The sequence below is a fragment of the Heterodontus francisci genome, unplaced genomic scaffold (genome assembly GCF_036365525.1).
Source record: "Heterodontus francisci isolate sHetFra1 unplaced genomic scaffold, sHetFra1.hap1 HAP1_SCAFFOLD_925, whole genome shotgun sequence".
Taxonomy (NCBI): domain Eukaryota; kingdom Metazoa; phylum Chordata; class Chondrichthyes; order Heterodontiformes; family Heterodontidae; genus Heterodontus; species Heterodontus francisci.
The window spans coordinates 210,994-277,544 of NW_027140192.1; the positions used below are offsets into that span (position 1 = coordinate 210,994).

At 42.2% G+C, this 66,551-nt stretch overlaps 1 long non-coding RNA gene across 1 annotated transcript; it reads right to left on the reverse strand.

The window, feature by feature from the left end:
• Nucleotides 1-32,033: 32,033 nt before the first annotated feature.
• Nucleotides 32,034-57,947, reverse strand: LOC137359071 (uncharacterized). The gene is made up of 5 exons (XR_010971433.1): nucleotides 57,866-57,947; nucleotides 52,466-52,614; nucleotides 44,997-45,094; nucleotides 40,965-41,197; nucleotides 32,034-32,125 (listed from the first exon to the last, which is right to left on the reverse strand). It is a non-coding gene; the product is annotated as an uncharacterized lncRNA (long non-coding RNA).
• Nucleotides 57,948-66,551: the final 8,604 nt, after the last annotated feature.

Consider the following 66,551-nt stretch of genomic DNA (forward strand, 5'->3'; position numbering starts at 1 on the left):
TAACCTGTGCTGTTCTACTTGACACTTTATCCTGTCTTTTAGAATAGATTCCAATAATGTGCCCACTACTGAGGTTAGACTGACTGGCCTGCAATTATTTGGTCTATCCTTTGCTCCTTTTTTAAATAGGTACAATGTTAACGATTCACCAATCCTCTGGCACTCCACCTGTATCCAGTGATGACAGGAAAATGATGGTCAGACCCTCTGCTATTTCCACTCTCACCTCTTTTGACAGCCTAGGTTACATTTCAACCAGCCATGGTGATGGATCAACTTTCAAGGATGCTAATCCCATTAATACTTCCTCTCTCCCTATGTATATCACATCCAATAATTCACACTCCTCCTCCTTAAACACAATATCTGCATCGTCCCCCCCTTTTGTGAAGGATGATACAAAGTATTCATGAAGAACCATACCAACATGTTCCGCCCCTACTCGTGTATATCCATTTATTTATATAGAATTTCAAAAGACCTGTGAACAAATAACATTTCATAGACTTGTTATCAGAAATGGAAGACATGGATTAATGTGACAGTGATGGTGTGGATATGACAGTGACTCAGGGACAGAAAGCAGAGAGAAGTGGTGAACAGTCATTGTTCAGACTGGAAGTGGAGGGGAGTATACAGTACTGTTTCTCAGGGTTCGATTCACTCCCCGTGATATCAAGAAACGACTGAAGGCACTGGATCCTGCATAGGCTATGGGCCCTGCCAATATTCCGGAAATAGCACTGAAGACCTGTGCTCCAGAAAGTGCCGCGCCCCAAGCCAAGCTGTTCCAGTACAGCTACAACACTGGCATCAACCTGGCAATGTGGAAAATTGCCCAGGTATGTCCTGTAGACAAAAAGCAGGACAAGTCCAACCCGGCCAATTACCGCCCCATCAGCCTACTCTCAATCATCAGTAAAGTGATGGAAGGTGTCACCGACAGTGCTATCAAACAGCACTTGCTTAGCAATAACCTGCTCAGTGACGCTCAGTTTAGGTTCCGCTACAGCCACTCAGCTCCTGATCTCATTACCTCATTATCTCAAACCCTCAGCTGGCTGGAGTCATACCTAGTGCAAAGGAGGATGGTTGTGGTTTATGGAGGTCAATCATCTGAGCTCCAGGACATTACTGCAGGAGTTCCTCAGGGTAGTGTCCTGGACCCAATCATCTTCTGCTGCTTCATCAATGACCTACCTTCAATAATAAGGTCAGAAGTGGGGATGTTCGCTGATGATTGCACAATGTTCAGCACCATTCCTGACTCCTCAGATACTGAAGCAGTCCGTGCAGAAATTCAGCAAGATCTGGGCAATATCCAGGCTTGGGCAGATAAGTGGCAAGTAACATTCGTGCCACACAAGTGCCAGGCAATGACCATCTCCAACAAGAGAGAATCTAACCATCTCCCCTTGATATTCAATGGCATTACCATCGCTACATCCCCCACGATCAACATCCTAGGGGCTACCATTGACCAGAAACTGAACTGGAGTAGCCATATAAATACCGTGGCTACAAGAGCATGTCAGAGGCTAGGAATCCTGAGGCGAGTAACTCACCTCCTGATTCTCCAAAGCCTGTCCACCATCTACAAGGCACAAGTCAGGGGTGTGGTGGAATACTGTCCACTCGCCTGAATGGGTGCAGCTCCAACAACACTCAAGGAGCTCGACACCATCCAGGACAAAGCAGCCCGCTTGATTGCCACCCCATCTACAAACATTCACTCCCTTCACCATCGACGCACAGTTGCAGCAGTGTGTACCATCTACAAGATGTACTGCAGCAATGCACCAAGGCTCCTTAGACAGCACCTTCCAAACCCGCGACCACTACCAACTAGAAGGAGAAGGGCAGGAAATACATGGGAACATCACCACCTTCAAGTTCCCTTTCAAGTCACACACCGTCCTGAATTGGAACGATATCGCCCTTCCTTCACTGTCGCTGTGTCAAAATCCCTTCCGAACAGCACTGTGGGTCCACCTACTCCAAATGGATTGTAGCGGTTGAAGAAGGCAGCTCACCACCACCTTCTCAAGGGCAACAAGGGCAATAAATGCTGGCCAAGCCAATGAGGCCCAAATCCCATGAATGAATTGAAAAAAGAGCCAGTGTGTGGGACTAACTGGAAGATCTTCAAAAGGGCCAGCACTGACATGTTGGACCGAATGGCCTTCTTCAGTGCAATGTTATTCTATGTTTCTATGATTGTTCTTGCCTCTACTTTCCTAATATTCCTATCCTTTAAACAGGCGTTTGATAAAGTACCACATAACAGCCGTGTTACCAAATTAGAAACACATGGGATTAAAGGACCAATGTCAGCAGTGGCTCAGTTTGTCGCTCTCTCCCCTTTCAGTCACAAGCTTCTCGGATCAAGTGTCACTGCAGGACTTGATCACAAGAATCAATGCTGACACTGCAGTGACATGACTGAGGGAGTGTTGCACTGTGAGATGTGCCGTCTATCGAATGAAACATTAAACCAACATCTGCCCTCCCAGGTGGATGTTAAAGATCTGATCATTATCACATTGCTGCTTGTGGGATCTTGCTGTGCGGAAATCTTCTGCCATCTTTCCTACATTACAATAGTGACTAGGGTTTAATAAGCACTCACTGATTGTAAATCGCTTTGGGACATGCAGTGGTCATGAAGGCGCTACATAAATGGAAGTTTTTTAAAAATTTACAATGGCAGCCTGCAGGAAATTAGTTATGTGACAGAAAGCAGAGAGTAGTGGAGAATGGTTGTTCTTCAGTCTGGAGGGAAGCACAGTGGGGTTCCCCAGGGTCACTGTTGGGATCACTGTTGCTGTATGTTAAAGCAATGGGCTTGTGTACAGAGGGGATAATGTCAAAGTTTTGAGATGGCACGAAACTCACAAATGTTAATAAGCAGTGTGAAGGAGAGTAACAGACTTCAGGAAGACAGAGACTGACTGGTAAAATGGGCAGGAACATGGCAGATGTAATTTAACTCAGTGAAGTGTGAAGTGAGACATTTGGGTAGGAAGTATGTGGAGGAACAATATAAACTAAATGGTACCATTATAAAGTAGGTGCAGGGTTAGAGAGAACGGGGGTCTACACACACAGATCTTTGAAGGTAACATATCGTGTCCTTGGCTTTATACACACAGCACAGAGTAATAAAATTCAGGAGGAAATGCTGATTTTTATAGATCATTGGTAAGGTCCCAGCTGGAGAATTGTGTCCAATTCTGATCACCACACTTTGATAAGGACGTCAAGGACTTAGTGAAGATACAGAGCTGATTTACTAGAATGGTACCATGGATCTGGGAATTTAGTTACGTGGAGAGATTGGAAAAGCTGAGATTGTTCTCTTTAGAGCAGTGAAAGGTAAGGGGAGATTTCAAATAGAATTCAAAATCATGAAGTGTTTTGATAGGGTAATTAATGTGAAACTGTTCCCAGTGTATGAAAGTTTAGTGTTAATAAGACACAGATTGAAGATAATTGACAAAGAACCAGAGGTGAAATGCGAAGATTTTTCTTACACAGCAAGTTGTTGGGATCTGGAATTCACTGCCTGAAAACATGGTGGAAGCAGATTCAATAATATCTTTCAAAAGGGAATTTAACAAATACTTGAAAAGGAAAAAGAAAATAAACAGGAATCTGGGGAAAGAGGAGGGGAGAGGAACGAATTAAACAGCTGTTTCAAAGAGACAGCACTGAGACAAAGGGCCGAATAACCTCCTTCTATGCTGCATCAATCTCTGATTCTATGAACAAGTGACAGAGAGTGAAGAGAGAGGGAGAAAGATAGAGAGAGAGAGAGAAACAGTGTGAAAGAGGGAAAGGGAAATAGAAAGAGCAAGAAAATCGGGTTTGCATCACTTTTTGGGCAGAGGGGTCATGATCTTCCCGTACCCGTTCCTATTCTGACAGGTGACATACAAACGTCCTGCTGCCTCCACATTTCCACGAATTCTACATGTCCCTGAGGGTGACTGCGCTGCTGTCTGTCTGCACGCTGAAGAGGGACCTGACTGTGTGTGGGTCTGGCAGATGTTTGCCAGGATTCCGCTCTTAAAGGTAGTCTGTCCCTCGAAAGGGAGGTGGCACTGAATCACAGGAGCCTGCTGCTGCTGACTGTGAATGCTGCAATTGTAGACAAGGTAAATGGGATACTAGGACAGAGAGAGGGCGCTGCGGCTCACGAATGTAGTGCTGGAGGCCTTAGTCATGGTGGGTGACAGGAGGAGAGAGGCCATGCTTCTGTGGGGTGGGGTGGAGACCCTCAAGGAACGCCCTCCGAAGGGAATGGGAGCAGGTGATCAGGGAGGTCAATGCAAGAAGCATGGCCCCGACGACCTGGCAGAAGACCCAGAAGACGTTTAATGAGCTCACACTGGCGGTCAATGTCAGTGAATTCATCTCCGAATGCATCTCCTACCCCCAACATCACCAACCTCTCCCACTGCTCAATGTACCACACCCCCATCACTCACCCATCAGCAGTCCCTAACACTCAGGGCTCACACCTCACAATCACATACTCCACCTCACCCTCCACACATTCCACTGATACCAGATTCACACCCACCTCTCAGTGCCTCCACATACCTCCAGCTATTCAACTATGGCAGGCACATCACACAAACACAGTGCAACACAATCACTGGCATTTTGACCTCCCTCTTACTGGACAAGGTGGCCCATAATCACAGGGAGCAGCAGTGATCCAGCGAGGAGCAGACATTCCTTCACCCCTGAGCCTGAGGGAGGAGATGGTTCTCCACATCATGGGACCGGCTGTGACAGTTCCCGTAGCATCCGGCATCAGCGAGAGCATTCAGGATGATAGAACAAAGAACAAAGAACAAAGAAAATTACAGCACAGGAACAGGCCCTTCGGCCCTCCAAGCCTGCGCCGATCCAGATCCTCTCTCTAAACATGTCGCCTATTTTCTAAGGTTCTGTATCTTTTCTTCCTGCCCATTCATGTATCTGTCTAGATACATCTTAAAAGACTCCATCGTGCCCGCATCTACCACCTCCGCTGGCAATGCGTTCCAGGTGCCCACCACCCTCTGCGTAAAGAACTTTCCACGCATATCCCCCCTAAACTTTTCCCCTTTCACTTAGAACTCGTGTCCTCTAGTAATTGAAACCCCCACTCTGGGAAAAAGCCTCTTGCTATCCACCCTGTCTATACCTCTCATGATTTTGTACACCTCAATCAGGTCCCCCCTCAACCTCCGTCTTTCTAATGAAAATAATCCTAATCTGCTCAACCTCTCTTCATAGCTAGCGCCCTCCATACCAGGCAACATCCTGGTGAACCTCCTCTGCACCCTCTCCAAAGCATCCACATCCTTTTGATAATGTGGCGACCAGAACTGTACGCAGTATTCCAAATGTGGCCGAACCAAAGTCCTATACAACTGTAACATGACCTGCCAACTCTTGTACTCAATGCCCCGTCCGATGAAGGAAAGCATGCCGTATGCCTTCTTGACCACTCTATTTACCTGCGTTGCCACCTTCAGGGAACAGTGGACCTGAACACCCAAATCTCTCTGGACATCAATTTTCCCCAGGACTTTTCCATTTACTGTATAGTTCACTCTTGAATTGGATCTTCCAAAATGCATCACCTCGCATTTGCCCTGATTGAACTCCATCTGCCATTTCTCTGCCCAACTCTCTAATCTATCTATATTCTGCTGTATTCTCTGACAGTCCCCTTCACTATCTGCTACTCCACCAATCTTAGTGTCGTCTGCAAATTTGCTAATCAGTCCACCTATACTTTCCTCCAAATCATTAATGTATATCACAAACAACAGTGGTCCCAGCACGGATCCCTGTGGAACACCACTGGTCACACGTCTCCATTTTGAGAAACTCCCTTCTACTGCTACTCTCTGTCTCCTGTTGCCCAGCCAGTTCTTTATCCATCTAGCTAGTACACCTTGGACCCCAAGCGCCTTCACTTTCTCCATCAGCCTGCCATGGGGAATTTTATCAAACGCCTTACTGAAGTCCATGTATATGACATCGACAGCCCTTCCCTCATCAATCAACTTTGTCACTTCCTCAAAGAATTCTATTAAGTTGGTAAGACATGACCTTCCCTGCACAAAACCATGTTGCCTATCACTGATGAGCCCATTTTCTTCCAAATGGGAATAGATCCTATCCCTCAGTATCTTCTCCAGCAGCTTCCCTACCACTGACGTCAGGCTCACCGGTCTATAATTACCTGGATTATCCCTGCTACCCTTCTTAAACAAGGGGACAACATTAGCAATTCTCCAGTCCTCCGGGACCTCACCCGTGTTTAAGGATGCTGCAAAGATATCTGTTAAGGCCCCAGCTATTTCCTCTCTCGCTTCCCTCAGTAACCTGGGATAGATCCCATCCGGACCTGGGGACTTGTCCACCTTAATGCCCTTTAGAATACCCAACACTTCCTCCCTCCTTATGCCGACTTGACCTAGAGTAATCAAACATCTGTTCCTAACCTCAACATCCGTCATGTCCCTCTCCTCGGTGAATACCGATGCAAAGTACTCGTTTAGAATCTCACCCATTTTCTCTGAGTCCAAGCATAACATTCCTCCTTTGTCCTTTAGTGGGCCAATCCTTTCTCTAGTTACCCTCTTTCTCCTTATATATGAATAAAAGGCTTTGGGATTTTCTTTAACCCTGTTTGCTAAAGATATTTCATGACCCCTTTTAGCCCTCCTAATTCCTCGTTTCAGATTGGTCCTACATTCCCGATATTCTTTCAAAGCTTCGTCTTTCATCAGCCGCCTAGACCTTATGTATGCTTCCTTTTTCCTCTTAGCTAGTCTCACAATTTCACCTGTCATCCATGGTTCCCTAATCTTGCCATTTCTATCCCTCATTTTCACAGGAACATGTCTCTCCTGCACGCTAATCAACCTCTCTTTAAAAGCCTCCCACATATCACATGTGGATTTACCTTCAAACAGCTGCTCCCAATCTACATTTCCCAGCTCCTGCCGAATTTTGGTGTAGTTGGCCTTCCCCCAATTTAGCACTCTCCCTTTTGGACCCCTCTCGTCTTTGTCCATGAGTATTTTAAAGCTTACGGAATTGTGATCACTATTCCCAAAGTAGTCCCCTACTGAAACTTCAACAACCTGGCCGGGCTCATTCCCCAACACCAGGTCCAGTATGGCCCCTTCCCGAGTTGGACTATTTACATACTGCTCTAGAAAACCCTCCTGGATGCTCCTTACAAATTCTGCTCCATCTGGACCTCTAACACTAAGCGAATCCCAGTCAATGTTGGGAAAATTAAAATCTCCTATCACCACCACCCTGTTGCTCCTACATCTTTTCATAATCTGTTTACATATTTGTACCTCTATGTCCCTACTTAACTCTCACCTCCCCCTCATCCTGCTGTCTGGGATGATGTACAAGCTGCAGATGGTGGGACCATGGATGTCACTGTAGTGTATATGTGAGGTTGAGTAATTTGAGGAGAGCACGTCAAGAAGAATCAGCAGGTAGCACAGGAGACTCCTGAGTGCATCTCATTCTCCAACCAGTATTCAATACTGATGGTTCATCTGGGGACTGCAGCCACAGGCAAGGCCATGGTACCAGGGCTGTCTCAGCTGTACTGGTGCCGGGGTGGGGGGGGGGGGGCGGGGTTACAGGGAAGACTGGAAAGTTGATAGTGATAGGAAATTCGATAGACATTGTTTTCTGAAACCGCAGATGTGTATCCAGGATGGTGTGTTCCCTCCCTGGGGTCAGGGTCAAGGATATCACTCCAGCAGCTACAGAGCATCCTGAAGGTGGAGGGTGAACAGCCAGCAGTCGTGGTCCACATCAGAAGCAACGACAGAGGCAGAAAGAGGGAGGTTGTCCTGCACTCAGAATTCAGGGAGCTGGGAAAGAAGTTAGCAAGCAGGACTTCAAAGTCGTAATCTCCGGATTACTCTCAGTCCACCATGCGAGTGAGTAGAGACATAGGTGGATAGCACAGATGGATGTGTGGCTGGAAGGATGCTGCAGAAGCGGGGCGGTTTAGATTCCTGGACACTGGGACCAATTATGGAGAATGTGGGATCTGTACAGGTTGGACGATTTACACCTGAACAGAGCTGGAACTAATTCCCTTGTGGGGCGATTTGTTAGTGCTACTGGCGAGGGTTTAAACTAAATTGGCAGGGGTGTGGGAACCAGGAGTAAACATCAGAGAGGAATTCCAAGGTGCACAGAATAGGGGAAGAGTTGGATAGCACTATAGCAGGGTTCAGAATGTTATTAGGTGGGATCAGAGAATGGGAGAAAGTAATAACATTTACGTGAAGGTTAATGTGCATGTATGTGAAAGCATGGAGTGTGGTGAATAAGCTGTACTGCGGGAGGACACCTCGGAGGGGTCATGCAGCGAGGCAATATGGGTAGAGCTCAGGAATAGGAAGGGTGCATTCACGATGCTGGGGAATTACTACAGGCCTCCCAACAGCCAGCAGGCGACAGAGGAGCAGATAGGTAGACATATTTTGTAAAGGTGTAAAGGCAACAGGGTTGTTGTGGTGGATGATTTTAACTTTCCTTATGTTGACTGGGACTCACTTAGGGCTAGGGGCTTGGATGGGGCAGAATTTGTAAGGGGCATCCAGGAGCGCTTCTTCAAACAATATGCAGATCGGCCAACGAGATTGGGACCGTACTGGACCTGGTATTGGGGAAAGAGCCCGGCCAGGTGATCGAAGTCTCCGTAGGGGAGTATTTCGGGATCAGTGATCATAATTCCATAAGGTTTAAGGTACTTGTAGATAAGGATAAGAGTAGTCCTCGGGTGAAGGTGCGAATTTGGGAGAAGGCTAATTATAACAATTTTAGGGAGGATCTGAGGAATTAGATTGCGGGCGGCTGTTTGAGGGCAAATCAACATCTGACATGTGGGAGTCTTTCAAACGTCAGTTGATTAGAATCCAGGACTGGCATGTTCCTGTGAGGAAGAAAGACAAGCTTGGCAAGTTTCGGGAACCTTGGATAACGTGGGATATTGTGAGCCTTGTCAAAAAAAAAGGAAGCATTCATAAGGGCTAGATGGCTGGGAACAGACAAAGCCCTTGAGGAATATAAAGAAAGTCGGAAGAAACTTAAGCAAGGAGTCAGGAGGGCTAAAAGAGGTTATGAAAAGTCATTGGCAAACAGGATGAAGGAAAATCCCAAGGCTTTTTATCCGTATATAAAGAACAAGAGGGTGGCCAGGGAAAGGTTTGGCCCACTCAAGGACAGAGGAGGGAATCTATGCGTGGAGCCAGAGGAAATGGGCGTGGTGCGAAATGAATACTTTCCCTCAGTATTCACCCAAGAGAAGGACTGGATAGATGATGAGTATAGGGAAGGGAGTGTACATAGTCTGGGTTATGTCGATATCTTAAAGGAGGAGGTGTTGGGCGTCTTGGAAAAGATTAAGGTAGATAAGTCCCCAGGGCCTGATGGGATCTACCCTAGAATACTGAGGGAGGCAAGGGAGGAAATTGCTGGGGCCTTGACAGAAATCTTTGTATCCTCATTGGCTACAGATGAGGTCCCAGAGGACTGGAGAATAGCCAATGATATTGCTTTGTTTAAGAAGGGTAGCAAGGATAATCCAGGAAATTATAGGCCGGTGAGCCTTAGGTCAGTGGTAGGGAAATTACTGGAGAGGATTCTTCGGGACAGGATTTACTCCCATTTGGAAACGAATGGACTTTATTAGCGAGAGGCAGCATGGTTTTGTGAACGGGAAGTCGTGTCTCACTAACTTGACTGAGTTTTTTGAGGCAGTGACGAAGATGATTGATGAAGGAAGGGCAGTGGATGTTGTCTATATGGACTTCTGCAAAGCCTTTGAAAAGGTCCCTCATGGCAGACTGATACAAAAGGTGAAGTCACATGGGATCAGAGGTGAGTTGGCAAGATGGATGCAGAACTGACTCGGTCATAGAAGACAGAGGGTATCAGTGGATGGGTGTTTTTCTGAATGGAGGGATGTGACTAGTGGTGTTCCGCAGGGATCAGTGCTGGGACCTTTGCTGTTTGTAGTATATATAAATGATTTGGAGGAAAATGTAGCTGGTCTGATTAGTAAGTTTGCGGATGACACAAAGGTTGGTGGAGTTGCAGATAATGATGAGGATTGTCAGAGGATACAGCAGGATATAGATCAGTTGGAGACTAGGGCAGAGAAATGGCAGATGGAGTTTAATCCGGAGCAATGTGAGGTAATGCATTTTGGAAGATCTAATGCAGGTGGGAGGTATACAGTAAATGGCAGAACCCTTAGGAGTATTGACAGGCAGAGAGATCTGGGTGTACAGCTCCTCAGGTCACTGAAAGTGGCAACGCAGGTGGATAAGGTAGTCAAGAAGGCATACGGCATGCTTATCTTCATCAGTCGGGGCGTAGAGTATAAGAATTGGCAAGTCATGTTGCAGCTGTACAGAACTTTAGTTAGGCCACACTTGGAATATTGCGTGCAATTCTGGTCGCCACACTACCAGAAGGACGTGGAGGCTTTGGAGAGGGTACAGAAAAGGTTTACCAGGATGTTTATGGTATGGCGGGTATTAGCTATGAGGAGAGGTTGGATAAACTCGGATTGTTTTCACTGGAATGACGGAGGTGGAGGGGCGACATGATAGAGGTTTACAAAGTTATGAACGGCATGGACAGAGTGGATAGTCAGAAGCTTTTCCCCAGGGTGGAAGAGTCAGTTACTAGGGGACATAGGTTTAAGATGTGAGGGCAAAGTTTAGAGGGGATGTGCGAGGCAAGTTATTTACACAGAGGGTGGTGAGTGCCTGGAACGTGTTGCCGGGGGAGGTGGTGGAAGCAGGTACGATAGCGACGTTTAAGAGGCATCTTGACAAATACATGAATAGGATGGGAATAGAGGGATACGGTCCACGGAAGTGATGAAGGTTTTAGTTTAAACAGAGATCAAGATCGGCGCAGGCTTGGAAGGCCGAATGGCCCGTTTCTGTGCTGTACAGTTCTTTGTTGTTTGTTTTGGACAAGAGATGCAGGAGGAATATGTGGAAACTTCTTTTACACAGCGGGTGTTAATGATCTGGAACTCACTGATCACAAGTGTGGTGGAAGCAGAGACAATCAATGATTTCAAGAGAGAGTTCATGGACACTTGACACAGTGGCGCAGTGGTTAGCACCGCAGCCTCACAGCTCCAGCAACCCGGGTTCAATTCTGGGTACTGCCTGTGTGGAGTTTGCAAGTTCTCCCTGTGTCAGTGTGGGTTTCCTCCGGGTGCTCCGGTTTCCTCCCACATACCAAAGACTTGCAGGTTGGTAGGTAAATTGGCCATTGTAAATTGCCACTAGTATAGGTAGGTGGTAGGGAAATATAGGGACAGGTGGGGATGTTTGGTAGGAATATGGGATTAGTGCAGGATTAGTATAAATGGGTGGTTGATGGTCGGCACAGACTCGGTGGGCCGAAGGGCCTGTTTCAGTGCTGTATATCTAAACTAAACTAAATGAATTTACTACAGTGATTTAGAGGGGGAGTGGGACTGACTGGATTGCTCCATGGAGAGCCAGTGTGGACTCGATGGGACAAATGGCCTCCTTCTGTTTCATAAATGACTCTATCACTCTCTGTGAATCTATGTTTGATATGTCTCATCCTCCTGCCTGGAAAGATCCAGATACATACAATTTTAATGAAACTGTGACCTTAACAGCCACTGACAACTCCGTCCTCACCCTGCTGTGAGGCTCCAGGTCGTGTTACAGGAGGTGACACAGCTCTGTGACCATCTCCTTATTGAATCAGAGTCACTTCACACACTGCTCCTGGGTTAGGTTCCGGTAGGAATAGTGCTCTTGGAAAACCTGGGGTGGGTAGAGCAGAGCCCCCTCCTCCTCCCTCTTTACAGAGCTTCCCTGGATGCCTGGTCCTTTTAAATAACACTGGAGGGGGTTCCTCGTGCTGCTGAATGTATGTTCAGCTGTGAGTGACTAATACAGACGGTCAGTGGACATGCACAGACCAAGTTTCAAAGATGTATATCAAAGCTGCTGGAATGGCTGATGGACACCATACTCAGGCCCCTCTTCACACTACCTGCACATGCTTGGTGAACCAGGGCTAGACCCCTGCCCAGCATGGAGCACTGGAATGACCGGCAGCTCTGCTGTTACCATTTTATGGATACAAGCTTTTATGGCGTTGGGCCTAGTGGTGCTCGACAGCTGAAAAGCATGGCTAGGGGTAGATACAGCGAGAACGACCAAAGGATTGTATGTATTAGGAGCAGAAGTAGGCCATTCAGCCCATTTATTAAGATCATGGCTGATATGTTTGTGTTTCCATCTACCCCTGATAACCTTTGTTTCTCTTGCCTAACAAGAATCCATCTACCACAACCTTAAAATTATTCAATGAACCCGCCTTCACCACCTTCAGAGGCAGAATGTTCCAAAGTCACCTGACCCTCTGAGAGAGAAAAATAAATCTCCTCATCTCTGCCCAAAAAGTGCGACCCTTAATTTTCAAACCGTGCCTTTTCAAGCAGTTATTTAAAAGGGGAAATGGAGAAATGACTTTCAGGCAAAAGACTTGTAGGAATGTAGGAATGTGTAGGGGAATGGGACTAATTGGAAGGGTGAGGCCATGGAGAGATTCAAACACAAGAATGAGAATATTAAACTTAAGGTGCTGCCAGCGTGGCAAAAAGGCAGGGCTGAAAGGAGTTTCTTAAAGGATAAAAGCGAGGTGGAGAGGTGGAGCTGTAAAGGGAGGATATTCCAGAGCTGGGGCCGAGGCAACTGAAGGTGTGGCCACCAATGGTGGAGTAATTAAAATCAGGGATGCACAAGAAGCCAGAATTAGAGGAGCAGAGACATCTCGCAGGACTGTGGGGCTGGAGGAGACTTCAGACATAGTAGGGAGCAAGGCCATGAAGGGATTTGAAAACATGGTTGAGAATTTTAAAATCAAGACTGACTGCTTGACTGTGAACTGATGTAGGTCAGTGATTGGGGAATGGGACTTGTTTTGAGTTAAAACACAGGCAGCAGAGATTTAAATGACCTCAAGTTTACAGATAGTAGAATGTGGTAGAATGAACAGGAACAGTCTAGTCTACAGGTAATGAAAGAATGTGTGAGAGCTTCAGCAGCAGATGAGTTGAGAAAGGGGTGAAGTCGGGAAATGTTATTGAGGTGGAAGTAGGTGGTCATAGTGATGGCACGAATATAAGGTTGGAAGCTCATTTTGTGGTCGAATGTCACAGAATCACAGAATTGTTACAGCACAGAAGGTGGCCATTCAGTCCATCGTGTCTGCACTAGCTCTCTAAAAGAGCAATTCCTCTAGTGTCGCTCCCCTGCCTTCTCCCTGTAACTCTGTACAATCTTCCTTTTCAGACAGCTATCCAATTTCTTCCTGAATGCCTCGATTGAATCTGCCTCCACCACACTCTCAGGCAGTGCATTCCAGACCTTAACCACTCGCTGTGTGAAAAAGTTTTCCTCATGTCAACTTCTGCTTCTTTTATCAATTACCTTCATTCTTTGCCTTCTCGTTGTCGATCCTTTCAGGAATGGGAACAGTTTTCCCTATCCACTCTGTCCAGACAGCTCATAATTTTGAATAGTTTTTCCAAATCTCCTCTCAGCCTTCTCTTCTCTAAGGAAAATGTTCCAACTTCTCCAGTCTATCTTCATAACTGATATTCTTCATCCCTGGAACCATTCTTCTGAATGTCTTTTCACACTCTCCAATGTCTTCACGTTCTCTGAAGTGTGGCGCCCAGAACTAGACGTAATACTGCAGCTGAGGCTGAACTAGTGTCTTATACAAGTTCAAAATAACCTCCTTGCTCTTGTATTCCATGCCGCTGTTAATAAAGCCCAGGATTCTGTATGCTTTATTAACCGCTCTCTCTGAACCTGTTCTGCTACCTTCAATGACCTACGCACATATGCACCCAGGTCCCTCTGCTCCTGCACCGCCTTTAGAATTGTACCCTTTATTCTGTATTGTCTCTCCATGTTCTTCCTACCAAGATGAATCACTTCACATTTCTCCACATTGAACTTCATCTGCCACCTGTCTGCTCATTCAACCAGCTTGTCTATGTCTTTTTGAAGTTATACACTATCCTCCTCTCAGTTCACAATGCTTCCAAGTTTCGTATTATTTGCAAAATTTAAAAATGTTCCCTGTGCACCAAGGTCTAGGTCATTAATATATATCAGGAAGAGAAAGAGTCCCAACACTGATTCCTGGGGAACTCCACTACAAATCTTAAATTAAAACAAAAAGTGCTGGAAATACTCAGCAGGTCTGGCAGCATCTGGGGAGAGAGAAAAGCAGAGGTAATGTTTCACGTCTGTGACGGTTCATCAGAACTGCCAAGGTTAGAAATGTAATAGTTTTTAATTAAATAAAGCAGGGGTGGGGAAAAAGAGAACTAAAGGGGTGTTGATGGAACAGAGGGTCTGAGAGATTTACTGACGTGGAGGTCATGGAGCGAAGGCAAAGAGAGTGTGCTTGTGGTGTGGTGAAAGACAAAGCGTTAGTGCAGAGAGGGTATTAAATGATAGAATAATGAACAGCCCTAGCTAAAAGCACCAACATAAAAAATCCCAGTTTAAGACTGGGACATGGTAAAAAAACTGATCAAACATTTAACAATAAAATGGGCCAGTCATGCTCTGAAATTATCGAACTCAATATTCAGTCCGGAAGTCTGTAGAGTGCCTAATCGGACAACGAGGTGCTGTTCCTCGAGCTGGCGTTGATGTTCACTGGAACACCACAGCAGGTCAAACACAGATTGGGTGAGCGCTTTGTGGAACACCTCCGCTCAGTCCCAAAGCATGATCCCGAGCTTCCACTCGCTTGTCATTTCAACACCCTCCATCCCCACCACTGCTCTAATGCCCACATTTATGTCCTCGTGTTTACAGCCCCACACCTGCTTTACTTGCTTAAAACCTATTACATTTCTAACCTTTGCCAGTTCTGATGAAAAATCACAAACCTGGAACATTAACTCTGCTTCTCTCTCCATACATACTTCCTGACCTGCTGAGTATTTCCAGCACTTGCTGTTTTTATTAACTCTGCTTCTCTCTCCACAGATGCTGCCAGACTTGCTGAGTATTTCCAGTACTTTTTGTTTTTATTTCAGATTTCCAGCATCGGCAGCATTTTGTTTTGATTCCACTACAAACACTTCTCCAGCCCGAAAAGCATCCATTAATCACTTCTCTCTGTTCCCTGTCAGTCAACCAACTTAGTTTCATGTTGCTACTGTCATTTCTATTTGATGAGCCATAACTTTGCTCACAAGTCTGTTGTGTGACACTTTATCAAATGTCTTTTGGAATTCCATTTACACCGCATTAACAACATTGCCCTCATCAAGCTTCCTTTATACCTCTTCAAATAACTCCAGCAAGTTCGTTAAACACCATTTTCACTGAACAAATCCATGTTGATTTTCCTTAATTAACCCACATTTGTGCATCTGCCTATTAATGTTCTCCCGAACATGACACTAAGGTTGTAAACAGACTGTCTGAATCTCAGAATGTTACCAGGGAGAGAAATGGAAGTAAAAGCAAGGGAACAGAGTTGGAGTGGGGCAGTAAAAACAATAGTTTCAGTCTTCCAAATATTTAATTGGAGGAAATTTCTGCTCATCCAGTACTGGATGTCGGAGAAGCAGTCTGATAATTTAACAACAGTGGAGGACTGGAGCGAGATGGTGGTGAGGTAAACTTGATGGAGTTCTTTGATAAAACAATGGAGATGGTTGATGAGGGTGGTGTGATTGAAGTTATATATATGGACTTTCACAAGGTGTTTGTTCAAGTGGAATTCCATAGACAGATTAGCAAAACTGAACCCATGGATTAATGGGACAGTGACTGTGTGGATATAACATTAGCTAATGAACAGTAAACAGAGAGAAGTGGTGAATGGTTGTTGTTCAGACTGGATGGGAGTATACAGTGGTGTTCCCCAGGGCTTGGTATTAGGACCACTGCTCTTTTTGCTCTTGGAAAACCCGGGTTGGGTAGGACAGAGCCTTCTCCTCCTCCCTCTTTACAGAGCTTCCCCTCTCTGCAGCCTCTGCTCCATTTGTTGGTCGTGTTACAGGCCCAGAGACACTGTAACTACAGTCCCCATACCTCATCCAGTGTTGGGTCACCAAATCCTCTGTCCTCCCTGAATGTCTGCAGCAGCTCACAACACAACCTCCAGAAAACCATCCACAGCACCTCCACTAACTTTACAATCGCAGAAGTAAGTCAAAAGCCCCTCACCTGTAAGTTGGATGCCTGGTCATTTTAAATAACACTGGAGGGTTGCTGAATGTCCGTGCAGCTCAGAGTGACTAACACAGGTTGACATGTGGACATGCACAGACCAAGTTTCAAATACGTACATCAAAGCTACCGGAATGGCTGATTGGCACCATATTCAGGCCCCTCCTCACACTACAGACACACACACGTTCCACCCACGCTAGCACCCCGGCCAGCCTGGGTGTCCTGTACAATGTGCTGGATGTGACCGGCTGTGCAGCTCACACCATTTTATGGATTTTAACTTCCACAGCACAAGTGGAGCTGGAGAGATGAAATGTGTGGTCAGGGAGAGAGACAGAAGGAAAGCAAGTCACTTTAAAAAAGGAATTAAAAGGAGACTTTAAGATGAACAAGTTTCAGGAATATTGGAAATGGACAGGGGATTGAGATAATCAGAGGGGTGAGGGCATGAGGGATTTGATCATACTAGTGAGAATATTCAAATTGAGGTGTTACTGGACATAGGAACATGGGACTCAGGAGCACGACTAGGCCATTCGGCCCTTTGAGCCTGCTCCACCATTCGATAAGATCATGGCTTAATATGGCTGAACTCTTATTGTTGTACTGTATCCCTTAGATCCAGTCTCCTCCACAAGAGGAAACAAGTCCACTATCAAGTCCGCTCAGGATATTCCATGTTTCACTCAGATCACCTCTTATTCTTTCATAATCCAATAGCACAACCTGTTCAACCTTTTTTCATAAAATAAACCGTTCAATCGCTCAATGAATCAAGTGAACTTTGTCTTACCGGCTTCTAACGCAATTGTATCATGTTTATCAAATAAGAAGACCAAAACTGTACACAGTACACCTGATGAGTTCTCACTATAGCCCTGCACAGCTGCAGTAAAACGTCCCCACTTTTATACATGATTCCCTTTGCAATAAACACTAACATTCCATTTGCCTTCCTAATCACTTGCTGTCCCTGTATACTAACTCTTTCTGGTTCATGTACCAGGACACTCAGATCCCACTGTACCACCGAGTTCTGCTTTCTCTCTACATTTAAATAGTATATTGCTTTTCTAGTCTTCCTGCCAAAGTAGACACGGTCACATTTTATCACATTATAACCCATCTGCCAAATTTTTGCCAATCTCACTTAAGCTATTTATATGCCTTTGTAAACTCTTTGCTTCCTCTTGACGACTTATTTTCCTTCCCATCTTGTTTTCATCGGCACATTTAGCTACCACACATTCTATCCCTGCACCCAGGTCATTGATATGGATTGTAAATAGTTGATGCCCCAGCACTGATTCCTGTAGTTACTGATTTCCCACGCAAAAAAGACCCATTTATCCCTAGTCTCTCTTTCCTTTTAGCTATCCGATCCTTTATCCATGCCAATATGTAACCCCCTCTACGTGCCTTTTGGAAATCCAAGTACACCACATCTACAGGTGCCCCTTTATCCACCTTGCTTGTAACTTCCTCAAAGAGCTCTAATAAATAATTTACATATGATTTCCCTTTCACAAAACCATGTTGATTCTGTCTGGTCCCATAATGATTTTCTAGGTATGCTGTTATAACCTCCTTATTCATGGATTCCAGCAACTCCCTATGACAAATATTAGGCTAACTGCCCTATAGGTTCCTGTTTTCTGTCTCCCTCCTTTGTTGAATAAATGTGTTACATTTTCTATTTTCCAATCCGCTGGGATCCATCCAGAATCTAAGGAATTTTGGAAGATTATAATCAATGCCTCCACTATCTCTGCAGCCACATACTTTAATGCCCTTGGATGCAGGCCATCTGATCCTGGGGACTTGTCATACGAGCATACAAACATACGAATTAGGAGCAGGAGTAAGCCACTTGGCCCCTCGAGCCTGCTCCGCCATTCATTAACTTCATGGCTGATCTGATTGTAACCTCAATCCACATTCCCGCCTTCCCCCAATAACCAATCACCCACTTGCTTATCAAGAATCTATCCACCTCTGCTTTAAAAATATTCAAAGACTCTGTTTCCACTGCCTTTTGAGGAAACGAGTTTCAAAGACTCACGACCCACTGAAAAAAAAAGTTCTCCTCCTTTCTGTCTTAAATGGGCGACCCCTTACTTTTCAACAGTGACCCCTAGTTCTGGATTCTCCCACAAGGGGAAACATCCTTTCCACATCCACCCTGTCAAGAACCCTCAGTATCATATATGTTTCAATCAAGTCGCCTCTTGCTCTTCTAAACTCCAGTGGATACAAGCCTAGCCTTTCCGACCTTTTCTCATAAGACAACCTGCCCATTCAAGGAATTGGTCTGGACAACCTTCTCTGAATGCTTCCAATACATTTACATCCTTCCTTAAATAAGGAAACCAATACTTTACACAGTACTACATATATTGTCTCACCAATGTCCTGTATAACTGTAGCATAACCTCCCTACTTTTATGTTCAATTCCCATTCCAATAAATGATATCATTCTATTAGCTTTCCTAATTACTTGCTGAAACTGCATACTAACCTTTTGTTATTCATGCACTAGGGCACCCTGATCGCTCCGCATCTCAGAGCTCTGCAATCTCTCACGATAGAAATATGCTTCTTTTCTACCTGCCAAAAAGGACAATTTCACATTTTCCCACATTATACTCCATTTATCAGATCTTTTCCCACTTACTTAACCGATCTATATCCCTTTTCAGCCTCCTTATGTCTTATTCACAAGTTACTTTCCTACCTATCGTTGTGTCATCAGCAAATTTAGCAACCATACATTCAGTCCCTTCATCCAAGTCATTTATATAAATTGTAAAAAGTTGAGACCCCAGCACATATTACTGTGGCAAACCACTCGTCACATCTTTCCAAGCAGAAAATGGCCCATTTATGCCTAGTCTCCGTTTCCTGTCAATCCTCCTTCCATGCCAATATTTTACCCCTACAGCATGAGCTTTTATTTTGCACAATAACCTTTGACGTGGCACCTTATTAATGGCCTTCTGGAAATCTAAGTACAGTACATCCATCAGTTCCCCTTTATCCACAGCACATGTTACTTCTTCAAAGAACTGCAATAAATTGTTTAAACATGATTTTCCTTTCACAAACTCATGTTGATTCTGCCGGATTACCTTGATCTTTTTAAATGCCCTGCTACATCATCTTTAATAATAGCTTCCAACATTTTACCTAAGACAGATGTTAAACTAACTGGCCTGTAGTTTCCTGCTTTCTGTCTCTCTTACTTTTTGAATAAAGGAGTTACATTCACTATATTCAATCTAACAGAACCTTCCCCGAATCTAGAGAATTTTGGAAAATTAAAACTAATGCATCAACTATCTCACTCGCCACTATCTTTTAACACCCCAGAATGAAGCCCATCAGGACGTCGGAACTTGTCAGCCCGCAGCTCCATCTACTTGCTCAGTACCACTTCCCTGGTTATTGGAATTTTCTTGAGTTCCTCCCTCCCTTCCATTTCCTGGCTTACTGCTAATACTGGGATGTTACTTGTATTCTCTATAGTGAAGACTGAAGCATAATTCATGTTCAATTCACCTGTTATATCCTTATTATTCATTATTAATTCCCCAGACTCACATTCTATAGGACCAACGCTCACGTTGTTAACTCTTCTTTAAATATTTGGAACCTCTTACTATCTGTCTTTTTTATTTCTTGCCTGTTTTCTCTCGTATTCTAATTTTTACCTCCTTATTAATCTTTAACTGTTCTTTGCTGCTGTTTATAATCTGCCCAATCTTCTGACCTGCCACTGATTTTTGCATAATTATATGCTTTTTCTTTAAGTTTAATACTATCTTTAACAATTTCAGTTCACCAAGGATGGCGGGTCCTGTCAGACTTTAGGTGTAATAGCTTTCCCAGTACCTTTTCCCTGGTGAGGGTGATTATTTGAAGTTCCTATCTCCCTTTTTGCCTCTTGATTTAGTATCTTTGGAAGGTTTTCTAAGTTTTCTAAAGTGAAAACAGGCACAAAATATCTGGTCAACCCCTCCTCCATGTCCTTGTTTCTTATGATTAATTCCCCAAACTCACTCTCTAGAAGACTAACACTAACTTTAGTTACTCTTTTCCTTTTTAAATACTTGTAGAAACTCTTACTCTCTGTTTATATTGCTAGGTAGCTTTCTCCCACATTATACTTTTACACTCTTATTTCCTTTAGTCATTCGTTGCTGGTTCTTAAAATCTGTCCAATCTTCTCACCTACCACTAATATTTGCAGAATTGTACAGTGTTTCTTTCAATTTAATATTGTCCTTAACTTCCCTATTTAATCACGTATGATGCAACCTCCTCCAAGAGGCTTTCTTTCTCACTGAGATATATATTTGCTGAGAGTTTCTAAGCATCTCCTTAAAAGTCAGCCACTGCATCTGTACTGTTCTAACTTTTACTCTAGTTTCCCAGTTTACTTTACTTGAATATGCCTTCATATCCTTATAATTACCTTAATTTGGGTAAAGAAACACAGTCTTAGACCACAGTTTTCCCTTCAATCTGAACGTTGAAATTCTATCATGTTATGATCATTGTCGCCTAGAAGCTCCTTTACCATGAGGTTCTTGATTAATACTGTCTCACTGCACATTACCAGTTCCAGAACAGTCTGCTCCTGGTTGACTCTAGAACGTGTTGCTCTGAGGAATTTTCACGAATAAACTCTATGAGCTAATTTTCCAGGCTAACTTTGCCAATCTGATTTGCCCAATCTACGTGTAGATTAACGTGACCCATGATTATTGTAGTTATTGTAGTTATTATTACCCATGATTCTTACACACCCCATTTATTTCTTCCAGTATACTTTATTCTACAGAAACCAATGTAGGTCACTGAGCACAGGGATGTTGGGTGAATGAGACTTTGTGCGAGTTTAGATATGGATAGCAGAGTTTTGGATAGACTGTTGTCTATGGCAGTTTGTAACAGGGATGGTAACCAGGACAGCATTGGTATAGTAGATTTGACAAAGGCACAGATCAGAGTTTATGCAGCAAATGGGCTTACATGGAGGACGATATTATGGAGATGTTCGTTCTTAAGAACAGTAAAACAGTTAATCATAGAAGTAATAGCTGGATAGAGAGACTTACCAGGGACACCAATAGCGGCGAGGATGGGATAATAAAAGCATTGAGTCATCTTCAGTGCGAAATAGATCCGATCCGCTAATGTCATCCAAGAATAATCCACAGTAACATAGACAAACCAAAAGGATAAACTCCTGCCCATTGTTGCAACATTCCAATTTATTGTTCTGAGATTCTGACCCATTGTTGTAACATTCCAATCTATTGTTCTGAGATTCTGACCCATTGCTCTAACATTCCAATCTATTGTTCTCAGATTCTCATCTATCCTCTCTCTCACTGGAGCTGCTTTTCCGTTACTGCCGGCGGTGATGCTGCTGCTGACACTCTGAGATAACACATTGAAAGCAGCCTCTTATCAATAGAAGCGGGAAGCCCTCCAGTGACACAATTAAGGTCTATAGAGAACGACATTAATTACAGTCACTGAACAAACAGGTTCAATTAACCTCTTTCAATCCAACACCTTTTGTACCACAATAAAGTAGAGTATTTACCCGGTCTGGATGGGATGCATAAGACTTGCTGAGAGAAGGAATGGTGGAAACAGCAGAGGCACTGGCCAGAATCTTCCAATCCTCCTTGGATATGAGAGTGGCGACAAGGGACTGGAGTGTTGTATGTATCACACTGAGCCATATATGGAGATATTGGGTCAGATGACCAACAGTTTGGTGAAAGAGGTAGGTTTAAGGAGTATCTTAAATAAGGAAAGTGAGTGGCGAGGCAGAGAGGCAGAGAGGTGGAGCTCTGTAGGGAGAGTATTCCAGAGCTTGGCACCTAAACAACTGAAGGTGCAGCCTCCAATGGTGGAGTAATTCAAATCAGGTACACACAAGAGGCCAGAAAGAGAGGAATGCAGATATCTTTAAGGGTTGTGGGGTTGGAGGATATTACATATATAGGATGGAGGGCGATGCCATGGAGGGAAAACAAGGTGGAGAATTTTAAAATAAAGACATTGCTTAATCAGCAGTCAATGCCTGTCAGTGATAGGTGAACAGGGAGTTAGGACATGGGCAGCAGAATTTGTGGAGCACCTCAGGTTTACAGAGAGTAGATGTGGGAGATCAGCCAGGAGTGAGTTGGAATAATCACATTGAGAGGTGATGAGGCATGAATGAGGTTTCAGCAGCAGATGGGCTGAGACAGGGGTGAAGTCAGGCGATGTCACTGAGGTGAAAATATGTGGTTGTAATGATATCCTGAAAATGAGGTTAAAACTCATTTAGTGGTCAAATGTGACACCAAGGTTGCAAACAAACTGTCTGAATCTCAGACTGTTACCAGGGAGAGGGATGGGATCAATAGCAAGGGAACAGAGTTGGAGTGGGGAGTTAAAACAATGGCTTCAGTCTTCCCAATATTTAATTGGAGGAAATTTCTGCTCATCCAGTACTGGATGTTGGATAATCAGTCTGATAATTTAACAACAGTGAAGGAGTGGAGAGAGGTGGTGGTGAGGTAAACTTGATGGAGTTCTTTGATAAAACAATGGAGAGGGTTGATGAGGGTGGTGTGATTGAAGTTATAGATATGGACTTTCAAAAGGTGTTTGATCAAGTGACATTCAATAGACAGGTTAGGAAAACTGAACCTTATGGATTAAAGGGACAGTGACTGTGTGAATATAGCATTCGCTAATGAACAGTAAACAGAGAGAAGTGGTGAAAGGTTGCTGTTCAGACTAGATGTGAGTATACAGTGGTTTTCCCCAGGGCTCGGTATTAGGCCCAATGCTCTTTTTGCTCTTGGAAAACCCAGGGTGGGTAGGGCAGTGCCCCTTCCTCCTCCTTCTGTACAAAGCTTTCCCGATTTGCAGACTCTGCTCCATTTGTTGATCATGTTACAGACACAGAGACACTGTAACTACCGTCCCCATACCTCGTCCAGAGTTGGGTCACCAAATCCTCTGTCGTCCCTGAATGTCTGCAGCAGCTCACAACTCAACCTCCAGAAAACCATCTGCAGCACCTCCACTAACTTTACAATAGCAGAAGTAAGTCAAAACCCCACACCTGCAAGTTGGACGCCTGGTCCTTTTAAATAACACTAGAATGGGTTCCGTGTGCTGCTGAATATATGTTCAGCTGAGAGAGACTAACATAGGCGGTCAGTGGACATGCACAGACCAAGGTTCAAAGACGTACATCAAAGCTGCTGGAATGGCTGATTGACACCATATTCAGACCCTCCTCACACTACAGACACACACACGTTACACCCACACTAGCACCCCAGTCAGCCTGGGTGTCCTGTGCAATGTGCTGGATGTGACCGACAGTGCAGCTCACACCATTTTATGAATCCAAACTTCCACAGCACCAGGAATATTGGAAATTGACAGAGTATTGGGATAATCAGACGGATGAGTCCATGGAGGGATTTGATCACAGGAGGGAGAATAATAAAAATGAGGCGTTACTGGACCAAGAGCCAATGTAGATCAGTGAGCACAGGGATGTTGGGTGAACAGAATCTTGTGTAAATTAGAAGATGGCAGCAGTGTTTTGGATGACCACAAGGTTGCAGTTAGTAGAATGTGGGAGACCAGCCAGGAGTGTGTTAGAATAGTCAAGTCTCATGTTAACAAAGGTATGGATGAGGGTTTCAGCAGCAGATGAGCTGAGCTCTATCTCTATCTCTCTATTTTTCTCCCTCTACTTCTCTCTTTGTCGCCCTCACTTGCTCTGTCCCGCACTCAGAATCTTATATGGTTCGATCAGGCCGCCTCTTACTCTTCCAAACGCCAGTGAATATAAGCCTAGCCTGTCCGACCTTTCCTAATATGACGGCCCGCCCATATTAGTCCAGTAAACATTCTCTAGACTGCTTCCAACGCATTTACATCCTTCCTTAAAGAAGAAGACCAATGGTGCACACAGCATGCCAGAAATGGTTTCACCAATGCCCTCCCTACTTCTGTATTCAATTCCGTTCACAATAAGTAATAAACTTATATTAACTTTCCTAATTACTTGTTGAACCTGCAGAGTAACCTTATGTAATTCATGCACCAGGAGATCCAGATCCCTCTGCATCTCAGAGCTCTGCAATCGCTCACCATTCAATATGCTTTTTTTATTATTCCTGCCATATGGACAATTTCATATTTTCCCACATTCTACTCCATTTTCCAGATCTTTGCCTCTCACTCAACCTATCTATGTCCCTTTGTAGCCTCCTTATGTCCTCTTCACAACTTTGTGTCATTAACAGATTTATTAACCAGACCTTCGGTCCCTTCATCCAAGTCATGTATTAAAATTGCAAAACTTTAAGGCCCCTGCACTGATCCCTGTGGCACACCACTCGTTACAACCTGTCAACCAGAAAATGACCCATTGACGCCTACTCTCTATTTTCCTTTTAGCTAGCCAATTTTCTATCCTAGTCAATATGTTACCCTGTATAACATGAGCTTTTATTTTCCGCAATAACTCTTGATGTGGCACCATATCGAATGTATTCTGGTAATCTATGTACATGCATCCACCGGTTCCCCGTTATCCACCTCATATGTTACTTCTTCAGAGAACTTCAGTAAATTGGTTAAACATGATTTCCCTTTCACAAAACCATGTTGACTCTGTCTGATCACTTCGATTTTTTCCACGTGCCCGCCTATGACATATTTAATAATAGCTTCTAACATCCGATCCATAGCCAGAAAGCCTTTCTCATCTGTCACGGGTCGTATGTCTACTATGTCTATACAGATTTTAGAGAACATAGAACATAGAACAGTACAGCACAGTACAGGCCCTTCAGCCCACGATGCTGTGCCGAAGCTTTAACCTACTCTGATCAAACTAACTACCTACCCTTCATTCTACTGTTGTAGGGTATTCCCAAGCACAGAGGCATCTGCAGTAAATATCATACTGTTCAAATGTTATTTGAGTAAGTAGATGAATATAATCCTAGTGAATATATATATATATATATATATACTCTCATATATAAGTTGAAAGTGTAGCTACATATTGTGTAACAATATGGAGAATTGACCCGAGGCATTGTGGGACAAGTTACTTAGCTTGCAGTTTGAGCCTGGTACAGCACAGCACAGACACCGAGGGAGCCCCTCTTATCAATGTAACTGCAGACTGCACAGCACCCTCAGGAATGCAGGCCCAATTACAAGTGACAATTGGAAGTCTCAAGGATAATTGATGGGGCCTGAGATGATCAATGGTGATCAGGGGGCTTGCACGAGCTGATCATGTAGCCACATGATGCCTAAAGAGTAATCTAATTGGTAATATGTGTAATGTATGGAATCAATAACCGTTCTGATTGGACCATGTCCAGCCGGGATGGGCTGAGTAACTGTATATCTGTTGTGGATTTCCCTTTTTTCGGTGGAGAGGCATCTGAACAGCCCAGTGACCTGCTCCCTGCCGGTGTAATAAACTGTTTGACATTGGAGCAGACCTGAGTGCCGAGTGATTCTTCTAGATTCATTCCCACTAGCAATTGGGGTAGTCGGCAGGATCAGGTGTAAGTCAGCTCTTCTATAACCCCGAAGGGGCCAAGGGGGGGTTGGCAGAAACCTGATCCCGAACTTGAGAACAGGATTCGGCGGTCGCTTGATGCCATCAGGAATACCGGGTGAGTATCCTGGGGCCGGGTGGTGTTTCGTGACCAACGAATGCCAAGTTTGTGAACAGGATCTGAACAATGGTCAAACGGTGGTAGTTAGTTTGTTAAGAGACATAGGCACTGTCAAGGAGGGTTTGGAATATATGTATGCGTATATATATCATAAGCTTGTTGTATGAAATATGAACAGACTTGTGACCCGACAGATAGCCAGGAGACGGTCTACTACAAGTTGCACTAGGTTAAAAGCAGACCTCTGAGAGTAGATTCGAACGGTTCTACATAAGGATGGCCAGTGAAAAAAGATGACGCTCGAGTGGGGACCGGAGGGGTCCATTAGCTGCCAGCTGGCAGTGAAAAAAAACGGAGATAAGGTATTCACTAAGTTTATGGCAGAGGACTATGTTTTAGAGTTAAAACAAGTTACTGTATCTTTGATTCGAATGTGTGATTGTTGGAAGCGTCCACGACTGAATTGAATGTCTGGGTTGTGCAGCTTGTGTTCTGTGAAACTTGTGTTCTGTAGAACTGACTGTTGTTAACTCTTTGTTGTCTGTCTTTAATGTTGAAAGCATGAGTCTATTAAGTTGTTTGGAATTGAATGAGTGTGAAAAGTGATTGTTGAGTGTGTTCATTTCGATTTAAGATTGTGCACCCAGGAATGGGATATAAAATTGAATTATATGTTAAGTTAAAATTTTATTTTGATTTTAAAAGTTAGTTTTGTAACTGTGAAAAGGCAATGAACAATTTTCTAAAAGATAAGCTTCAGTCTTGAAGGTCTGAAGATGTTTGGCAGAAATCCAATTTGAAGTTTACAACTCCTGCTTTAATTGGAGTTCCAGTTTAAAATCTGTTCTATTTTTTTTTTTGGAGTTTAAATTAAAGACATGTTTTACTGACTGTTTTAAGTAGCAAATGTGAGGAATTGGATATTGGTTTTAAGGGAGGGAAGGATAAGCAAAGGAGATAATGGGAAAGATTAAAGTTTGTGTAAGGAGCTGGTGTTAAATCGTTTTGTTGTAAGAATGTTAAATAACTTTTTCTTTAGTTTTTGGTTTTATTACAGACATTTGAAAAGGCGTCTGAAGAACAAGAAAAATGATGTAATTTACCTATCTTTTTAAAAAAAGCACGTGCTATTCTGTTCTGTGTGTAGTTGATAAGTCTGAATTAAATTAATACTGTTAAGGATAATTGACCTGTTAAATTGAAAAAGAAACTGGAAATGTCATTTGCAACCACAATGAACTTTCAAGTTTAGCATGTCGAGTTTTGGGGGAGTCTTAAGTTCCAGACATAGGACTCACTCATGTAACATCGGCAGTTTAGATTTTTAAATATTTATTGCAGTGAATTGGAATTTGGAATAATCTTTGTTTTATAAAAAAAATCCTTGGATTAGAAATCTCTTACAAAGGATGCTAAAAGTTTGGAAACAATTCAAGTTTGATCGAAAATGCTGTCTTTCCTGATGGAGATGGTTTCCTTCGAAGTTGATAATGTTACTAAAGATTTTGTTGTTTGAAAATCCTAAGGATACCAAAAAACATTTAAAAGGGAGTTTAGTTCTTTTCCATTAAAACAAAAGGGTTACGTTAAGTGGCGCAGCGGAGAATGCTTTGCTCCGTCCCCTTGGAGACAAGCAAGAAATTAACCTTGCTGCAACTATCTTTATCAATGAGACAAAGTGATTGATTGAGAAGGAGAAATAGTTGCACGCACTTCTGTCTTTACTAAAACGTCTGCAAACGCGACATGAAATCGTGTGACATTGATCACAAGTCGTGGGAGTCAGTTGCCAGCATTCGCCAGAGCTGGCGGGCAGCCATAAAGACAGGGCTAAATTGTGGCGAGTCGAAGAGACTTAGTAGTTGGCAGGAAAAAAAGACAGAGGCGCAAGGGGAGAGCCAACTGTGCAACAGCCCCAACAAACAAATTTCTCTGCAGCACCTGTGGAAGAGCCTGTCACTCCAGAATTGGCCTTTATAGCCACTCCAGGCGCTGCTTCACAAACCACTGACCACCTCCAGGCGCGTATCCATTGTCTCTCGAGATAAGGAGGCCCAAAAGAAAATATGCAATATCACCAAGTCTGGGAATAAGAAATTGGAATCGATAAGCAAAATTAAATTGATATGATTGGTTGGTTATTTAAAGCATTCAAAGGGAAATTTACTGTTATTTGAATTTGGAATAATCTGAGATCATATTCGTTTATCTCTATTTGGGCCTTTAAATAATCTACGTGCAACTGCGTGCATTCAGGTACAGTGCCCATAACCGTGTCTTCCTGACATTCTGCATTCTAGTTGATGCTCATCTTTGTTTCACCTGCCTTCTAATATCACTTTCTACTTTATCTACCTGTTGCTACCAGCTTTACCTCCTTACAATTTGATCCTTCCTTTCAATTTCAACAGGAAACTGGATGGGTGCTTGAAGGAAGTGAACTTGCAGGGCTCTGGGGATAGAACCGAGAGGTAGGACTGACTGAATTGCTCCAGACCGAGTCGGCACTGTCTCGATGGACCGAATGGACATCTTCTGTTTGGTAGATGACTCTATGACTATCACTGTCGATGACTCCATTTTGTATACGGCGCCCGCCCCTTCCTGGAAAACTCCAGATACATACAGGTTCAATGAAAATGTGACCTTAACAGCCACTGACAGCTCCGTTCTCACCCTGATCTGAGGCTCCAGGTCGTGTTGCAGGAGGTGACACAGCTCTGTGACCATCTCCCTATTGAATCAGAGTCACCTCACACACTGCTCCTGGGTTAGGTGTAGGTAGGAAAAGTGCTCTTGGAAAACCCGGGGTAGGTAGGGACGAGCCCCCTCCTCCTCCTTCTTTACAGAGCTTCCCCTCTCTGCGCCTCTGCTCCATTTGTTGGTGATGTGACAGATCCACAGACACTGTAACTGCAGTCCCCAGACCTCGTCCAGAGTTGGGTCACCAACAGCCGCTGTTCTCCCTGAATGTCTGCAGTAGCTCACAACACAACCTCCAGAAAACAATCCACAGCACCTCCACTAACTTTACAATAGCAGAAGTAAGTCAAAAGTCCTTCAACTGTAGGTTGGATGCCTGGTCCTTTTAACTAACACGACAGGGGTTCCTCGTGCTGCTGAATTTTTGTTCAGCTGAGAATGACTAACACAGGCAGTCAGTGAATATGCACAGACCAAGTTTCAAAGACGTGCATCAAAGCTGCTGGAATAGCAGTTTGGCGTGACATTCAACAACTCCTCCTGGTATTAATGCATGCAATGTACACTCGGGCTAGAGCTCTGCACAGCATGAGGCAGTGTGCTGGCCATGCCGGAAGTGGCTGGTAGCTCAGCTCATACATTTTATGGATCTAAACTTCCTTACTGTGGGCAACAGTGGTGTTGTAAGAGCTGAAAATCAACACAAGGGAGAGATAGAGAGGGAAGGAAATTCACTTTGAAAGGAGACATGGAATTAGACTTGATGGTAAAAGATTTGTAGGAATATGGGAATGGAGAGGGGAATTGGGATTAATTGGCAGGGTGAGACCAGGGAGGTATTCAAACACAAGAATGAGAAGATTAAAATTAAGGTGCTGCCAGACCGGGAGACAATGTAGATCAGTGAGCACAGAGGTGATGGGTGATCGGGATTTGGTGTGAGTTAAAACACAGGCAGCAGGGTTCTGGATGGGTTGTGGTTTATGGAGGTTTTACCTGGGAACGTGACCAGGATAGAATTGCAATAGTCAAGTGCGGATTTAACAAAGGCACAGATGAGGATTTATGCAACAGATAGAGTGAGGCAGAGGTGGAGACGGGTGATATTTCAGAGGTGGTAGTAGGCAGGGTTGGTGATGGAGAGAATATGGAGATGAATTCAGCTTAGGTTTAAATAGAAAAGAGGCTGTAAACAGTCTGTTTCAGCCTCCTAAATTGTCCAGGGAGGGGTATGTGTTTCACAGATAGGAGATGGAGTTTGTGATGGATACCAATGGCACTGGCTTCAGTCTTCCAAAAAATTAATTTACAGAACATTTTGATTCATCGTTAGCCGCGGGTGACGTACCAGAAGACTGGAGGACAGCTAATGTTGTGTCTTTATTTATGAAGGGCAGCAGGGATAAACCAGGGAACTACAAGCCTTACATCAGTGGTGGGAAAGTTATTGGAAGGGATTCTGAGAGACAGGATTTATATTCATTTGGAAAGGCAAGGTATGATTAGGGATAGTCAGCGTGGCTTTGTGTGTGGGAAATCATGTCTCGAATTTGATTGAGTTTTTTGAGGAGGTGACAAAGATGATTGACGAGGGCAGGCCGATGGATGTTGTCGACATGAACTTTAGCAAGACCTTTGACAAGGTCCCGCATGGTAGGTTGGTACATAAGGTTAGAACACATGGGATCCAGAGTGAGCTGGCCAACTGGATACAAAATTGACTTAGTGACAGAAGGAAGAGACTGGTAGTGGAGTGTTGTTTTTCAGATTGGAGGCCGGTGACCAGTAGTGTGCCGCAGGGATCGGTGTTGGGCCCTCCGTTGTTTGTCATATATATTAATGACTTGGATGTAACTGTAAGGGGCATGATTTGTAAGTTTGCAGATGACACCAAAATTGGTGGTATAGTGGACAGTGAAGAAGGTTGTCTAAGGTTACAACAGGAGAAAGATCAACTGGGGAGGTGGTCAAGGGATTTGAAAATGGAATATAATGCAGACAAGTGTGAAGTGATGCATTTTGGGAGGTCAAACAAGGGCAGGATATATACAGTGAATGGCAGGGCCCTGGGGAGTGTTACTGAGCAGAGAGACCTTGGGGTGCAAGGACATAGTTCCCTGAAAGTGGCAACACAGGTAGACAGGGTGGTGAAGAAGGTGTATGGCATGCTTGCCTTCATCGGCCGAGGCATTGAGTACAAGAGTTGGGACGTCACGTTACAGTTGTCCATTACGTTGGTTAGGCCGCACTTGGAGTACTGTGCGCAGTTCTGGTCGCCATACTACAGGAAAGATGTGATTAAGCTAGAGAGGGTTCAGAAATGATTCACAAGGATGTTGCCTTGTTTGGAGGGCTTGAGTTAATGATAGAGATTGGATAGGCTGGGTCTGTTTTCCCTGGAACGAAGAAGGCTGAGAGGGGAAATGGTCGAGGTATATAAAATTATGAGAGGCATAGATAGGGTAGATAGCCATAGTCTGTTTCCCATGGTAGGGGTGACTAAAATTACATATATTTAAGGTGAGAGGGAGGAGGTTTAAAGGGGCGCAAAGGGGTAAATTTTTCACACAAAGAATATCTCGAATGAGCTGCCTGAGGACGTGGTGGAGGCAGGACCAGTAGCAACATTTAAGAGGCATTTGGACAGGTACTTGAACGAGCAAGGCATAGAGGGATATGGCATTAACTCAGGCAGGTGGGATTAGTATGCATAGGCATTATGGTCGGCATGGACGCGGTGGGCCGAAGGGCCTGTTTCTATGCTGTACGACTGTATGACTCTATCACAGTATTTCAGTGAATCAGTGTTTACAGATCTCCGAGTGGAAAATAGAGACAGCAGCAACAGCAAAGATGAGAGAGTTAATTACAAGAACTGTAATAACATTAGCAATGGTTTGACAGTTAATAGCTGGAGATAGAGATTCACCAGGAATAACAACAGCAGCAAGGAGGGAAGAGTCAATGGCAAGAACAGTAGTATAGGTAAAAATGGATTAGAGAATTAAATCTTTATAGAGTGACTTACCAGGGCACCAACAATAGCGAGGTTGTAAACGTAAATATATTGAATTATCTCAAGTGGATATAGGATTCGAATGGACAAAAAACGACAAGCAGCAAGGATATAGTAAGACAAGCCATGTCTCGTAAATGTCAACAACAACCTATATTTACATAATGCCTTTAATGTAATAGAACATCACAAGGTGCTTTGCAGGAGCGTTATAAAGGAAAGTATGACACGTGAAACAACAGGAGATTATGAGGTCAGATGACGAACAGATTGGTCATAGAGGAAGGTTTTCAGTAGTGTCTTCTGGGAGGAACGTGAGGTGGAGAGGCAGTGACAGCTGGTGGAATTTAATTAATACATTCAATTAATAAATAAAATAAAATCTGGAATTGAAAGCTGAACTCAGTAATGTTGCATGAAACTATAATTGATTTTTATAACAATCTATCTGATTCACTAATGTCTTTTAGGGAAGGAGATCTGCCATCCTTACCTAATCTGGTCTACATGTAACTCAATGTGATTCACTGCTAACTGTCCTCTGCAATAGCCTAGCAAGTCACTCAGTTGTTAAGGATAATTATGAATGGACAACAAAGAGGCAGGAATTGTATTCCAGAGTTTTTCATAGGGGTCGTTAACTAGTCAAGGACATAACTCTGGACACAGGTCTTTGTGTCGATATTCCTGGGAATGAAAATGTGAAGCCTCATATCCACATATCTAAACAATTGTTGTTTATAAATTGTGATTTTTTTGATTGGTTACTCTGTGGTTCGAACATGATAATGACAGGAAGTAACGGTACAGCACTCAAAGCTCAAATTGAGCACCAATGACTCTCCGAGATTGAGTAGGAATACTACTAGTTAACAATTATACAAAATATCCATTCGCAATGCAACTGTTAGCAATACACTCATTAGTCACAAACATGTTACAAGGATTTGTGCTATTCGTTCAGTAACTGACCAAGCTCCTCGACCTTATCACTGAATCACCATTTACAATAATCTTTACACCTTTCATACCAAGGTGGGCTGGATGTTAAATTGATAAGATCACACTGCCCTATTAAAATCCACCGTAAGCTACAGTTGTCCAATGAGATGTCTAATTCTTTGTTCAAACTGTGATACAAGAGACTGCCTTGATGGTGAGCACGTGTTTACATTTCCTTCAGTAATTTCATTACCACTTGTGGATGTTACAGATGCCCCGGGACTGATATCAGTAAAACCAATAGCAGCTTTCCTTCCTGGTTACATACATATTTTAAACTACAGGACAATGAAAGAATCCAAATCCCTTGCATTCCTGATGTCTTACAAACTGTTTCCTAGAGGATTTCTAGTTTATTCTCATTTCTAAGAAGACAGACACTGGCATCATCAATCAAAGACAGTTTGTAAAACTTAGACCAGCTGAATTAACATTTTAAAACATATTCAGTCACGCCAATCTCTTTTCTTTGTGTTTCCAGACAACATGTCCAACATGGGGTGGCGCAGTGGTTAGCACCGCAGCCTCACAGCTCCTGGGGCTCGGGTTAGATTCTGGGTACTGCCTGTGCGGAGTTTACAAGTTCTCCCTGTGTCTGCGTGGACTTTCGCTGGGTGCTCTGGTTTCCTCCCACATCCAAAGACTTGCAGGTGATAGGTAAATTGGGCATTGTAAATTGCCCCTAGTGTAGGGAGGTGATAGGGAATATGGGATTACTGTAGGGTTATTATAAATGGTTGGTTGTTGGTTGGCACAGACGCGTTGGGCCGAAGGGCCTGTTTCAGTGCTGTATCTCTACATAACAATAAAATAAAAAAATAAAACACATGTTTGCAGTGTTTTGTGCATGCAAAACCTCTGTGAAGTTCTAAATTGGCATCAAAGTGAAATAGAACTTTGAAGTAGGTCTCTTAATTAGTTTTGATGTGATATGTATGACCGTTCTGTTTATTGTTCAAACATCCCTCAGACTAAAAGTGTTTTCTTCCACGAGTAACTCTGTTAATCTGTAAAGCAGCTTGTAGCTGTTAACAGGTTACTTTATCTCAGATACACCCTTTTGGCCTGCACAATGCATGCTGGTCAGGTCCAGTCAGTTTTCGGTACACCTGTAAAAAAGCAAAGGGCAACTCAAGGGCAATTTGGGATGGGGACCGAATGCTGGCCTTCTCAGTGATACTCACATCCCCTGAATAGAATACAATAATATGATAATATAAGATTCCACCCATCCAATCCAGGATAAAAAAAACATTCTCACCTGTCACAGGTCAGACAGCAGAGATCATGCCATTCCATCTATCCAATCGAGGATAACAAACCATTCTCACCTGTCACAGGTCAGATGCCTACACTATCTGTTCTGATTTTGTTTTGTATTTGAACTGTCAATCCGCAATAAACTGCTTATGTCTCCTCGACCTACTTTTGGATAATCTGTGACACTTGATCTGATCTTACAGAGGTCTAGGAGAGGGATCACAGAGATTGGGTTCAGAGGCCTGGTTTACTTGGGTTTGTGAGAAATTATAATCTCAGTTGGGCATGAGTGATCATCACTGGGACCGGGTAGGAAACTTTGAGACAGAGAGAGAGGGAGAGAGTTTATACTCGGTGAAATGTGTGTGATCATTGCGAACAGCGAGGATGGAACCTTGAGAGAACTTGGAAGAAATAAAGTCAGATGCATAATGTTGTTGGTATATCACAGGGAATAGTTGATCAGTTTCATGACAGAGAAAAACAGTCGCACCTGGAATAACTGACTTCCTAAGAATTTTGGAGAAGTCCAGTGTGGTTTACGATTTCATCCTCAGGAGAATTTATGAGAACATCCAGAAATGCTGAAATAAAATAAAGTGCTGGGATAAGTTGGACAATGGGGATCATCTGTGCACATCACAGTTAAATAAAACAAACACAACCAATTGAAGGAACAGATAGATAGGTTACAGAAGGAAATTGAAGTTTGTCAGGAGAATAGTTGCATCCTGTACAATCAGTTACTCTGGGAACAGGAGGCATTGACACTGTACATTAGATGTAGAGAAAATTATAACAAATCCTGGACCAAAACGAGTTACCGTCAGGAAATACCAGAATTAGTGAAGGGTTAGAAGCTGTGAAGAGGGGCTTTGAGGGAATTATACCAGTGTTAAAGCTCTGCCCCACCCCCGAAACTGAACCACAGGGAGGTGAGGGTGGAGTAGCAATGCCACTGGACTAGTGGCCCAGACGCCCAGGCTAATGCTCTGGGGACATGGGTTCAAGTCCCACCACGGCAGATGGTGAAATTTGAATTCAATTAGTAAAATTCTGAAATTAAAATATCTATTCTAATGGTGACCATGAAACCATTGTCAATTGTTGTAAAAATTCATCTGGTTCACTCATGTCCCTTATGGAAGAAAATCTGCCATCCTAATCTGGTCTGGCCTACATGTGACTCAAGACCCACAGCAATGTGGTTGTTTATGAAATGGAGGAGTAAGCTGCTCGGTTGTAGAAAAGCCAAATAAAGCAATGAAACTGGATGGACCACCTGGCATCGACATGGGCACCAAAAACGACAAAGGCAAACTCAGCCCTGTCGACCCTGCAAAGTCTTCCTTGGTAACAACTGGAGGCTTGTGCAAAAATTGGCAGAACTGTCGCATAGACTAGTCAAGTTGCAGAAAACAAATTCATCCTCACCGAATTATATCTTATAATGTCCCAGACACAAGCATTCCCATTCCAAGGTATGTCTACCCCCCAGAGACAGGACAGACCCTTGATTCAGGACCCCATGAAGTCTCATGGCATCAGGTCAAACATGGGGAAGGAAACCTCCTGCTGATTTCCAACTACCGCCCTCCCTCAGCTGATGTGTCAGTACTCCTCCATGTTGAACACCATTTGGAGGAAGTACTAAGGGTAGCAGGGACACTGAATGTACCCTGGGTAAGGGAATTTAATATCCATCACCAAGAGTGACTCGGTAGCATCAGTACTGACTGAGCTGGCAGAGTCCGAAAGGACGTGGCTGCCAGACTGAGTCTGGAGCAGGCGGTGAGGTAACCAACCAGAGTGAAAAATGTATTTGACCTCGTCCTCACCAATCTGCCTGTCATTGAAGTTATAGATATGGACTTTCAAAAGGTGTTTCATCAAGTCACATTCAATAGACATGTTAGGAAAATTGAACCCTATGGATTAAAGGGACAGTGACAGTTTGGATATAACATTGTCTAATGCACAGTAAACAGAGAGAAGTGGTGAAAGGTTGTTGTTCAGACTCGATGGGAGTATGCAGTGGTGTTCCCCAGGGCTCGGTATTAGGACCACTGCTCTTTAGTGCTTGGAAAACCCGGGCTGGGTAGGGAAGAGACCCCTCCTCCTCCCTCTTTACAGAGCTTCCCCTCTCTGCAGCCTCTGCTCCATTTGTTGCAGAGACACAGTAGCTACAGTAGACCCAGAGACACAGTAACTACAGTCCCCATACCTGGTCCAGTGTTGGGTCACCAAATCCTCTGTCCTCCCTGAATGCCTGCAGCAGCTCACAACACAACCTCCAGAAAATCATCCACAGCACCTCCACCAACTTTATACGAGCAGAAGTAAGTCAAAAGCCCCTCACCTGTAAGTTGGATGCCTGGTCCTTTGAAATAAAATTAGAGGGAGTTCCTCGTGCTGCTGAATGCATGTTCAGCTGAGAGTGACTAACACAGGTGGTCAGTGGACATGTCCAGGTCAAGTTTCAAAGACGTACGTCACAGTTGTGGGAATGGCTGATGAACACCATATTCATACCCTCCTCATACTACAGACACACACACGTTACACCCACGCTATCACCCCGGCCAGCATGGGTGTCCTGTGCAATGTACTGGATGTGACCGGCACTGCAGCCCACACTATTCTATGGATCCAAACTTCCACAGCACCAGTAGAGCTGGAGAGATGAAATGTGTGGTCAGGGAGAGAGACAGAGGGAAAGAAACTCTGTTTAAAAAGGGAATTATAAAAAGACTTTAAGATGAACAAGTTTCAGGAATATTGGAAATGGACAGGGGATTGGGATAATCAGAGGGGTGAGGACATGGAGGGATTTGATCACAAGAGTGAGAATATTAAAATTGAGGTGTTTTTGGACATATGAAGATAGAACTGAGGAGCAGGAGGAGTCCATTAGACCCGTTGAGCCTGCTCCACCATTCGAATAAGGACATGACTGATCTGTTATTTTTAAACTTTATCCCCTTGTTCCAGTCTCCCCCACAATGGAAACATCCTCCCGGTATCCACTCTATCAAGTCCCCTCAGGATCTGATAAGCTTCAATAAGACACATCTCATTCTTCTAAACTCCAAACCGTTAAAAAATGTCTTCATAATATAAGCCCTTCATTCAGGGAATGAGTCAAGTTAACTTTTGCTGACCTGCTTCTTATGCAATAATTTCATTTTGATCAAATAAGGAGACCAAAACTGTACACAATATTCCAGATGTGGTCTCACCAAGGCCCTGCACAGCTGCAGTAAAACTTCCCCACTTTGATACTCGATTCCCTTTGCAATAAACGTTAACATTCCGTTTGCCTTCCGAATCACTTGCTGTCCCTGTATACTAACTCTTTCAGATTCATGTACCCAGACACCCAGATCCCTCTGTACCACCGAGTTCTTCAATCTCTCTACATTTAAATAGTATACTGCTTTTCTATTCTTCCGGCCAAAGTGAACAAGTTCACATCTTACCACATTGTACTCCATCCGCCAAAGTTTTGCGACCTCACTTAACCTATTTGTATCCCTTTGCAAACACTTTACCTCATCTTGACCACGTACTTTCCGTCCCATCTTGATGTCGTCAGCACATTTATCTACCATACTTACCTTAGGACCCTTGGACGCAGGCCTTCTGGTCCTGGGGACTGGACTGGACAGACAAATATGCAAGGTAGGAGCTGGAGTAGGTCACACGGGCCTTCGAGCCTGCTACGCCATTAAATAAGATCATGGTTGATCTGATTGTAACCTCGGCTGCACAATCCCAGCTTCTCCCACTAACCTTCCATCTCCTTGCTTATCAACAATCTATCTACCTCTGATTTAAAAATATTCAAAGACTCTGCTTCCACCGCCTTTTGAGGAAAAGTGTTCCAAAGATTCATGACCCTCAGAAAAAAAATCTCCTCATCTCTGTCTTAAATGGGCAACCCTTATTTTTAAACAGTGACCCCGAGTTCTAGATTCTCCAACAAGAACAAACATCATTTCCACATCCACCCTGTCAAGACCCCTCAGGATCTTTTATGTGTCAATCAAGTCACCTCTTACTCTTCTAAACTCCAGCAGGTACAACCCTGGCCTGCCCACCCTTTCTTCATATGACAACTCGCCCATGCCAGGTATTAGTCTCGCAAACCTTCCCTGAACTGCTTCCAACGCATTTACATCCTTCCCTAACTAAGGAGATCAATACAATAGTCGGTCCTCCAGATGTGGTCTCACCAATTACCTGTATAACTGTAGCAAGACCTCCTTACTTTTGTATTCAATTCCCCTTGCAATAAATGGTAACATTCTATTAGCTTTCCTAATTACGTGCTGTACCTGCATACTAACCTTTTTTGATTTATGCACTAGGACACCCAGATCCCTGTGCATCTCAGAGTTCTGCAATCTCACCATTTATATAATACACTTCTTTTTTATTCTTCCTGCCAAAATGGGAAATTTCACGATTCCCACATGATACTCCGTTTTCCAGATCTTTGCCCACTCACATAACCTATCTATATCCCTTTGTAGCCTCCTTATATCCTCTTCACAACTTACCTTCCGACCTCTCTTTGTTTCATCAGCAAATTTAGCAACCATACCTTCAGTCCCTTCATCCAAGTCATTTATATAAATTATAAAACGTTGTGTCACCAGCATTGATCCCTGTGGCACACCATTCATTACATCTTACCAACCAGAAAATGACCCATTTATGCCTACTCTCTATTTCCTGTTAGCTAGCCAATCTTCTATCTATGACAATATACTACTCCCTACACCATGATATTTTCTTTTTCACAATAACCTTTGATGTGGCACTCTATCAAATTCCTTCTGGAAATCTAAGTACAGTACATCCACCAGTTCCCCATTATCCACAGCACATGTTACTTCTTCAAAGAACTCCAATAAATTGGTTAAACATGATTTCCCCTTTCAGAAAACCATGTTGATTCTGCCTGATTACCTTGACTTTTTCTAAATGCTCTATTACATATCTAATAATAGCTTCTAACATTGTTCCTAAGAGAGATGTTAAGCTAACTGGCCTGTAGTTTCCTGCTTTCTGTCTCTCTCCCTTTTTGAATAAAGGAGTTCGTTATTTACCAATCGAATTAAACCTTCTCTGAATCTAGGGATTTTTGAAAAATCAAAACCAGCGCATCGACTATCTCACTAGTCACTCTTCAGGATCAGGGGACTGTCATTCCACAGCTCCAACAATTTGTTCAGTATCACTTCCCTGGTGATTGTAATTTTCTTGGGTTTCTCCCTCCCTCCCTTCCATTTCCTGAATTACAGCTAATACTGGGATGTTACTTGCATCCTCAATAGTGACGATTAATGCAAAATATCTGCTCAATTCATCTGCTATCTCCTTGTTTTCCATTATTAATTTCGCTGACTCACTTTCTGTCCGACTAATGCTCACTTTGTTAACTCTTTTCTTCTTTAAATATCTATAGAGACTCTTCCTATCTGTCTTTATATTTCTAGCCAGCTTTCCCTCGTACTCTAATGTTTCCTTCCTTATCAATCTTTAGTTGTTCTTTGCTGATTTTTATATTCTGTCTAATCTTCTGCCCTGCCACCCATCTTTGCACCGCTAAATGCTTTATCTTTAAGTTTGATACTATCTTTAGCTGTTTTCGTTATCCACGGATGGTGGGTCCTATCAGCCTTTAGGTGTGATAGTTTTCCCAGTATCCTCTTTTCTCTGGTCATAGTGATTGTTTTAAGTTCCTCACTTCCTTTTGCCTCTTGATTTAGGTATATTTGGAAGGTTTGCTATGTCTTCTACAATGAAAACAGACAGAAAATAGCTGTTCAACACCTCCACCATGTCCTTGTTTCTCATTATTAATTCTGCAAACTCACTTTCTAGAGGACTAACACTAATTTTAGTTTCTATTTTCCTATTTAAATACTTGTATAAACTCTTATCCTCTATTTTTAGATTACTAGTTGGCTTTCTCCCACACTCTACCTTTCCCTCTTTTTTATCATTGATTGCTGGTTCTTAAAATCTGTCCAATCTTCTCACCCACCAACAATCTTTGCAGATTTGTCGTGTTTCTTTCAATTCAATATTATCCTTAACTTCATTATTTTGCGGCGTATGATGCAACCTTCTGCAAGAGCCTTTCTTTCTCATTGAGATACATCTTTGCTGAGAGTTAGTAAGTATCTCCTTAAAAATCTGCCACTGCATCTCTACTGTACTACCTTTTAACCTAGTTTCCAAGTTCACTTTTGCCACCTATGCCTTCATATCCTTATAATTACCTTTATTTAGGTTTTTTTTTAAAAACTAGTCTTAGACCCACAGTTTTCCCTTCAATCTGAACATTGAAATGCTATCATGTTATGATAATTGTCGTCTAAAGACTCCTTTTTTAGGAGGTTCTTCATTAATCCTGTCTCATTGAACATTATCCTCTCTGGTTGACTGCAGAACGTGCTGCTCTAAGGAACTGTCCTGAATACACTCAATGTGATAATTGTTTAGGCTACCTTTGCCAATCTGATTTGCCCAATCTACATGTAGATTAAACTCACCCATAATTATTGTGGTACCTTTCATCCACACCCCATTTATTTCTTTTTGTATACTATCCTACAAAAAACAATGTAGGTCACTGAGTTCAGGGATGTTGCGTGAATGAGATTTAGTATGAATTAGGATATAGACAGCAGAGTTTTGTACAGACTGTGGTTTATGGTGGTTTGTAACAGGGAGAGTAACCAGGACAGCATTGGAATAGTAGATTTGACAAAGACACAGACCAGAGTTTATGCAGCAAATGGGCTCACATGGAGGACGATATTTTGAAGGTGGTCGTTGTTAAGAACAGTAAAACAGTTAATCATGGTTTCTAGAATTAATAGCTGGATAGAGAGACTTACCAGGGACACCAACAATAGCGAGGATGGGATAATAAATGTGTTGAATCAGCATCAGTGCCCAGTGGATCCGATGCGCCAATGTTATCCAATAATCATCCGCAGTAAGATAATCAAACCAATGGGATAAACTCCTGTCCATTTTTGTAACATTCCAATCTATTGTTCTCAGATTCTGATCTATCCTCTCCATCTCACTGGAGCCACTGATCCCTGTTAGTGCGGGGGTGATGCTCCTGCAGACATGATGGAAGAACACATTAAAAGGAGTCCTGTATTAATAGAAGAAGGAAACCCTCCAGTGACGCAATTAGAGTCCATGGATTACATTAATTACAGTCACTGAACAAACAGGTTCAGTTAACCCCTTTCAATCCAACCCTTTTTGTACCACAATAAAGCAGAACATTTACATGGTCTGCATGGGATGTATGAGAGTTGTTGAGGGAAGGAAAGGTGCAAATAACAGAGGCACTGGCCAGGAGCTTCCAATACTTCTTGGATATTGGAGTGATGACAGGAGACTGGATGGTTGTAAATGTTAGACATTGTTTAAAAAAAGGAGATATGGACTAAGCCCTGTATTTACTGACCAGTCAGTTTAACGTCCCTGGTGGGGAAATTTCAGCCATCAACCAGGATACAGATACCTGCTGTTTTGAAAAACAAGGGTTTATAAATGTCAACTACCATGAACATGTTAAAGACATAATTGTATCTAACAAGCTTGAAGGATTTATTTGATGGAGTAATATAGGGGATTGATGAGGGTTGTACAGCTGGTGTTATGTATATAAACTTTCAGAAGGTGTTTGATCAAGAGCGATTTAATCGACTTCTTCGGAAAACTGAACCCAATGATCAAAGTGGCAGTGGTTGTGTGAACATCCAATTGGCTAAGGCACAGAAAATAGATTGTTTTTCAGGCTGGGGTGAGTATACAGAGCTGTTCCAAAGCCATCAATAACAACAACAACATATATTTATATATGAACACACGAAGTAGGAGCAGGAGTAGGCCACTCGGCCCTTCGAGCCTGCTCCACCATTCAATAAGTTCCTGGCTGAACTGATTATTTCACATTTCCATCTACCCCCGGTAACCTTTCACTCCCTTGCTGATCAAAAATCTATCCAGTTCTGCATTTAAAAATTTCAAATTCTCTGCTTCCACTGCCTTTTGAGGAAGAGAATTCCAAAGACTCTCGACCCTTTGAGATGAAACAATGTCTCCTCATCTCTGTCTTAAATGGGTGACCCCTTATTCTTAAACAGGTGCACCTTCCCCCCCTCTGTCACCTAATGATCTGTACCTAGCAAAGGACTCAGTTATATCCCCTTACACTCCCACCTCAATTAAATTCACGCTCGGCATGCCGTTGATCTCTTTTCCATCGTCATTACCTCCTGCCTCACTTCCTTGACCAGGAGTCCTACACCCACCCCGACTAGTGGACCCACTCACCCAGCTCAAGTATTTTGCCTCCACCTGGACCCCTCCCTTTGGCCTCTTACCCACTTTAGATCGTTTCATTGAGAAATGTCGGTGAAACATCAGCCATCACAATTTCTCTGCTCCCCTCACTCACTCTAGTCTGTCCCCCTCTGAACTTGCTGCACTCCGTTCTCTCAAGTCTAATCCCGACATTGTGATCAAACCTGCAGACAAGGATGGTGCTGTTGTTGTCCAGCGTACCGACTGCTACCTTGCAGAGGCTCAGCATCAACTCTCAGACACTTCTTCCTACTTCCCTCTCGACCATGAACCCACCAGCGAACATCAAGCTGCTGTCCACAGGACTGTAACTGACCTCATCTCCTCTGGAGATCTTCCCGCTACAGCTTCCAACCTCACAGTCCCACAACCACGGGCAACCCACTTCTACCTCCTTCCTAAAATCCACAAACAGGACTATCCCAGCAGACTCATTGTTTCAGCCTGTTCCTGCCCCACTTGAACTTATTACTTCCTATCTTGAGTCGATTTTTTTCTCCCCTCGTCCAGTCTCTTTCCACCTACATCTGCGACTCTTCGGACGCACTACGTCATTTTGACAATTTCCAGTTCCTCTTCATGATGGACGTCCAATGTATCTGCACCTTCCATCCCCCACCAGGACGGTCTTAGGGTTCTCTGCTTCTTCCTTGAACAGAGGCCCATCCAGTCCCCATCCACTACCACCCTCCTCCGCCAGGCTGAAATTGTTCACACATTGATCAACTTCTCCTTCAGCTCCACTCATTTTGTACAGCCATAGAGTTATACAGACTATAGACAGACCCTTCGGCCCATCATATCCATGCTGGCCATCAAGCACCTATCCATTCTAATCACATTTTCTGGCACTTGGCCCATAGCCTTGTATGCTATGGTATTTCAAGTGCTTCTCCAAATACTTTTTAAATGTTATGAGGGTTCCTGCCTCTACCATCCCTTCAGGCAGTGTGGTCCAGATTCCAACCACCCTCTGGGTGAATTTGTTTTCCTCAATTCCCCTCTAAATCTCCTGCCCCTTCCTGTAAATCTCTACCCCCTGGCTATTGACACTTGCGCCAAGGGGGAAAAAAAAGTTTCTTCCTATCTACGCACTTCATAATTTTGTATACTTCTATCAGCTCCCCCCTCAGATTTAGTCACCCCATGATGCCTATCTATACTAATTCCACCTGCCTGCATTAATTCCATATCTTACTATGCCTTGCTCATTCAAGTACCTGTCCAGATGCCTCTTAACTGTCGCTACTGTTCCTGCCTCCACCACCTCCTCAGGCAGCTCATTCCAGATACCCACTATTCTTTGTGTGAAAAATTTACCCCTTTGATCCCCTTTAAACCTCGTCCCTCTCACCTTAATTCTATGCCGTCTAGATTTAGTCGCCCCCACCATGGAAGCAGACTCTGGCCAACTACTTTATCTATGCCTCTCAGAATTTTATATACCTCTAACATGTCCCCTCTCAGCCTCCTTCGCTCCAGGGAAAACAGACCCAGCCTATCCAATCTCTATCTATAACTCAAGCCCTCCAAACAAGGCAACATCCTTGTGAATCATTTCTGAACCCTCTCTAGCTTCATCACATCTTTACTGTAGTGCAGCGACCAGAACTGCACACAGTACTCCAAATGCGGCCCAACCAACGTTATGTATAACTGTAACATAACGTCCCAACTCTTGTACTCAATGCCTCGACCGATGAAGGCAAGCCAAATGGCTTCTTCACCACGCTGTCTACCTGTGTTGCCACTTCCAAGGAACTACGTACTTGCAAACCAAGATGCACCCAAAACTGATATGTGGCAAGTCGCATTCATGCTGCAAAAGTGCCAGGACACGAACATTTCCAATAAGAGAGAATCTAACCATCTCCCCTTGACAGTCAATGGCGTTATCATCACTGAATCCTCTACTATCAACATTCTAGGGGTTATTATTGAACAGAAGCTGAATTGCAGCTACAACAGGTCAGAGGCTAGGAATCCTGAGGCGAGTAACTCATTTCCTGACTCCCCAAAGCCTTTCCACCATCTATAAGGCACAAATCAGGAGTGCGATGGAATACTCCCCACTTGCCTGGATGGGTGAAGCTCCAACAGCATTCCAGGAACTCAACACCATCCAGGACAAAGCAGCCCTGCTTGATTGATTGATTGTAGTTGGCGTGTCATTGACTCCCTCCAGCACCAGCACACAGGGGCAGCAGTGTGTACCATCTACAAGATGCACTGCAGCAACGCACCAAGGCTCCTTAAACAGTACCTTCCAAACCCGCGACCTCTACCACAAAGAAGGACAAGGGCAGTGATGCATGGGAACATCACCACTGCAAGTTCCCCTCCAAGTCACACATCATCCGGACTTGGAACTATATCGCTGTTCCTTCACTCTCACTGGGTCAAAATCCTGGAAATCCCTTCCTAACAGCACTGTGGGTGTACCTGCACCAGTTGGATCAAGAAGGCAGCTCACCACCACCTTCTCAAGAGCAATTAGCGATGGGCAATGAATGCTGGCCCAGGCAGCGGCGCCCACTTACCATGAAATAATAAGAAGGTAATAGTAGTTCCTTCTGGCTGGACGACTGTGGAGAGGTGTGGGAGGAAGACACCAACATTGTAACAGGCTCCAGTACGTCTGTGAAAGACAAGGAGGGATAGTTTGTCTTTGTAACAGTCACACAGCATGTCATTTTTAACAATCTTATCTGCATGCCCTGCCATAGAATTATTCACATGCATCCAAACTTCTGCTGCACCCCCATTAAAATTACACCCTTTATTTTCCATTGCCTCTCCTGTCCATCCTATGAAAAATGTATCATTTTGCGTTTCTGTTAATGTTTATCTACCATGTGTACGTCCATTCCATCAGTCTGTCTATATCCACTTGATGTCTGTCAATATCATCCTCATTGTGCAATACACTTCCAGGTTTTGTGGCAAGTGTAAAATTTACAATTGTGCTATTTACAGGGCGGCACAGTGGCGCAGTGGTTGGCACCGCAGCCTCACAGCTCCAGCAACCCGGGTTCAATTCTAGGTATTGCCTGTGTGGAGTTTGCAAGTTCTCCCTGTGTCTGCGTGGGTTTCCTCCGTGTGCTCTGGTTTCCTCCCACATGCCAAAGACTTGCAGGTTGATAGGTATATTGGCCATTAGCAATTGCCCCTAGTATAGGTAGGTGGTAGGGAAATATAGGGACAGGTGGGGATGTGGTCGGAATATGGGATTAGTGTAGGATTAGTATAAATGGGTGGTTGATGGTCGGCACAGACTCGGTGGGCCGAAGGGCCTGTTTCAGTGCTGTATCTCTAATCTACACTCAAGTCCAAGTGGCTAAAATAGATCATGAAAAGTTACAGACCTAGTAACGACCCCTGGGGGAAACTTCCTCCAGTTCTAACAACAACCTTTCACCCCCTCTCTCTGCTTCCTGTCATGCAGACAACTTTGTCCCTTTTATTCCATGGGCTTTATCTTTATCGACAAGCCTGTTAAGTGACACTTCATCAAATGCTGTTTGGAAGTAATAGGGAACAAAGAAATGGCAGAACAATTAAATACATACTTTGGTTCTTTCTTCTCAAATGAGGACACAAATCAGTATTAATAGGGAAATGGTGTTGGGTAAATTGATGGGATTGAAGGCTGATAAATCCCCAGGGCCTGATAATCTACATTCCAAAGTACTTAAGCAAGTTCTTTCTTTTTCTTTTGGGCCTCCTTATCTCGAGAGACAATGGATACGCGCCTGGAGGTGGTCAGTGGTTTGTGAAGCAGCGCCTGGAGTGGCTATAAAGGCCAATTCTGGAGTGACAGGCTCTTCCACAGGTGCTGCAGAGAAATTTGTTTGTTGGGGCTGTTGCACAGTTGGCTCTCCCCTTGCGCCTCTGTCTTTTTTCCTGCCAACTACTAAGTCTCTTCGACTCGCCACAATTTAGCCCTGTCTTTATGGCTGCCCGCCAGCTCTGGCGAATGCTGGCAACTGACTCCCACGACTTGTGATCAATGTCACACGATTTCATGTCGCGTTTGCAGACGTCTTTATAACGGAGACATGGACGGCCGGTGGGTCTGATCACTTAAGCAAGTGACTCCAGAAATAGTAGATGCATTGCTGGTCAGTCTTCAAAATTCTATCCTGGAACAGTTACAATGGATTGGAGGGTAGACAATGTAACCTCACTATTTTAAAAAAAGAGGTAAAGAGACAACAGTGAATTATAGAGGGGTTATCCTGACATCAGTAGTGGGGAAAATGCTAGAGTCCATTATAAAATATGTAATAACAGAGCACTTGGGAAACAGTGACAGGATCGGACACAGTCAGCATGGATTTAGGAAAGGGAAATCATGCTTGGCAAATCTACTGGAATTTTTGAGGATGTAACTAATAGAATAGATAAGAGGGAACGAGTGGATGTGTTGTATTTGGATTTTAATAAGGCTTTCAATAAGGTCCCACACAGGAGATTAGCGTGCAAAGGTTAAATCCCATGGGATTGGGGGTATGGTACTGACATGGATAGAGAACTAGTTGGCAGACAGGAAACAAACAGTAAGAGCAAATGTAATATATCCAAGTTTGCAGATGACACAAAGCTGGGTGGGAGGGTGAGCTGTGAGGAGGATGCAGAGAAGCTCCAGTGTGATGTGGACAGGTTGAGTGAGTGGGAAATACATGGTAGATGCAGTATCATGTGGATAAATGTGAAGTTATCCACTTTGGTGTCAAAAACAGAAAGGCAGATTGTCTGAACGACGATAACTTTGGAGAGGGGGAGGTGCAGTGAGACCTGGGTGTCCTTGTGCACCAGTTGCTGAAAGTAAACATGCAGGTTCAGCAGGCAGTTAAGGAGGAAAATGGTATTCGAATTAGAATTAGAATTAGAATATTACAGCGCAGTACAGGCCCTTCGGCCCTCGATGTTGCGCCGATCATCTGACCTACACTATTCCATTTACATCCATATGTCTATCCAATGACCACTTAAATGCCCTTAAAGTTGGCGAGTCTACTACTGTTGCAGGCAGGGCGTTCCACGCCCCTACTACTCTCTGCGTAAAGAAACTACCTCTGACATCTGTCCTATATCTTTCACCCCTCAACTTAAAGCTATGTCCCCTCGTGTTTGCCATCCTCATCCGAGGAAAAGACTCTCACTATCCACCCTATCTAACCCTCTGATTATCTTGTATGTCTCTATTAAGTCACCTCTCCTCCTCCTTCTCTCTAACGAAAACAACCCCAAGTCCCTCAGCCTTTCCTCGTAAGATCTTCCTTCCATACCAGGCAACATCCTAGTAAATCTCCTCTGCACCCTCTCCAAAGCCTCGACATCCTTCCTATAATGCGGTGACCAGAACTGCACGCAATACTCCAGGTGCGGCCTCACCAGAGTTTTGTACATCTGCATCATGACCCCGTGGCTCTGAAACTCGATCCCCTTACTATTAAAGGCTAACACACCATATGCCTTCTTAACAGCCCTATTAACCTGGGTAGCAACTTTCAGGGATTTATGTACCTGGATACCAAGATCTCTCTGCTCATCTACACTACCAAGAATCTTCCCATTAGCCCAGTACTCTGCATTGCTGTTACTCCTTCCAAAGTGAATCACCTCACACTTCTCCGCATTAAACTCCATTTGCCATCTCTCAGCCCAGCTCTGCAGCCTATCTATGTCCCTCTGTACCCTACAACACCCTTCGACACTATCCACAAATCCACCGACCTTCGTGTCATCCGCAAATTTACTAACCCACCCTTCTGCACCCTCATCCAGGTCGTTTATAAAAATGACAAACAGCAGTGGCCCCAAAACAGAACCTTGCGGTACACCACTAGTAACTAAACTCCAGGATGAACATTTGCCATCAACCACCACCCTCTGTCTTCTTTCAGCTAGCCAATTTCTGATCCAAAGCTCTAAATCACCTTCAACCCCATACTTGCGTATTTTCTGCAATAGCCTACCGTGGGGATCCTTATCAAACGCCTTACTGAAATCCATATACACCACATCCACGGCTTTACCCTCATCCACCTGTTTGGTCACCTTCTCGAAAAACTCAATAAGGTTTGTGAGGCACGACCTACCTTTCACAAAACCGTGCTGACTATCGCAAATGAACTTATTCTTTTCAAGATGATTATAAATCCTGTCTCTTATAACCTTTTCCAACATTTTACCCACAACCGAAGTAAGGCTCACAGGTCTATAATTACCAGGGCTGTCTCTACTCTCCTTCTTGAACAAGGGGACAACATTTGCTATCCTCCAGTCCTCCGGCACTACTCCTGTCGACAATGACGACTTGAAGATCAACAACGGCTCTGCAATCTCCTCCCTGGCTTCCCAGAGAATCCTAGGATAAATCCCATCTGGCCCAGGGGACTTATCTATTTTCACTCTTTCCAAAATTGCTAACACCTCCTCCTTGTGAATCTCAATCCCATCTAGCCTAGTAGGCTGTATCTCAGTAATCTCCTCGGCAACATTTTCTTTCTCTACTGTAAATACTGACGAAAAATATTCATTTAACGCTTCCCCTATCTCCTCTGATTCCGCACACAACTTCCCACTACTATCCTTGATTGGCCCTGTTCTAACTCTTATCATTCGTTTATTCCTGATATACCTATAGAAAGCCTTAGGGTTTTCTTTGATCCTATCCGCCAATGACTTCTCGTGGCCTCTCCTTGCTCTTCTTAGCCCTCCCTTTAGATCCTTCCTGGCTAGCTTGTAACTCTCAAGCGCCCTAACTGAGCCTTCACGTCTCATCCTAACATAAGCCGCCCTCTTCCTCTTGACAAGCGCTTCAACTTCTTGAGTAAACCACGGCTCCCTTGCTCGACAACTTCCTCCCTGCCTGACAGGTACATACTTATCAAGGACACGCATTAGCTGCTCCTTGAATAAGCTCCACATTTCGTTTGTGCCCATCCCCTGCAGTTTCCTTCCCCATCCTACACATCCTAAATCTTGCCTAATCGCGTCATAATTTCCTTTCCCCCAGCTATAATTCTTGCCCTGCGGTATATACCTGTCCCTGCCCATCGCTAAGGTAAACCTAACCGAATTGTGATCACTATCGCCAAAGTGCTCACCTACATCTAAATCGAACACCTGGCCGGGTTCATTACCCAGTACCAAATCCAATGTGGCATCGCCCCTGGTTGGCCTGTCCACATACTGTGTCAGAAAACCCTCCTGCACACACTGGACAAAAACAGACCCATCTAAAGTACTCGAACTATAGTATTTCCAGTCAATATTTGGAAAGTTAAAGTCCCCCATAACCACTACCCTGTTACTCTCGCTCCTGTCGAGAATCATCTTCGCTATCCTTTCCTCTACATCTCTGGAACTATTCGGAGGTCTATAGAAAACTCCCAACAGGGTGACCTCTCCTCTCCTGTTTCTAACCTCGGCCCATACTACCTCAGTAGACGAGTCCTCAAACGTCCTTTATGCCGCTGTAATACTCTCCTTGATTAACAATGCCACACCCCCCCCCCCCTCTTTTACCTTCTTCTCTGTTCTTTCTGAAACATCTAAATCCCGGAACCTGCAACATCCATTCCTGCCCCTGCTCTACCCATGTCTCCGAAATGGCCACAACATCAGGATCCCAGCTACCAACCCATGCTGCAAGCTCACCCACCTTATTCCGGATGCTCCTGGCGTTGAAGTAGACACACTTTAAACCAAGTTCTTGCTTGCCAGTGCCCTCTTGCGTCCCTGTAACCTTATCCCCTACCTCACTACTCTCAACAGCCTGTACACTGGCACTGCAATTTAGGTTCCCATTCCCCTGCTGATTTAGTTTAAACCCCCCCGAAGAGCACTAACAAATCTCCCCCCCAGGATATTGGTACCCCTCTGGTTCAGGTGAAGACCATCCTGTTTGTAGAGGTCCCACCTACCCCAGAAAGAGCCCCAATTATCCAGGAAACCAAAACCCTCCCTCCTACACCATCCCTGCAGCCACGTGTTCAACTCCTCTCTCTCCCTATTCCTCTCTTCGCTAGCACGTGGCACAGGCAACAACCCAGAGATAACAACTCTGGTTGTTCTCGCTCTAAGCTTCCACCCTAGCTCCCTGAATTTCTGCCTTAAATCCCCATCTCTCTTCCTACCTATGTCGTTGGTGCCTATGTGGACCACGACTTGGGGGTGCTCCCCCTCCCCATTAAGGATCCCAAAAACACGATCGGAGACATCACGTACCCTGGCACCTGGGAGGCAACACACCAACCGTGAGTCTCTCTCGTTCCCACAGAACCTCCTATCTGTTCCCCTAACTATGGAGTCCCCAATGACTAATGCTCTGCTCCTCTTCCCTTTTCCCTTCTGAGCAACAGGGACAGACTCTGTGCCAGAGACCTGCACCCCATTGCTTACCCCTGGTAAGTCGTCCCCCCCAACAGTATCCAAAACGGTATACCTGTTGTTGAGGGAAACGGCCACAGGGGATCCCTGCACTGCCTGCTGGTTCCCTTTCCTTCCCCTGACGGTAACCCATCTACCTACTTCTTTTACCTGAGGTGTGACTGCCTCCCTATAACTCCTGTCAATAATCCCCTCCGCCTCCCGAATGATCCGAAGTTCATCCAGCTCCAGCTCCAGTTCCCTAACACGGTCTGCGAGGAGCTGGAGTTGGGTGCACTTCCCACAGATGCAGTCAGCAGGGACACTCTTGGCGACCCCTACCTCCCACATTCTGCAGGAGGAACATACAACTGCCTTTACCTCCATTCCCACTATTCTAGATTCCCAATAAATCTACTGAAAAACCAAACGAAAAAAAAAAAGTCAAAACTTGTTCGCTTAGCAATCCGACGGACTGAAGTTTTAAATAAAAAGCTTACCTTATCAACACCCTAGAGTCCTTTTTTTTTTGGTTAGAGGAGGAGGGTGGGTGGGAGACACTACACGTGTAGTGTCTCGGGTACTGCCACTGCCCAAATAAATAGTTTTCCCCTACCCAGCAGTCCCCGGTCCTCCGAAACAAAAAAGGGATTAACTTGTAACTTACTGAAATTGACCGCTCAGCTGAAAGTCCGCTCCGCACCCCGTTCTATCAAGGCTGCTCCTCGCAAAAGACAAAGATTTTAAAACTGCCCAAATAAATAGTTTTCCCCTACCCAGCAGTCCCCGGTCCTCCGAAACAAAAAAGGGATTAACTTGTAACTTACTGAAATTGACCGCTCAGCTGAAAGTCCGCTCCGCACCCCGTTCTATCAAGGCTGCTCCTCGCAAAAGACAAAGATTTTAAAACTGCCCAAATAAATAGTTTTCCCCTACCCAGCAGTCCCCGGTCCTCCGAAACAAAAAAGGGATTAACTTGTAACTTACTGAAATTGACCGCTCAGCTGAAAGTCCGCTCCGCACCCCGTTCTATCAAGGCTGCTCCTCGCAAAAGACAAAGATTTTAAAACTGCCCAAATAAATAGTTTTCCCCTACCCAGCAGTCCCCGGGTATGTTGGCCTTCATAGCGAGAGGATTGAAATACAGGAGAAAGGGTGTCTTGCTGCATTGAAACAAGGCTTTGGTGAGGCTAAATTCATCCACATTTGTCCCAGTCAGTTAATTTTGTTTTGGATTATTGTTTTAAAAGCTTTCCCAGCACCGTGGTTTAACTGGCTGTCCTCTATTTGCTGGGCTTGTCCTTACACTCTTTTTAGGACAATGGTGTAACATTTACAATTCTCCAGTCCTTTGGCACCATCCCTGTGTGTAAGGAAAACTATGGTTCGTTCCTTCACAATTTCCACTCTTATTTCCCACAGCAACCAGGATTCTTTTTGTATTAACATCTTGAAGTGCAGCACGCCTTTCTAATACCTCCTGCCAAGAAAACATGCTATGCTGAATGAGAATTTTTAATTCACTGGTTGGAAACCAACATTAAACTTTGAAATTGGAAAGCTGGAATCCTGCATTTAACATTTAAAAAGCTGGTAGTCAAGATGGCCACCACAATTTGCATTGAAATACCTCACATTCCAGGACATCGAAGTGGAGATGTATGTCTTCAAAGCTCCCACCCACGACAATGTTTTGAACAATTGAGTAGATTATCTGGGATCACCCTCATTAGCAAGACATTCAAAGCCATCTTGCAGCATTTACTCGCGGAGACGTACCTGCAGGAGAAACATTTACAATATAATTTGAGAGAGACTTGGGATTCTTAGACTTTGAAACTCATTAAAGGAAGAAAGGTACTGATAGACCATGTGACAGCCTCCCTCCCCCCTACCCCAGTCTATGTAAACTTGTAACTTTTTGTTACACACAGCAGACAAGCTTTGCAAGCTAACCCATGCAAGACCCTGGTTGGGCTGTCTTACGCTCTCTTTCTCTCCCCAGGTAACATTGTAAATGTTGTAATCTGTCTGTGACTGCAGAACATCCAAGTCCACCATTGCTACAGAGACCGAGGAAGAAAGCCACTGAGCATTACTGTCTCCAAGAAACCCCTGAACCAGGCGGACCAGCTGCATGTCCACTTCTACCAGGCAGAGACTTTGGAACCATGAATTCAGTCAGAGGAAAAATGAATTACAAGACCCCACAAACTGTACATTAGTTTTATTTCTTCTGGACTCTAATCCAACCCAAACTATTCTCCATCACTCTGTAACCTATTTGTGTGTCCGTGTGATGTGTGTGTGTGTGTGTGTGTGTGTGTGTGTGTGTGTGTGTGTGTGTGTGTGTGTGTGTGTGTGTGTGTGTGTGTATGAAAGTTGAAGCAGAGTTTACTATTTTACTTCAATCGGTATTTGATTTTCAGTACAATAAAATAACCTCTTTCTTGTTTAAACTAAAGAAAACCTGCCTGATTGATTCTTTTATGATCCTAGCACTTGAAGTATTAAACACTCACTGAATTGGTAAACACATGCACTATTTAAAAAGGAATAAAGCCTGTGGCATCGAACAAGGAGAGCGACAAGACGGGAGCCTTTCGACCCCTCCTCACCTGAAGTGTAACATAAATTTGGGGCTCGCATCTGGGATCAAAAACCAAAGACAGTTGGGAAATTGGGAATGGGGAACCAAATGGTTCCCTAGCAAAACTTCAAAAACTTCAATAAAGTTTTAATGGGTTTTTCACTGCTGGAGTATTAAAATGTCCACATTTGAGGCAGTACCTTCCTAACCCAGAGTGAAGTAACTTGGGGCAGGTTAAATGCCCTATTCGTTGAAGAGTTGAGGATTGTACAAAATACAGTATAGCACAGGAACAGGCGATTCGGCCCTCCAACCCTGCGCCGATCTTGATGCCTGCCTAAACTAAAACCTTCTGCACTTCCAGGGACCATATCCCTCTATTCCCATCCCATTCATGTATTTGTCAAGATGCCTCTTAAACGTCGCTATCGTACCTGCTTCCACCACCTCCCCCGGCAGCAAGTTCCAGACACTCACCACCCTCTGTGTAAAGAACTTGCCTCGCACATCCCCTCTAAACTTTGCCCCACTCACCTTAAACCTATGTCCCCTAGTAACTGACTCTTCCACCCTGGGAAAAAGCTTCTGACTATCCACTCTGTCCATGCCACTCATAACTTTGAAAACATCTATCATGTCGCCCCTCCACCTCCGTCGTTCCAGTGAAAACAATCCGAGTTTATCCAACCTCTCTTCATAGCTAATGCCCTCCAGACCAGGCAACATCCTGGTAAACCTCATCTGTACCCTCTCCAAAGCCTCCACGTCCTTCTGGTAGTGTGGCGACCAGAATTGCACGCAATATTGTAAGTGTGGCCTAACTACATTTCTGTACAGAACTGAGCAGTAAGGGATTACTATCCATCCAAAAGCTAGGAAAGCCGAAATCCTAAACCATGTGCCAACCATTTTGCACGTGAACCTGAAAAATATAACAGGATTAGAGTTGGAGGTCAATCATCTGAGCTCCAGGACATCACTGCAGGAGTTCCTCAGGGTAGTGTCCTTGGCCCAACCGTCTTCAGCTGCTTCATCAATGACCTTCCTTCAATCATAAGGTCAGAAGTGGGGATGTTCGCTGATTATTGCACAATGTTCAGCACCATTGGTGACTCCTCAAATACTGAAGCAGTCCGTGTAGAAAACAAGCAACACTAGGACAATATCCAGGCTTGAGCTGCTAAGTGGCAAGTAACATTCGCGCCACACAAGTGCTGGGCAATGATCATCTCCAACAAGAGAGAATCTAACCATCTCCCCTTGACATACATTTGCATTACCATCACTGAATCCCCCACTATCAACATCCTGGGGTTACCACGGACCAGCAACTGAACTCCTTCTTTGGCCTCCTTGTCTCTGAGACAATGGATAAGTGCCTGGAGGTGGCCAGTGGTTTGTGAAACAACGCCTGGAATGGCTATAAAGGCCAATTCTAGAGTGACAAACTCTTCCACAGGTGCAGCAGATAAAATTGGTTGTCGGTGCTGTTACATAGTTGGCCCTCTCCTTGCACTTCTGTCTTTTTTCCTGCCAACTGCTAAGTCTCTTCGACTCACCACACTTTAGCCGCGCCTTTATGGCTGCCCACCAGCTCTGGCGATCGCTGGCAACTGACTCCCACGACCTGTGATCAATGTCACAGGACGTCATGTCGCGTTTGCAGACGTCTTTAAAGTGGAGACATGAACGGCCGGTGGGTCTGGTACCAGTGACGAGTTTGCTGCACAATGTGTCCTTGGGAATCCTGCCATCTTCCATGTGGGTCACAGGGCCAAGCCATCTCAGGCGCCGCTGGCTTAGTATATGCTGGGGATGTTGGCCGCCTCGAGGACTTCTGTGGTGGAGATACGGTCCTGCCACCTGATGCCAAGGATTCTCCGGAGGCAGTGAAGATGGAATGAATTGAGACGTCGCTCTTGACAGACATACATTGTCCAGGTCTCGCTGCCATAGAGCAAGGTACTGACGACACAGGCCTGATACACTTGGACTTTTGTGTTCCGTGTCAGTGCGCCATTTTCCCACACTCTCTTGGCCAGTCTGGACATAGCAGTGGATGCCTTTCCCATGCGCTTGTTTAATTCTGCATCGAGAGACAGGTTACTGGTGATAGTTGAGCCTAGTTAGGTGAACTCTTGAACCACTTCCAGAGTATGGTCGCCGATATTGATGGATGGAGCATTTCTGATGTCCTGTCCCATTATATTCGTTTTCTTGAGGCTGATGATTGGGCCAAATTCATTGCAGACAGCTGCAAACCTGTCGATGAGTCTCTGCAGACACTCTTCAGTATAAGATGTTAATGCAGCGTCTTCAGGAAAGAGGAGTTCCCTGATGAGGACTTTTCGGACTTTGGACTTCGCTCTAAGACGGGCAAGGTTTAACAACCTGCCCCCTGATCTTGTGTGGAGGAAAATTCCTTCTTCTGAAGACTTGAACGCATGTGAGAGCAGCAGGGAGAAGAAAATCCCAAACAGTGTAGGTGCGAGAACACAGCCTTGTTTCACGCCATTCAGGAAAGTAAAGGGTTCTAATGAGGCCCCGCTATGCTGAATTTTACCTTTCATATTGTCATGGAATGAGGTGATGATACTTAGTAGCTTTGGTGGGCATCCAATCTTTTCTAATAGTCTGAAGAGACCACGTCTGCTGACGAGGTCAAAGGCTTTGGTGAGATCAATGAAAACACCGTAGAGGGGCATCTGTTGTTCACGGCATTCCTGCTGTAGCTGGCGAAGGGAGAATAGCATGTTAATGTTGGATCTCTTTGCTGGAAAGCCACACTTTGCCTCAGGATAGACACGCTCAGCCAGCATCTGGAGCCTGTTTAAGGCGACACGAGCGAAGACGTTCCCCACTATGCTCAGCAAGGAGATTCCACGGTAGTTGCTGCTGTCACCGTGGTCACATTTGTTCTTTTAGAGGGTGATGATATTGGCATCGCGCCTGTCCTGTGGTACTGCTATCTCATTGCAGCACAGGCAAAGCAGTTCGTAGAGTGCTGAAAGTATAGCAGGCTTGGCAGTCTTGATGATTTCAGGGGTAATTCCGTCCTTCCCGTCCTTTTCCGCTGGCTAGAGAATCAATGGCATCACTGATTCCGATTTTGTTGGCTGTACGTCCAGCTCAACCATGACTGGCAGAGACTGGGCTGCATTGAAGGCAGTCTCAGTGACAACATTCTCCCTGGAGTACAGTTCTAGGTAGTGCTACACCCAGCGGTCCATTTGCTTGTGGAGTAACCATATAAATACAGTGGTGACAAGAACAGGTCAGAGGCTTGGAGTGCTGCAGCGAGTGACTCACCTCCTGACTCTCCAAAGCCTGTCCACCATCTACAAGGCACAAGTCAGGAGTGTGATGGAATACTCTCCACTTGCCTGGATGTGTGCAGCTCCAACAACATTCAAGAAGCTCGACACCATCCAGGACAAAGCAACGCTCCAGATTGTCACACCCCATCTACAAACATTTACTCCCTCCACCATCAATGCACAGAGGCAGCAGTATGTACCATCTACAAGATTCACTGCAGCAACGCACCAAGGCTCCTTAGACAGCACCTTCCAACCCGCGATCTCCACCACCTAGAAGGACAGGGCAGCAAATTCATAGGAACAGTACCATCTGCAAGTTCCCCTCCAAGTCACACACCATCCTGACTTAGAACTATATCGCTGTTCCTTCACTGTCGCTGGATCAAAATCCTGGAACTCCCTTCCTAACAGCACTGTGGGTGTACCTACCCGACATGGACTGCAGCGGTTCAAGAAGACAGATCACCAACTACTTCTCCAGGGCAATTACAGATGGGTAATAAATGCTGGCCTAGCCAGCGTCGCCCACATCTCATGAACGAATAAAGTAAAACAGCCATGAGCAAGAAGGGAGAGGTGGAAACACAACGGGTCCTCCTTAGGCCAGAGCAGACAATGCTGAGAACAGGAGTGACGCCCAAAAGCCTGTGTGTTTCCACTGTAACAATCACCTCCGAGCTGACTGCTGGACGTTACAGTGAAAATCTGTCGGATTAATCAGGATACACCAGACCAGTTCAGGAAATGGGGCCCTGATGGGAAACACAGAAGACCAGGCTGTGACTTTAACTGTGGCAGTAAGACCCAGTATGCCCAACACAGAGAGTGCTGGAAAATTTAAGAAAATCCCTGCGAGATAGCAGGATTTTGTATCCTAAGGAAAAGTGACCAAATACCCCTCGAATGCAGCAAGTAAGCCCAAAGCCATACTTGGGATAAAGGGGCCACCCATTCCCTCCTGCTGGGAAAATGCATGAACTCTCCCCCAGAGAGGGCATCGAACGCTCAAGTATTAGTCATCAGTATTGGGGAAGGTAAATGCCCAGGACTCCATATCGAATATACCTAGAGTGCAGCTTTGTTTCAGGACTGGTAACCCTGGGGATTGTCCCTAATTTACCTGTAGACAGGGTGGTCCTGTTCCTGGGTAATGATCTGGTCAGGGTGAAGGTGCTAGCTTCTCCAGTGGTTTTCAAGAGACTGAAATAGATGAGATAGACAGAGCAGTTACAGGAGAAGGCCACTGACATTTTTCCTGCCTTTGTGTTGTGATGGTCCATGGTCAAACAAGCTCCATCAGAGGAGGATGAACTGACACTGCAGACTGATGACCCTCCTATCTAGTTATCTGAAACCTTCTTTGGGAATTCAGAGGACAAAAAGGATGTGTTAAACAGATCTTCCTTGGTCGAGGCTGAGCAAGCTGACCCAATGTTTAAAAAGTTAGCAAAGACAGTCTAAAGTTAAACAGAAGCAGAGGGAGTTCCAGAGTGTGACTATTTAAAGAATGAGGTGACGATGAGGAAGTGGAGACCTCCTTAGAGACCTGCGGATGAAGAGTGGACAGTGGTTCACCAGATAGTGGTTCTGCCCAGGTACCATAAGGAAATACAGAGAATAACCCAGGAATTCCAATGGCTGGACATGTCGGCATCAGAAAAACCCAAGCCTGCATAAGACAGCAGTTTGACTGGCCACAACTCTACAAAGATGTGGTGGAGTTCTGTAAAACTGTTCACATGTGACAGGTTGTGGGGAAGCCCCAACTTGCAATAAAAAGTGTACCCCTAATTCCCAAACCAGCTTTTGGGGAACTCTTGTGGATTAGGGATGACATGTAACGTCAAAATTAAGTGGGATATTTTAGACACTGTTTTAGTTATCATGTCCAATTTAACAATTAAATAGATAATACACTGTGTATTAGTGATGATATCTAATTTAACAATTAACTGGAATATTATCACCTGTGTATTAGTGATGACATCTAATTTAACAATTAACTGGAATATTATCACCTGTGTATTAGTGATGATATCTAATTTAACAATTAACTGGAATATTATCACCTGTGTATTAGTGATGACATCTAATTTAACAATTAACTGGAATATTATCACCTGTGTATTAGTGATGACATCTAATTTAACAATTAACTGGAATATTATCACCTGTGTATTAGTGATGATATCTAATTTAACAATTAACTGGAATATTATCACCTGTGTATTAGTGATGACATCTAATTTAACAATTAACTGGAATATTATCACCTGTGTATTAGTGATGATATCTAATTTAACAATTAACTGGAATATTATCACCTGTGTATTAGTGATGATATCTAATTTAACAATTAACTGGAATATTATCACCTGTGTATTAGTGATGACATCTAATTTAACAATTAACTGGAATATTATCACCTGTGTATTAGTGATGACATCTAATTTAACAATTAACTGGAATATTATCACCTGTGTATTAGTGATGATATCTAATTTAACAATTAACTGGAATATTATCACCTGTGTATTAGTGATGACATCTAATTTAACAATTAACTGGAATATTATCACCTGTGTATTAGTGATGATATCTAATTTAACAATTAACTGGAATATTATCCCCTGTGTATTAGTGATGATATCTAATTTAACAATTAACTGGAATATTATCACCTGTGTATTAGTGACGATATCTAATTTAACAATTAACTGGAATATTATCACCTGTGTATTAGTGATGACATCTAATTTAACAATTAACTGGAATATTATCACCTGTGTATTAGTGATGACATCTAATTTAACAATTAACTGGAATATTATCACCTGTGTATTAGTGATGACATCTAATTTAACAATTAACTGGAATATTATCACCTGTGTATTAGTGATGATATCTAATTTAACAATTAACTGGAATATTATCACCTGTGTATTAGTGATGATATCTAATTTAACAATTAACTGGAATATTATCACCTGTGTATTAGTGATGACATCTAATTTAACAATTAACTGGAATATTATCACCTGTGTATTAGTGATGACATCTAATTTAACAATTAACTGGAATATTATCACCTGTGTATTAGTGATGACATCTAATTTAACAATTAACTGGAATATTATCACCTGTGTATTAGTGATGACATCTAATTTAACAATTAACTGGAATATTATCACCTGTGTATTAGTGATGATATCTAATTTAACAATTAACTGGAATATTATCACCTGTGTATTAGTGATGACATCTAATTTAACAATTAACTGGAATATTATCACCTGTGTATTAGTGATGACATCTAATTTAACAATTAACTGGAATATTATCACCTGTGTATTAGTGATGACATCTAATTTAACAATTAACTGGAATATTATCACCTGTGTATTAGTGATGATATCTAATTTAACAATTAACTGGAATATTATCACCTGTGTATTAGTGATGACATCTAATTTAACAATTAACTGGAATATTATCACCTGTGTATTAGTGATGACATCTAATTTAACAATTAACTGGAATATTATCACCTGTGTATTAGTGATGACATCTAATTTAACAATTAACTGGAATATTATCACCTGTGTAATAGTGATGACATCTAATTTAACAATTAACTGGAATATTATCACCTGTGTATTAGTGATGACATCTAATTTAACAATTAACTGGAATATTATCACCTGTGTATTAGTGATGACATCTAATTTAACAATTAACTGGAATATTATCACCTGTGTATTAGTGATGATATCTAATTTAACAATTAACTGGAATATTATCACCTGTGTATTAGTGATGATATCTAATTTAACAATTAACTGGAATATTATCACCTGTGTATTAGTGATGATATCTAATTTAACAATTAACTGGAATATTATCCCCTGTGTATTAGTGATGACATCTAATTTAACAATTAACTGGAATATTATCCCCTGTGTATTAGTGATGACATCTAATTTAACAATTAACTGGAATATTATCACCTGTGTATTAGTGATGATATCTAATTTAACAATTAACTGGAATATTATCACCTGTGTATTAGTGATGATATCTAATTTAACAATTAACTGGAATATTATCACCTGTGTATTAGTGATGATATCTAATTTAACAATTAACTGGAATATTATCCCCTGTGTATTAGTGATGATATCTAATTTAACAATTAACTGGAATATTATCCCCTGTGTATTAGTGATGACATCTAATTTAACAATTAACTGGAATATTATCACCTGTGTATTAGTGATGACATCTAATTTAACAATTAACTGGAATATTATCACCTGTGTATTAGTGATGATATCTAATTTAACAATTAACTGGAATATTATCACCTGTGTAATAGTGATGACATCTAATTTAACAATTAACTGGAATATTATCACCTGTGTATTAGTGATGACATCTAATTTAACAATTAACTGGAATATTATCACCTGTGTATTAGTGATGACATCTAATTTAACAATTAACTGGAATATTATCACCTGTGTATTAGTGATGATATCTAATTTAACAATTAACTGGAATATTATCACCTGTGTATTAGTGATGATATCTAATTTAACAATTAACTGGAATATTATCACCTGTGTATTAGTGATGATATCTAATTTAACAATTAACTGGAATATTATCCCCTGTGTATTAGTGATGACATCTAATTTAACAATTAACTGGAATATTATCACCTGTGTATTAGTGATGACATCTAATTTAACAATTAACTGGAATATTATCACCTGTGTATTAGTGATGACATCTAATTTAACAATTAACTGGAATATTATCACCTGTGTATTAGTGATGATATCTAATTTAACAATTAACTGGAATATTATCACCTGTGTATTAGTGATGACATCTAATTTAACAATTAACTGGAATATTATCACCTGTGTATTAGTGATGACATCTAATTTAACAATTAACTGGAATATTATCACCTGTGTATTAGTGATGATATCTAATTTAACAATTAACTGGAATATTATCACCTGTGTATTAGTGATGATATCTAATTTAACAATTAACTGGAATATTATCACCTGTGTATTAGTGATGACATCTAATTTAACAATTAACTGGAATATTATCCCCTGTGTATTAGTGATGACATCTAATTTAACAATTAACTGGAATATTATCCCCTGTGTATTAGTGATGACATCTAATTTAACAATTAACTGGAATATTATCCCCTGTGTATTAGTGATGACATCTAATTTAACAATTAACTGGAATATTATCCCCTGTGTATTAGTGATGACATCTAATTTAACAATTAACTGGAATATTATCCCCTGTGTATTAGTGATGATATCTAATTTAACAATTAACTGGAATATTATCCCCTGTGTATTAGTGATGATATCTAATTTAACAATTAACTGGAATATTATCCCCTGTGTATTAGTGATGATATCTAATTTAACAATTAACTGGAATATTATCACCTGTGTATTAGTGATGATATCTAATTTAACAATTAACTGGAATATTATCACCTGTGTATTAGTGATGATATCTAATTTAACAATTAACTGGAATATTATCACCTGTGTATTAGTGATGATATCTAATTTAACAATTAACTGGAATATTATCACCTGTGTATTAGTGATGATATCTAATTTAACAATTAACTGGAATATTATCCCCTGTGTATTAGTGATGACATCTAATTTAACAATTAACTGGAATATTATCACCTGTGTATTAGTGATGACATCTAATTTAACAATTAACTGGAATATTATCACCTGTGTATTAGTGATGACATCTAATTTAACAATTAACTGGAATATTATCCCCTGTGTATTAGTGATGATATCTAATTTAACAATTAACTGGAATATTATCACCTGTGTATTAGTGATGACATCTAATTTAACAATTAACTGGAATATTATCACCTGTGTATTAGTGTTGATATCTAATTTAACAATTAACTGGAATATTATCACCTGTGTATTAGTGATGATATCTAATTTAACAATTAACTGGAATATTATCACCTGTGTATTAGTGATGATATCTAATTTAACAATTAACTGGAATATTATCACCTGTGTATTAGTGATGATATCTAATTTAACAATTAACTGGAATATTATCACCTGTGTATTAGTGATGATATCTAATTTAACAATTAACTGGAATATTATCACCTGTGTATTAGTGATGATATCTAATTTAACAATTAACTGGAATATTATCACCTGTGTATTAGTGATGATATCTAATTTAACAATTAACTGGAATATTATCACCTGTGTATTAGTGATGATATCTAATTTAACAATTAACTGGAATATTATCCCCTGTGTATTAGTGATGATATCTAATTTAACAATTAACTGGAATATTATCACCTGTGTATTAGTGATGATATCTAATTTAACAATTAACTGGAATATTATCACCTGTGTATTAGTGATGATATCTAATTTAACAATTAACTGGAATATTATCACCTGTGTATTAGTGATGATATCTAATTTAACAATTAACTGGAATATTATCACCTGTGTATTAGTGATGATATCTAATTTAACAATTAACTGGAATATTATCACCTGTGTATTAGTGATGATATCTAATTTAACAATTAACTGGAATATTATCACCTGTGTATCAGTGATGATATCTAATTTAACAATTAACTGGAATATTATCACCTGTGTATCAGTGATGATATCTAATTTAACAATTAACTGGAATATTATCACCTGTGTATCAGTGATGACATCTAATTTAACAATTAACTGGAATATTATCACCTGTGTATTAGTGATGACATCTAATTTAACAATTAACTGGAATATTATCACCTGTGTATTAGTGATGACATCTAATTTAACAATTAACTGGAATATTATCACCTGTGTATTAGTGATGATATCTAATTTAACAATTAACTGGAATATTATCACCTGTGTATTAGTGATGATATCTAATTTAACAATTAACTGGAATATTATCACCTGTGTATTAGTGATGATATCTAATTTAACAATTAACTGGAATATTATCACCTGTGTATTAGTGATGACATCTAATTTAACAATTAACTGGAATATTATCACCTGTGTATTAGTGATGATATCTAATTTAACAATTAACTGGAATATTATCACCTGTGTATTAGTGATGATATCTAATTTAACAATTAACTGGAATATTATCACCTGTGTATTAGTGATGACATCTAATTTAACAATTAACTGGAATATTATCACCTGTGTATTAGTGATGATATCTAATTTAACAATTAACTGGAATATTATCACCTGTGTATTAGTGATGATATCTAATTTAACAATTAACTGGAATATTATCACCTGTGTATTAGTGATGATATCTAATTTAACAATTAACTGGAATATTATCACCTGTGTATTAGTGATGATATCTAATTTAACAATTAACTGGAATATTATCACCTGTGTATTAGTGATGATATCTAATTTAACAATTAACTGGAATATTATCACCTGTGTATTAGTGATGACATCTAATTTAACAATTAACTGGAATATTATCACCTGTGTATTAGTGATGACATCTAATTTAACAATTAACTGGAATATTATCACCTGTGTATTAGTGATGATATCTAATTTAACAATTAACTGGAATATTATCACCTGTGTATTAGTGATGATATCTAATTTAACAATTAACTGGAATATTATCACCTGTGTATTAGTGATGATATCTAATTTAAACAATTAACTGGAATATTATCACCTGTGTATTAGTGATGATATCTAATTTAACAATTAACTGGAATATTATCACCTGTGTATTAGTGATGATATCTAATTTAACAATTAACTGGAATATTATCACCTGTGTATTAGTGATGATATCTAATTTAACAATTAACTGGAATATTATCACCTGTGTATTAGTGATGATATCTAATTTAACAATTAACTGGAATATTATCACCTGTGTATTAGTGATGATATCTAATTTAACAATTAACTGGAATATTATCACCTGTGTATTAGTGATGATATCTAATTTAACAATTAACTGGAATATTATCACCTGTGTATTAGTGATGACATCTAATTTAACAATTAACTGGAATATTATCACCTGTGTATTAGTGATGATATCTAATTTAACAATTAACTGGAATATTATCACCTGTGTATTAGTGATGACTATCTAATTTAACAATTAACTGGAATATTATCACCTGTGTATTAGTGATGATATCTAATTTAACAATTAACTGGAATATTATCACCTGTGTATTAGTGATGATATCTAATTTAACAATTAACTGGAATATTATCACCTGTGTATTAGTGATGATATCTAATTTAACAATTAACTGGAATATTATCACCTGTGTATTAGTGATGACATCTAATTTAACAATTAACTGGAATATTATCACCTGTGTATTAGTGATGATATCTAATTTAACAATTAACTGGAATATTATCACCTGTGTATTAGTGATGATATCTAATTTAACAATTAACTGGAATATTATCACCTGTGTATTAGTGATGATATCTAATTTAACAATTAACTGGAATATTATCACCTGTGTATTAGTGATGATATCTAATTTAACAATTAACTGGAATATTATCACCTGTGTATTAGTGATGATATCTAATTTAACAATTAACTGGAATATTATCACCTGTGTATTAGTGATGATATCTAATTTAACAATTAACTGGAATATTATCACCTGTGTATTAGTGATGATATCTAATTTAACAATTAACTGGAATATTATCACCTGTGTATTAGTGATGATATCTAATTTAACAATTAACTGGAATATTATCACCTGTGTATTAGTGATGATATCTAATTTAACAATTAACTGGAATATTATCACCTGTGTATTAGTGATGATATCTAATTTAACAATTAACTGGAATATTATCACCTGTGTATTAGTGATGACATCTAATTTAACAATTAACTGGAATATTATCACCTGTGTATTAGTGATGATATCTAATTTTAACAATTAACTGGAATATTATCACCTGTGTATTAGTGATGATATCTAATTTAACAATTAACTGGAATATTATCACCTGTGTATTAGTGATGATATCTAATTTAACAATTAACTGGAATATTATCACCTGTGTATTAGTGATGATATCTAATTTAACAATTAACTGGAATATTATCACCTGTGTATTAGTGATGATATCTAATTTAACAATTAACTGGAATATTATACACCTGTGTATTAGTGATGATATCTAATTTAACAATTAACTGGAATATTATCACCTGTGTATTAGTGATGATATCTAATTTAACAATTAACTGGAATATTATCACCTGTGTATTAGTGATGATATCTAATTTAACAATTAACTGGAATATTATCACCTGTGTATTAGTGATGATATCTAATTTAACAATTAACTGGAATATTATCACCTGTGTATTAGTGATGATATCTAATTTAACAATTAACTGGAATATTATCACCTGTGTATTAGTGATGATATCTAATTTAACAATTAACTGGAATATTATCACCTGTGTATTAGTGATGATATCTAATTTAACAATTAACTGGAATATTATCACCTGTGTATTAGGTGATGATATCTAATTTAACAATTAACTGGAATATTATCACCTGTGTATTAGTGATGATATCTAATTTAATACAATTAACTGGAATAATATCACCTGTGTATTAGTGATGAGATCTAATTTAACAATTAACTGGAATATTATCACCTGTGTATTAGTGATGACTATCTAATTTA